Source organism: Anneissia japonica, unplaced genomic scaffold (genome assembly GCF_011630105.1).
Source record: "Anneissia japonica isolate Jap-2015-1 unplaced genomic scaffold, ASM1163010v1 scaffold288010_len917306_cov203, whole genome shotgun sequence".
NCBI lineage: Eukaryota > Metazoa > Echinodermata > Crinoidea > Comatulida > Comatulidae > Anneissia > Anneissia japonica.
This window is the reverse complement of record NW_022715767.1, coordinates 629708-701796: the sequence shown is the minus strand read 5'-3', so window position 1 is coordinate 701796 and position 72089 is coordinate 629708. Positions and strand designations below refer to the sequence as shown.

At 32.2% G+C, this 72089-nt stretch overlaps 3 protein-coding genes across 16 annotated transcripts in view; 1 reads left to right on the top strand and 2 right to left on the bottom strand.

Moving 5' to 3' along the window:
- Positions 1-8829, top strand: part of LOC117109333 (semaphorin-1A-like) — a 39095-nt gene extending 30266 nt beyond the window's left edge. For 9 of the 14 annotated variants that reach the window (XM_033251619.1, XM_033251612.1, XM_033251620.1 and 6 more), the window contains 2 exons: positions 2937-3122; positions 7604-8829. In XM_033251619.1, coding sequence (XP_033107510.1) covers positions 2937-3122; positions 7604-8103 — 686 coding nt within the window. In that variant the 3' untranslated portion in view covers positions 8104-8829. Of the gene's footprint in view, positions 1-2936; positions 3123-4688; positions 4736-5458; positions 5550-7603 lie in introns of all 14 variants that reach the window. The other 5 variants (XM_033251623.1, XM_033251621.1, XM_033251624.1 and 2 more) reach the window with 5 other exon arrangements.
- Positions 8830-14660: 5831 nt separating this feature from the next.
- LOC117109331 (COMM domain-containing protein 10-like) lies at positions 14661-23038 on the bottom strand. The gene is made up of 7 exons (XM_033251610.1): positions 22885-23038; positions 20760-20850; positions 20529-20639; positions 19905-19976; positions 18384-18467; positions 17555-17722; positions 14661-16457 (listed from the first exon to the last, which is right to left on the bottom strand). The coding sequence occupies exons 1-7, from the start codon at positions 22911-22913 to the stop codon at positions 16419-16421; spliced, it is 594 nt and encodes a 197-aa protein (XP_033107501.1). The 5' UTR covers positions 22914-23038; the 3' UTR covers positions 14661-16418.
- Positions 23039-32964: 9926 nt separating this feature from the next.
- LOC117109330 (tumor necrosis factor alpha-induced protein 8-like protein) lies at positions 32965-70606 on the bottom strand. The gene is made up of 2 exons (XM_033251609.1): positions 70117-70606; positions 32965-39075 (listed from the first exon to the last, which is right to left on the bottom strand). Exons 1-2 carry the CDS (start codon positions 70181-70183, stop codon positions 38495-38497), a joined length of 648 nt encoding a protein of 215 aa, XP_033107500.1. The 5' UTR covers positions 70184-70606; the 3' UTR covers positions 32965-38494.
- Between the last annotated feature and the right edge of the window lie 1483 nt (positions 70607-72089).

Below are 72089 nucleotides of genomic sequence, written 5' to 3'. Positions count from 1 at the left end.
AGAGAATTGTTTGATTGAAATTGATAACAATTTAATTATTGTTTTTAGTTTGGTTTCATTCCCTAATGTAAATAAAATATATACTTGTTCCAAGAAATCTACTGTGAATAATTATGCTGATAATATAATACAATGATAATAGAATACTCTAAATCTACATCTTGCATCTTTTGTGATTCAGATAACAAATAAAGGGAAACGGATACATACATTTAAGCTTGACTGATGTTCTCTGCTGATAATTTGGACACTTTGTGATCTCTCTGTCCATCTCGCATTAAGATAATCTGCTTCATTTAGGCTAAGAGCAACTAAGAAAACAAATCAATTAAGTTATCTGTGATCTCAATTTACTATGTGACGCAAATAGACAGATTAAAATGCAATGCTCCCGGAAGGTAAAAATTAAACCGTTAATCAATGTTATTTATTAATTTCAGTGATAGTTAATTGAATTCACCTTAGGTCTATGATTTAATTTATGCATAATCCACTAATTAGCATATAGATAAACAATTTGTTGAATAACATGAAAAAGGTCAAAAATATTAGTATTTAATTTACACAATTTTTTTTTTTTTTACATTTTTTGAGTAACAAACATCAAAGTAATAGTATGGTAATTAGAATATAAATAAATTTGTTATATAATTCAGGTCGTATATTATTGTTCTTTTTAAAGTAGGCCTAATCTTAGTGTAATAAGTATAATAAATTTAATCCTGATTATATATCAAAATCATGAATATAGGTCTATGAAAATATTTGAAACTTTGAAATACTTCCATCATAATTTACAATAGAGATTGAGAGATATTATGTCATATGTTTTATATAGCAACATAACATTTTGAAATTTTCAGTTCCTTAAAATATAAATGAATTTAACTAGTATAATCAGTATAATATATCAAGCTATTATATAATTAATCAGATATTATTTATATAATTAACTGTTATATATTATCAGATTTGAACTAATGCTTCAACCCTGTTATTGTCTGTAAGTCTGATTGTAAATGTTTTTAATGTATAAATTTATGTACATGGGTCATACATGCAAGTTGCCGCCAATCATGTGACAATTTTTGAGAATCTCAACTGTGCAAACATCAGGAGATTAATTATATTTGAATTTTTATTATTGTAATTAAAATACAAATTCAAAAACAAGTGTTTCTCATTTGAAAGTGGGATTTTAAATGCATTTTTCATGAATCTTGTTTGAACTTTTTTTCTTCCTTTTGTGGATATCCAATCATCGTCGAGTGCTGGTTGTGGCTTAAAATCAAAGTGGTAGAATATTGATGCTCCATTTATGACAGCGTTTTCCCCCTGCAGCTCACGTTCACGTTCACAGGAATGTAATCAATGCTTGCAAGTAACATTTAAAAGTGTTGAATGTACCAACTTTTTTTCTGCTCACTTTTTTGTTAATGTTTAAAGATGGTATATTAATCAAATAAATAATAATATGAAGCTGAGTGAAAACTATATTCTTTTTCTGTAAGAAAGTGTTTGGTCCGACTGTCTGAGTTTGTATACTTGTTTCAGAAATCTGATGATGAAACAAGTGTGATCAGACTAAATTCTTGCATACATTGCTGTATCAAAATTGTCTTTTGTCAGACACAATAGACAATATTTTGACTTTGATTAAGTTGATCACTGTCTGAGCTCCTACAATGAACATGCATGCTTTGCATGATCAGATTTGTCTGGCCGACAAGTAAACACTGTAAGCAAGACTCTGAGCAGACACTGTCTTTTGTCCAGCTTCATCTGTTTCTTATTCTGTTATTTTTATGGACAATTAATTGATGAATGTTCCATAAAATTATGTATAATTTTGCTTTATGATTAGAGGCTCGGATATATAAAACGTTGTTACATTCAACAGATTAAATTCAGAATTTCTTTTTCATGACTTTGCATTTAGCATGACTTTGGAAGTCAGCATAAATGTCTCTTAACGTTAAATGTTGAAAATGTCAATTGTACGCTTGTGTCTACTATGTCAAATATTGTATAATAATCGTTTAGACGTTAGCGTTGCATACAACGTGATCTAACAGTATTATAGGTCTCTTGTGGTTTTACTGTATCTTATTTTTTCTTATCTGCTTTTTTCGGATCTGTATTACCTTTGCTTTTACATTTTCTTTGTAATTCTTTGTGAAATAATCTGTAATTTGCCTCATAATAAGCTTCTTTACAGGCCTCTAGGTCTGTGCACAGTTAATGTATGCAATACTAATTATACTTAAATGGCATTTAATGGATTGTTTTTCATATTTTGTATGCTTGAAAAATTACAATTTCTCACAAATTTTGTCAGTGAAGGCATTCATAAATTGTTGTGAAACCTTTGTTGTTTATTATGTTGTTTTGATATCTTCCATATTTGTTCATGTTTTCTTTATATTTTTGTACCGTGGGTAATGTGTTATTTTTACATTACAGCAGCCAATGTACAGTGGTAATTATGTTCCTCCCTCTCCCTCCAAAAGATATTACTGTTTGCAGGAACAGAAAAGTAGTTATTGATGAATATTGATGGCTTGGAACGGTGTGTCAACCTACTGTAAACCCGACTATCTTCATTCATATCTTTTATCTCAACCCAGCATTGATGCAGTAAACCACGTTTTCCATCCCCTCACATATCATTCCCTCATGCCAGCGGGAAGCAGCGAGTGCTTATATTACAAGATCTGCAACATTTTTAAAGTTTTTTTAATTTTTTTTAAATGGTTTGTCGTTCATTGCTTTGCATGAATTCTAAAATAATTTTGATGTTTCCCTAACATTTTATTTTGCAGGTTTATTCATATTTATGTCAACCTTTAACATTTTGCATTTTCTAAATATTTTTTTAGATGTTTTTGTTTTGTGCTTTCGTTTTTTCAAATTTATTTTTCTCCTGTTTTGTGTAGATGAGGAAGTTAAGTCAGATGCAAGTAAACAATCAACCTTCGATGAATCAACAAAGACGTTCATTGTGCTAGCAATAGTCGGCTGGGCAATTTGTCTCATAGAAATGGCAGGTCTTGTTTGCTGGTGTCTGATGCGAAAAAACAAGGGTAAATATGAAGTAACCAGTCTGACGGAACCGGATCAAAGTAGGCAGTACTCCATTATAAGTCTCTTGTTGCCTGGAACCACTACTCACAAACCTCACAATGCTTGAGTGATAGTAGCATTAGCATGTTACTGCAAACCATCCTAGCCTAAGCACCATCTAACTAATCATGTCCAGAAATGGCTACCCCTTCTTTGTTATAACCAACAGTAAATGTAATATCCTCATTAAAAAGACAGATTGAAACCAGCACCCTCACTCCAGTACTCCAAAATTGTTAATAATGAATCTGCTGCTGATCTCTACATCTTCTCCTTTCAAGCGCCTTGAGACGGTTTCAATCGTGGAAGGCGCTATATAAATATAAAACCATAAACCCATAAACCATTCTCCTTGTCAAAACCATGTTCCCTAAAAAAGTTTAATTCGCACATCAAAGGAAATTGCATATCTAAATCTGATTGTCAGTAGCAATTTTGAATTTTGATAACTCAGCTTCAATTCCGGAAGAGTGATTGTAAAAGCTTTAGCTCTATGTTATCTTACTTATAAGTATCCGGGCTTTGTCACCATCGCCATCAATTTCACTTGTCCACTGCTTTTCATACCTTGCTACACAAATCCATAGGTAAATCTCATTAATTGTCTTGCTTCAGAATATCAATTCAACAATTTTATTTCCATTTAACACCTGCTAAACTGACATGACATGAAGAGATTTTAAATATTGCAACAGAAAAAGAGACATTTCAGGGACACTGCCATTTTTGAGAATCGTTTTCATAATAGGAATTATTATTTAAAAGATTATTTGGGGAGAGGTGTTTATATAATCAGAGGGGTGCAGTTATGTAAACAATTTATTGGTTGTAACTTTGAAATAGTTGTGTACTAATGGGCCAAATTATATGCTTGTGTTGTCTCGATTGTTAGTATCATACACTTATTTATATGAAATTGCTTTTTCTCAACACTAATTTAGCACTAATGCTTTTTGCTTCACTTCGTTATCTCACCACATTCATAATTCACTTGTTTAAATGTTATATAATGTTTATCGGATATATAGAATCACTTTGATAGTCACTATGTAGAAACACATTGAATTCAAGGAAGTTAACGCTTATACTAGTATTCCTATGAGTTAATGTCAATTGTTGATGAGCCCACTTTCAATGATTGACAACAAAATTTAACTGAAAATTCATAATCAAAATCTGAGAAATTAATTTTGACTCTTCATTCATCCTTCTACATCTGTCATAAATGTCAACAATATGAACTTCTATCCTGTGATGCGATGCAAATTTATACTGTATGGCAATTATGATGTGTTAAAAGTGCATACAGTATGTTATAACAACCAGCGAATTTTTATGGAACCAAATGAGCATATGACAGTCAATTACAGGATAACAACTCATTTCATCAGGTGAAGAAGGGTTAATGATTTGTATGAGCCAACCATTAATAGACCACATGTTGATTTAACTAGAACCCTAAATCTATATCTCACTAGTTGCATTCAATGTGTTTGTTGTTGTGTGTTTGTGTCTATGATTGAAACTAACATACACTGTGTGCTAATCTCTTTTTGCATGCACAGTCATCTGTGCTCAGACTTTAGCGCCGCATGAAAAGCGAGGGGTTCAGGTGAGTTTCAATGTCCCACACATTTATTAAGCCACACCCGCCCCTTAAAATTTTCAAACATTTTGCTGTAAAGCATAATGAAACAAATTGCTTGATCTTGTTTTGTTTAGTAAATTTTTGTCAAATTTGCTTATATTTGATTAACTGTTTTGTTAATTCATATAGTAATAATCATGTTCATTTGCTAATTAATATTTGGTGATTTAATTGATTATATTCAAGATTCCTAATTGTTAGACTACCAGAATTCAATTTAACATCTCACTTTTTTGGGGAGTGATATTTCAAAATAACATTACATATTACTTAAAATATTGTTTTTTTAGATAAAGAATATCCTAAAACATTTTTCAATGAAATTTTACAGCTTACTTGAAATAAATTTTTATGTTGAATTTCTTCATTGATTTTATTTATAACAATTTATATGTCTTATCCACAATAAATATTACTAACTACCAGTTCAATTCAATTCAATTTAATTCTTTATTACTACAGAAGACATCATGGACTGTTATCCGCCAAAAAATGACAAATATGACAAAAAAAAATAACCTGTATTCTTAAACAAATTATGCATTAGGGGTCGGGGATGCTACTCCACAAATTAACAAATAATAATAATGAATAAAGGATATTTGAAATCATCTGTTTGGTTTGCTTTCACTGCTTATTGATACCACTAACCTATTGTTGTTGTTGGCCTGTTGATTGTTCAATCAGTACCACCATGCAATCACAAAGCATTCTGAGTGCCATGGCTGAAGTTAAACATTGTACTATTGCCTGACAATGCAATGTGAACGCTAACATAGTGAGTCATGTTATAAAACTAGTATTTCTGCTTTTTATGGTGTTATGGTGTGCATGTTGCTTGTTCAAATTACTGAGTCGAAAACTCGGTCTACTAAATTTCTCTTGCTTGTATTTATCTTGCTTATATTTATTTGCTTTAAGTATTTGAAATGTTGCATCCTTGTTTTTTGTAATTTGTAGTTCAGTCACATATCATCCGTGGCTAAGATGTATATCTTGGTTGTATTATAAAATTTATTCGCTTTGCCACTCTCTTACAAATTCAACTTTGATTAAAGTATTGTATGCCTCAAAAATTATTTCTGAATGCAACATTTCAATTCACTTTTTTTTTAAATCTAATTATTTTATTATTGCCAAAAATTAGGCCATGAAATTATAAAAAAAAAAAACAAAAAAAAAATTGTTGATTGTTCTACTCCATACTCAAGAAAAAAGACCTGACAAAATAGGTCCACTGAAGATGGCAAAAAAAAAAAAAAGATGATATAACAGGTATCCCATTGACAATGCTTCAACTATTGTTTTCTGCTGCCCACTATTGACCTAATTGGACCAATAGAACGCATCTGAAAAGGCGCATACGTCCAATGCTGCAAAAGCTTTAGCGTGGGAAAAATCCCTCTTTCTACTCAATTTTGTTGGGAAAAAAAAGGATGATCAACAATTTCTTTTTTCCTTTTCAAAACAAAACTAACTAAATTGATCACTTTTCATTGTTGTAATTGTGCTTGTGATATTTATCTGTTTATACATTTGATGGAAATTAATCGGTTTTCTTATACACAAGACATGACTGCTGGTTTTACTAATTATACCTTTACCTATAATATTGTTAATTTTTTGATAAATATAAATTTCAAATATATTTTAAGGTGCAAACTGACAGAATTTTATCTAAAATTGTATCCAACTTATTTTGGTACAATTTTTATTTATTATTCTCTATAGTTTACAAGAATATTTTGCATCTACTATATTTCAACAAATTTTAATTTTTCTTCAAAATTTACTTTAATTTCCTCCAATTATTATGTTTTATAAAATATATAAATTTCTATGTAGCGTATGGTTTGAAATTAAATGTTTATTGATGTTTTTCTAAATTATAAATATTGCATGTGTTTGGAAACATTAGTGTTTAGTTAACTGTGTGCTGAATTCATATTGTGTGTGAACAACCTACTAATCGGTGTGCCACTGTTCATAGTGTGTATAATCGTCATTCTAGTGAGTGTAGCAAAGATTGTTTATGAACTCTTCACACTGCTCACCCTTCCCCCCCACTCCCATTCACAAGTTCTATTTATAGTCACATTAACTTTAGTATTCACTATTGGGTTGAATTAGAAAACTAACATGGCAACAAGAGTATCGGCAATCGACGAAGGAGAATACTTGATCTGTATCTGACTGCATTCATTTTAATTGTTTTTAAATGAAATTTAAGTTCACTTTCTAAGTAATAATTAATTGGATATGATATATCTGAAAACATAAGTTACTTTGTTCATGTTAGCAATGAATGGGACACAAGTACTACGGGTTATTTTGTTTGAGATGAGTGAACCTTTAGCATTACATTTGCTTTGGATGAATACTGACTATATCTTATATTTTGATTGGTTGATTGAACGATAGATAAATATATTTTTAAAAACTTATATTATTTATTATTATTCATTATTTGTTATTGGTTATTTCTATTGATTTGAATACCTTTGGTTGTGGATAATAATGCCTTTTTGACAATGGCAAAACAATGGTATCATTCTGAACTGTCTATTCTGTGATTGGTTGTCATGTTGTACATATTTCCATTACAATCTATATGCACTAAGTGATGGTACTGTATTCATTTGGTATTTCCTCATGGTTCAGTTTTCCTATATTGCAGTATTTACCAGTAAGTACAAGTCTTGTGTCGTAAGAATTCCAATTGTCACCAAATACATTTTAAAAGAATGTTTTAACATATTTTTAAAAATAAAATTCAATAAATATAAAACAAAAACATATACTCAACAAACATCTTACTATATTTTGTTTTAGGTGTAGTAATGGTGACAACAAGCTCAATGGAGAAAATTCACCGGAATATGGAAAATGGTCACAACGAGCCACCAAAATACACATCCACGGATAACACCCTCTCTAAACCAACACCTAATGGCAAACACATCCCAAATGGAAAACACACTCCAAATGGCAAACTCACCCCAAATGGACACGACACTCCAAATGACAAACTCACCCCAAATGGCAAGCTTCCTCATATTGACTCTAAAGAAATTCATGAAATACGTAAAAGGATGAGTCAGGGCTCGTGCGGACGTGGTCGCGGTTCCACGCTTGAGAAATTGCATAAGATCGGTAATGGGCGCATAGCATGTAGTGATTATGAGGGTTTCAGCGACAGTAGCGATGGTCCATCGCCTACCCAATCAACTAATGAAGTGCCGCCAACTTACTCGCAGAGTTTTGATGAGGGCATGTCACTTGTGCTGGAGATGGAGCCTCACCTCAAAAGAATCAGCTCAGTGAATGTTTGAGGGCAGCATGTGTACAATTCAATTCAATATAATGTTCGTAATGCATCATTATTTAAAGCTTTGCTTTTAATGGCCTTTGAATGTATTGGCTACAATACAAAAAAGTGAAGATTAAAATATAACAAATGCTTACAGAAAACTTTTTAAAAAGAATGATTTCTGGGAGATACCATCATGCATAGTTGAAAAGAAGAAATTCAAGAACATGGATTGTGAAAAAACTCCTTTAATGGAAGAAACTGATAAAAGTAACTGCAGAATACGAGTACTGTTTTGGAATAAAGTATAGGAGGCTATGATTGGTTCGTCAGACAACCAATCAGAACTACAATATCCTCCAATGATGAATAAAACTAGCAGAAGCATAAGAATGGTTGAGTCACTGATGTGGATCCCACCCGGCCCCAGTAGAAGGTACTGGACGGCCCAGGAGAAGCTACAGTATATTTGACTGAGTGGGCTTTATGGCTGAATATAGCTTTAGAATGTTTTGTGAACATGTTTATATTGATGAAAATGATGTTTATGAGGTACTGTGTATTAAAAGAACATGCACTGTGTTTATGAATGATTGTAATATGCAAGGGAGTTTAGTGAGCATGTTCTTATAAAATAATGCATTTTAATGAACTTTTGTGAGATTAAATGCAAAAAAAGGCATCTGTGGTTGAGTGTGCAAAAAAAATAGGAAATTGATTTATATTATTGAAAATTTCAAATATTGTATTACTGTGTTTAGTATGTAAATATATATATATGTATATGTATATACATATTTTTGACATATATAATGTTTATATATACACATATACATATATGTTTACGTTATATACATTAATATTATATATGTGTACACATACCCTAAATATGTGTACATTGCTATTAAAATAAATTATAAATTATTTTGAAAAAAATAGGTTTTTAAATTTCTGTGCACCTTTGAACCAGATTTTGTTAAATTTAACAGTAAATTTGAATGCAATTAAATTTAATGATTAATGAAATGTTTACCACTGCCAATGTTTTTTCTTAGCAGCAATAATATAAGAATAATTTTAAGTGTTTTTTTTTCAATTGAGATATTGCATTGAAAATTAGGAGCTTAAATACAAAAAAAAAAAGATACTGTATAATGTATGCGATCTGGCAGAACCGTATATATATGCTGTATTTATTTCTGCAATTATTGTGATTTGACATGTTGTAAAAAGCAGTATTGTGCTGGACTGACACGACTTGATCACATGTAGGCAGAATTATGTTGTGCACATGTGGTGTTCATTAGAACCAGACATGGAAAATGTTGATAATGTTCTAAAATTAAGATATCTATTTAGCACTGATGGCTCTACATATTTTGTATATAATGTACTTTTTATTACTATTGAGAATGGGCTCAGCTTTTCCAGTTCTAGGAGGGTGTGTGTATGTTATATATAGATTCAAACAATTAACGTTATTAGCATGCCTGCTGATACATGTCATGTCATATCGATTTAAATACATGTGATTTTTCATGCAGTACACACATAGATTGCAATACATACATTCAATGTTATATGAGGTATGCACACATCCTTTAGATACATGCAATGTTTTGTGCTCAATTACACACATGATCAATTTCAATTCATGTGTAGTTTCATGATATACGCACATATCATTTTAAATACATGCAATGTTTTTCGTGAGACAATGCACATATCTGTTTGAATACATGCGATATTTCACAATGTATGTGCATATCAACATCATATTTTAAGCAATTCACGCAAGATTTACTTTCTTTAGATTTTTTTTTTTTCAAAATTGTGCTTCCTGCGATTTGCCTAGCAAGGGGAACGTGTTAAAATGTCTACCAGACAATTCTACTATTTATCTTTTATTCTTGTGAAGCTTTTTAGCCTTGTGTATGGACTGCCTATATGACATCGCAGGGTATTTATGAATCTACTTAAATATATTTGGACCAAAAAACAGTAGGTCTGTTTTTTGCAGGCCTACTGTCTAGGACTAGCATTACATAGTGTAAAATATAAAAATAATTTTCTTTGAATCACAATCTGAGGCTGAACCTATTATTCTCTTTGTTGTTGTATGTAATATCTCGCTTTTTATTGCAACAATATTCTATCCCTATTCATATACATATAAAAACACTCAGATTTGTTTTATTTATATATATATTTTGGTAAACATTCCACAATTAATTATATTATTTCTTCTTAGAAATATATTATTAGATTTCAATAATCATTTAGTAAACTTATGGGAGGGACATAGATTATATATTATTTTTTTCTGATATTAAATCTTGATAACTTGCACCTCTGATACAACTACTGCTTTGTATGAAAGAAAATTAATAGATATAAAAAAAAAAAATTATGAGCTTTGAAGTAAGAGTTGGTTGTGCGTGGCCGCAGTGTTAACATTTTCTGGCTGCGTTTGTGCTTATGAAATGGCTGGTGTGCCGGCTTATGTGGGTGACCCTCAGCAACTTGACATAATGTAATTTAATGATAACTACTGGTATTGGTTATTGAGGCTGTTACTTTACCTTGGTCAGTGTAGCACATAATGATTGTACATTGTAATAATCCCTGTATACTTTTGCCTTTGAAAATGTGCTGCTGATATCAATGTTGAAGACTGTATAATACTGTAATTATTATTGTGTATGTTTTTATTGTTTATGCAGTAAATGTAATTAACATTCCTCTTTATATATAATTATATATATATATAAAAACTCTTGAGAGGTCTTATATAATATATAGTATATACATTGTATTTTTTTTATTATGTAATATATGTGATATATAAATATAAATACCTGTATATATTATGTATACTATATTATATACAGACCTTTAACTTGATTGGTAGAATTTCACACTCATGTATACTGACTGGATATACTTCGCATTTTGTTGGCAATATTTGTACTCTTTTTGCAGTGTGTTGTAAACTATGCAGCTGTTTTGAAACCAAAGATGTACTTCAACCACTCAAGTTGGTAAAGTATGTCGATGGATAAAAAAAGTATAAGCAAAAAAAAGAGGCCTGAAAACATGTTCACTGCGATGCATGTATGTAATTCATCATTTACTACAGGTATTAAAGAGCGTCACAAGTGGAATAAATCCTTAGCTGCGTGTAATAAAACAATTCTGACAAATTTATTTATAGATACGGTGTTGTATCCCGCCACCATTTTTCATAATTTAGAAAAGCATATCACAGGCACGAGTATACTTGTGCACCTCCCTCCCCCCCAACCATAGCAGTGAACGTGTGTAATAGGGAGAAAAATTGTGAAAATATTTGTCATAAAATGTGATAGTGTGTGTTGGTGGTCCAAGGTACTGTAACACTTAAAATTAGCATCACTTGATTTATTAATGGTGATTATAAATAATGTAGTATAAAGATATAGCTGTACATAGTATAATTTTGTATTATTTATAACGTATGGATTGTTGTACACACCAATACCAGTGGTTATCACTGCTACACCCTAGATATAAATATTGTCTGCAATAAAATTAAAAGCTGAATTGAAGTTGTTGTGAGTACATTTTCTCGATTTTGCTAGTTAGTATGCTACTGTATATTCAAAGAATTACTACAGTTAAACTTTCCAAGGTTGACTTCGCCTAACTCAAACTTATTTTACATGCCAAATATTATCTATTATTGTATTATTTACAATTTGCCAATGGCATTGTGGATTCGATTTTGGCAAGTTCAACTGTATATTACATACGAGACATATATGGAGATACAATACAGTAAAAAACAACAGCAACGGCAAGATATAAAATGATACATTAAAACCGTCTCCATCATACTTAATGTGTGTGTGTGTGGTGTGTCCTTGAGCAAGGTGATTATCTACATTACTTCAGTGTACCCAAGTTGTATCTTTAGGTATGGGTACCAGCAAATTGCTGGGAGTAACCAGTGTCCCATTCATCTGCTTAACACTAATTGAACACTACTTGAAGCTGGGGATAAGCTCCAGCCAATGTGAGCTCCATGGCTCGGCAAGGATTTACTTATTGCCCTAATATACAATTTTTTTGAAGGTCACTTATTCAGAAAACAATCTCCTTCTTATTAGTCTTCAAACATCCAACAGTTGCACTAATTACCTGTACAGGATGAGCAGAAATATATAAAAATATTATATGAAATTTTAAAAGAAAGCAAAACCCAATACAAAAATATTTAAAAAGATTAATGAAGATTAATTTAAAAATGATAAAATTATTTAACCACTTAATGTATGTCACAGTATTATGCCTAATGTCACACGTGCTGTAGATGTTGCGTGATAATTCATGAGTTCAAAGAGAAGAAACAGTTAAGTTATATGTACACATGACAAACTAAACACAAATCAAGATATTATGTAAAGATTTCAACATATTTAATTAAATTGTAGTCATAAAATAAAATGTTCAGATACAATGTTTCTAAAATAAAAAATATTAAATGAAGAGTAGTACGGTACAAGACAGCATCAAATTTTATATGCCGCCGTCAAATCAGCTCAGCCCAGGCTTGCCTTTACAAGTTGAAATCAAATATATCATTTCCTGAGCACCTTATATTACACATCATACTACCATTGCTAACCTATATCCTGGTCTCCAGTCAGTCGGGAATTGAAAAATGTAAAACCCAACTGGGTTCAACTATATAATCAGTAATATTTACAGTAATAACTATCATTAATAGTAAACATTTATATAGCGCCAATTCAAAAATTTATCAAAGGCGCAGGAGAAAACGAACTCAGTAACATTTCTCAAAAAGGTGAAACTTTAAGTTTAAAAGAATATAAATTAGGCGAATTACGAACAGAAAAAGGAAGAGAATTCCACAGAGAAGGAGCTTGAACAGAAAAAGCATGTTGACCATATGTTTTGGTTTTGTTTCGAGGAGATGGAACTGTCAAAAGATTTTTTGAAGATGAACGAAGATGGCAGATAGGTACATGACATTTTAAGTGATGCAACAAATATAATGGTTTGTGAAACGCAAGTAACTTATATACCAAAAGAAGCAATTTGAAAATACAATTATCATTGTTAATTTGAACTCGGGTAAGTACATTGCAAGTTACTCGCTTAAATTCCCAGTTTCATACAAAGTAACACCAAGCCTCTATTCCGTTAGCTATTTCTGGCTCCTCAAGCCACAATTGCAAGTTACTTATCATTGCTCACTTAAATTCCAAGTTTCTGTTATACAAAATAACACCAAGCCTCCATTCCATTAGCTATTTCTGGAATATAATATATATATATACTCTGCCATAAGTGGCCTCAGTAATAGAAATATATGCCTAATATAATATATCCAATTCAGAATTTCAAGTCAAAACAAGCAGTCTCTAGACTTTATTAAGTTTATATAGTTATTATTTTTTTTTTCTTTTTTGGCAATAATGTTGTATCTTGTAAACAATTTAATAATAATTTAATTACACAAAATAAAATGTGATACAACAAAGTAGAACAGTTTGATAACAAGATGGCAAGAGTTGTCTCCTGATTGCCTCTGGCTCCAGTTGAATAGCAAATAATCAATCAGGATAATTGCTTACATTGGCCTATATTGAAGGGAATTGCAATTCATCAGACTTATTACTTACTTGATACTTAATGTTGATATTTGTCCTTTAATTTTGAAGAAACTTTGCCATAAGTGGCCTCAGTAATAGAAATAGTAGTAGTATTACTGACTCACTATTGAAGAAGTATATAGATCAATAGATACACTGTATAATGAATATTAATATATACTGCTATTTTATGATTGACAACACTACAAATTTTAAAATCATTTAATAGGACTATCAAATAAAATCATTTAACATGATTTTAGCATTGGTTTATTTCATAGTTTTGGATATCTACTGTTCCTCTACAATGCTCAGTTTTGTTTCTATAAACTAAGTCAGTCAAGGGGCTACGAACACCCCCTGCTTTACACCTGATATCACTTTTTTTTAGTTACCTATGTATGACCTCCAAAAAACACCTTACTCAAGCGATTTCCAGTTGCCAGTGCACAGAAATTGACATCAAAGAAAATTATAAAATCATAGAAGCTGCACAGGCAGAGTGATAGGATAAAATCAAAAACAAAACAGTTGTAATCTCCCTCAGATATTCTTTTGATACAACATTTTTCGGCCATAGCCCATCACCAGGTATCAAGAAGAGTACCTCTTTGATTTTGGTTTACAGGCATATCATAATCACTTGATGCATTTCTTGAAGCTTAGATATAAAGGTAACTAAAAAAATGACAAGAATAAAGCAAAGGGTGCACCTTTTCAGTTTCTGAGTGTTTAGGGTGGTGTTGTTTTTAATAGGATTTGCTTACATCAAACTTTCGAAATTACATTATAAAACTTTTCTAAATCAAACACACACTGGTAACAACAATAATGATGTCCACCCTCCTGTTCCCACATATCACAGATGAAGGAATCTCATCCTCATTCTCCTAAAGACAATTAAAGCAATACATTTAAAACATTCTTTATAAATTTCCATTTATTTCAATATGAACTAACAGCAAAATTAAATTTGCCCCATAAAATCATATACTGTACATGTACAAATCAAATCAAATCAAATTTATTGGAGCAAACGCTTTTAGTACAGCGGCACTCGTCCACACGACAGTGCATCCATTATTTACAAAATTAAAGTTCTAAAAAGATACTTAATTTAAGTAAACTAAATATAATTCCGAGGTAGGAATTGAACATTTTAGTTTGATTCAAGTCTTAAAATGAAATCACAAATCACAAATAATACTAATAATAAATGAATAATCATAAGTCAATCATGATGCAATAACTTTAATCTTCAACCTTATTTTCCTACCCAGAGTGGGCACAGATTCTCCAATATTACATAGTATGCTGCATTATTGCCCACTTCACTGCTATTAATGTTTCTCCATTTCACAATTTTTGTATAACAATTTAGTATGAACAAGTTGCAGAGCCACTGTCAGGCAGATACATGATTTGAATTCACAGAAAATCTCAATAGTTAAATAATTTTTAAATAAAACAAAAACACAGTAACTCCAAAAAGGAACATTTTAATGATTCAACATTTGATCTATTTGATCATTTTCCAAAACCATGAAAATAATCATTGAAAGTAATAATTTTTAGAATTAAATTTGGACAAAATATTAATAAAGCAGTAATTAATCTACAAATATTTGGTTTGATCCTTTATTTTTCATTTTGATAAAGTGTAAATTGTTACTTTACTGTGAATCAATTCCTGCATAATAGCTTTCTTAAAACATAAACAAAGCAAATTTAGTGGCTGAGGCACAAAACATTAACTTTACAATTACTTATTCAGAGCTGTAGAAAGTTAATTTTTTTTTGCTGGACCAAGGTCTAGTTTTGCTAAAATAATTGCTAGCTCTTATATATCAGCTATTGACTATTGGTCTAGTTTAAATGTATTTTTTGCTAGCCCAGCCCTAAAATACTCAAGTCCCAGACCCAGGACCACCAACTTTTTACAGCTCTGCTTATTACAGTTACTATTATTATTATTGTTGATTTGTTCGCTGATAATGCATCTTTGAAACAGACATAAATTTGTATAACAATTTAGTATCAGACTGCAGAGGCAAGGCCAGGCAGCCACATGGTTTTGATTCAAGACAATCTAAATAGTTAATCAAGTTAATAATATATCTTTGATGCAAAACTTTATTTTCAACCTTATTTTCCTAACCAGAGTGGGCACAGATTTTCCAATATTGCCTGGCATGCTGCATTATTGCCCTCTACACTTCTATTATTACCTACTGTAGTGTCTCCATTTCACAATATTTGTATAACAATTTAGTATGACCAGACTGCAGAGGCAAGGTCAGGCAGATACATGATTTTAATTCACAGAAAATCTCAATAGCTAATCTTATAGTTAATAATATATCTTCACATAATGAATATTTATATTTATGTTTACATTATAAAACTTTTTAATGTAATTTGCAGCTTCTGATATGACCACGGTCGCTCATCTGTGACCATGCTCACCTGTCTGTGACTACACTATGTTCTCTTTGTTGTGAGCCTGCATCTTTAATAAGTGGCCTTTTTGCAACTCATATGCTGCATCGCATCCAATCAAGGACACAGGATGTTTACATTTCAAACAGTCATTGAAGGATGAATGTGGAATCGAACACAATAGTTTCAGCTTGCAAGAGGGTCACTTACAGTGGATGAGGCTCCATACTACCATTGTCCATCAGCTCAGAGAATCAAGTTGCCCCTGGATCATTTCTAGCTGAAATTTTAAGATAAAAAATTACATGTAGAGGTACCGGTACATGAACTTTCTGCTAGGCCTAGGTTTTACTGTAAATCATGTACCTTAAGCAACATTAGACCTTGGATTTGCATTAATGTAAACTAGGTCCCTAGGACTTAACACCACCACATGGGAGGGCTAGTAGTTTTTGGTTTAGGGATTGAATATAAATTAAATTGTTTTCAACCAGACATGATTGATCTATGTAGCAGATTTCAGATTCATTTGTTTTCAAAAGCCATTCCCTTTCGTTAAGCAATGCATGTATATCTGAAATGTTTTATTCAAAAATATAAATATCCATGCTCAAAAAAGTCATATGTAAAACCTATGGCAAACACTGAATTAAGCCTACATCTGTGCTATGTTTTCAATGCATGTAAAATTTTATATTTTAAAAATGTATTTATCTAAACCCTGAGCTGATGTGTATTGTAGCCATGGGCAGGTGAGGAAGTGATGCAGGGAGAGGGGGAAGCTGATAAGCCACAGAACTTACAAGAACATGAATGAAAGGAGCTGTGATTGCTGCACCACAACTTGTGAAACTTTTATATGCTAGATGACTGTCCATTTTAACAAACAAAGTATCAAGCAATAAGATTTGAAAGAGTTTGAGCCTCCATAGCCTGATTTTTAGTGAGTAATGTTGACAGAAACCTAATTTCCAAATTTCATCATGGCTGGACAACACAACATTTTTATTTTGGCCTTATCACTATCATTATTATTATCATTGCTTGCCTTGTTACTACTGAGCTCAAAAACACTAACTTTGAATTAAGAATATTTTATTCCTTTGCCGCCAATTCCATTAAGATGGAAATGGTTATTTTTTTAGGTGAAAACATTTTACATTAAAACCATTATTACCAAAGAGTTAAGAGATTAAATTCAATAGTTTAAGTTTGTATTAAAATTCAAAGATTGAGTTATCTTAAGTCTTGTCATGACAATTGTAATTGAAGCAGCTTTATTATTGCATTTTGATTCATTCATTTTTTCTGCCATAAAACAAATCTAATTTTTTAGATTCAATTTCTCATTTTTTGAAATTAAAAACTAGTGCTTACCTGGTTATAGAATTCATATAACTGTTGATGATTAAATTCAATGCGAACTCTGTCATTAGCACCGTTGTCTTTACTGATTCCAAGTTCAAATATAGCATTCGGTAGCTTCATCTTAGCTTGTCTTGCTTCTGACATTTCAAGATTTAACCGCCACTTTACCTCTGAAAGCTATGAGAGGTATCAAAAAGATATACTGTTTCTTTCAAGATACACTTTATATAATGACCAATATGGATGATTTACAGTATGTGCCATAACAAAGAAGCTCGAGGACCTTGCCAAGGCTCCTTTAAGCCCTGCTATCTTAGGGGCTGGCAGATTGATAGACATTATTATTAGTTATCATAATTAATAATTATCTCACTTCAGTTTTACTGTGATGATGGATGGTTATTACATACCCAGTTATGAAATAATTAATTTACTTGATACCCTAATTAATTAAAAAAATATATATATACAGGAACAGTGCGTTGAGAATAACAACATAAATGTTATATGTTTCACCACTATTGTGGATCCTTTAGGGATGTAATTTAATTTATTATGAGGTTAGCTTAGACAGAGTATGTATAGATTATTTTATATCCCTATCAAAAATAGATTAATATTATTATTATTATTATTCATCCGTTTTCTGCCTACTGGCAGGTTCATAGCAGTCAATTTCTAAAATTTTCTCTATCATACGATTTTGTTCATGATGTCATAGCTTATTGTTATTATTATTATTATTATTATTGCATTTTTTTAAAATACAGCGCTTAGAGACAATATACCATAATGCACAAAACAAATCCCCAATCATTACTATAACAATGTATTTTACCTGGTTTGGTGGTAATGTCCGCTGTCGTAGCTTATCAACTACATTCTTCCCACCAGATGTCCAAGCTTTGACGAACACAGAAATCTGGGTAGAAAAAGAATTGATAATGATGATTCATAAAATCCCTAATTATGGATCAACTGTATATGAATAAAATATGAGAAAGGTTAGATTTGATGATCAAAATTATGAATTACCAAATAGGAACAACTCTAAAAAAACATAATTCATAAAATAAAAAAGCATTCTTTCCTAAATATGACATATAAGTGTATCAATTCCGTTATTGTTGTTGTTAGTGGCATCATCACAGTTGTCAGTAACCTCAATATGCAAAAGATGATTAAATTTTATATTATAAAATATTTATATAATATAAATATATATAATATCATTATCATACTTAATTTCTTTTAACCATATTGCTAAATTGAACTCTTGAATGTGGAGCCTGTCAGGTCATTAAACTATTAATAGATATAACATATGAAGATTTTCTTAGGCCTTATATAAATAACCATAAGTAACTTTACACAAGCTCAAACTATTCTTAAGAACAGACTAATAGTACAAGTCTATAGGGAGTCATGTCAGCAATATTTCTTTAATCCTATCTAATACCAGGTAGCTTATTATGGATTTGTGTTTCTGGTTAAAAATGGGGGCAATGATGTATTGACAACAATTGTTTAATCTCTAGATTTAAGATGGTCACGCATCAGCAGTTTCATTTTCATCCAACAGCGACTAACTCAACAATAAGACGTGACCTCACAAACAGAACATGACAAAATTCCAAACTGGTCGGCCCAGGAATTATTAGCAAGAGGACCAACAAGAATTGAGGCCAAGTGCATCCCGTAGACAAGTACTGGACTTTGTCAAAAGCCTGAACAGACCATGCCATACTATTAGCTTTCACCACATCATCATATATCATCAATATTTTTCTGTTGGACATTAATGCGAGCATGGGGAAATCTGCACAAACCTTGGGGACACAAAAAGGCATTCTCTACGCAAATAAATGAAATGAACTTTAGCAATCTTTGTAGGCATCCAGGAGTACTGGTCTAATTTCACCATCTAGATTAGAATGTATTAGGAACATTAACTTATTGTCTGCAACAGAAAAATTTAACATATCATTTAAGGTATTAAGGGATTTGCCTCTGAACCTCACCCAGGATCAATGTGACAATCAACAGGCCTGACAATAAAATACTGTTATTATACAAAATGTATGTATTTATTTTATTCTATTTTATTTATTGGGGCTGAGGGGGATAGTTAAGAAAGGGGCCAAGCTCGATTAGACTTGTCTATTTCTTGGCTCCTATTGTATACCATTTGTTTGTTTTTTTGCGTATACAATAAAGAAGAAGAATTAAAATGTGCTTTAGAATGGACATGTTTATCAGTCACATTGAAGCATTTATATGCATCCTCTTATTCTTCACATTGCAGATCCATGTCAAAGCTAATATCAACGTTCATGGTGTAGAGTAAGTATAACTCTACCTTGTCATCCTCTAGTCCTATATTACGCAGTTGTTGTGAAAGAACAGCAGGTTTTGCGAGATGGTATGCAGCCTGAAAAAAACAAAGGTAATGTGCATTACTTTATATATATAATGTACAGATGAAAATGCCATTTTTTTTATTAATATCATAACAAGATTTTACAATTTGAGTAAACATAAACAAGTTCCCTCCTGAAAAATGTTGCAATTTTTTCATGACACACATGGATACTAAAAGCATTAATTCAAAATGGGTGGAGAAGAAATGTATCCTTTATATACAGCAAACAGGGTGAATAAGGCTACAACACATCTTGGTTGACAGATTTATTGACTGGCATAGGATCACTACATAAGACTATACAATATTGTTCAATATTCAATATTTTAAAGTTTATTTTTTAAAACATTAATAGAAAAATAACGCTTAAAAAGGAACAACATTTCAACTCCATCTTGAACTTCAGAATGACTTCAAGATGTGGTAGAAACATCGCTCCTTTTTAAGCATTATTTTTTTATTAATGATTTGTCATAAAGTTTGAAATATTTAATTATGATGGCTTGTTTCTCGGCCTTTGAAGTTGGCTTCTTACAATTGGTCGACCCGATGGTACATTACCTGTTGTAAAATGAAGGCTGTAGTCTGTAGTACCAGTTGTAAGTTTGCAGGCTGTAAATCCAATGCACCTTCTAACATTTCCTCTTCTTCCTCTGTGAACGGTTTCTCATCCTGAACATGAACTGTATATATTAGCAGACAATAGCTGACAATAATATGTACACTACATTCTCACAATGAGAAAAGCAATTAAATGAATTAAGGCCTAAACGACCAATTACAACAAATTACCTTCAAATGAAGTTTCTGAAGAATTCTTGACAGTAACCGTGGAAACTTTGAAGCATCTATATCATTTATCAAAGCTACAGCCCTTTTGATACTGTGGAGGAAATAAATAGACACAATGGGTAAAACTCAACATTCAGTATACAGGTTATCAATTACACCATGGCTATTCTTCCAACATGCTCTAGTGTATTAAGATAACGAGACTGAAGTTTAAGGTTAAGGGTCAAGCAAGCTCCACTAATTAACACCTTGGAGCATTAGTGTAAATTATTTAAATTTCAAGGGGCATACTGTACATCAAAAACCAGCTTAAATTTACAAGGAAAATAGAGGTGCAGAATCATAACTACACTGCATTATACATTTATTTAAAACCCTTGTAATTGTACATGTTTTAATGTCTTAATATATTTTTCTTATACAGTTTTAAAAAATGTGACGACCTTGAGAAAGAACACCATCTTTTCTTTTTGGTCAACAAGTTTTAAATGTATATTAAATGTATACTTTTCGTGAATAAATAAAGCTTTTGATTGATTGATATATAAAGCTATAGTACTGAATATAAATGCATTGTATGATGACTAGCCTAGGCTAGGCACCACACGATGCGTGACGTCACACACTTTAATTAGTGTCATTAACCCAGTTCAGCCAAGCGTGTTTTTGTCAACAAAGGCCTTAAGAAAATATTCATACAAAATGCTTTTTGATTGGTTGAGACGTTTTCTTCTGGTCAGTCAGGTCACTCAGGGGTCGAAGTAGTATACCATTTTGGTTTTTTCCGAAATCGGTCAACATTTATCGAAGTTATCAGCTTTTGCAAATTTCATTAAAATTTATCGTTTTCTTCCAGAGTATTGTGAATAATAATGTTCAATTTGTTAATATTGAAGATTAGTTTATATATCTAAGAGTTTATTCGCCAAATATGAATGTAATACGAGGCGTAGCAATATTTTTTTTTGGCATAGCAAAATCGATGATCAGCTATGGATCAGGTATTGTGTCCACTGTCGCGAGGTAAACTATAACGATCTTAACGAAAGTGCTGGATATAAACGGCAATATTTTTTATGTAAATAAAATAAATGTGTTTAAAAAGTAAACTAAATGATAATAATAATAATAATAATAATAGTAATAATTTTGTCATATATCTATATTTATGTATAGTTTTTATTATATTATATAGTTTGCAAAATGTTATACACCATTAAATAAAGCCCGTCACAAATTGCGCCAACATTTTGTCGGACAATGCAATTACACTGAGAATGCGATAAGGCTTGCAAGCACAAGACTTTTTTATGACCTATTTTTTTTATTTATTTATTTCTTTAAATTTATTTATTTATTTTATTATTTTTTTTTTTTCAAATTTCAATTTCGGGATTGAGGGTCAAAGGTCATTTGAAAAATTAAAAAATTTTCAGGTCGTTGTGTATTAAAGCTAAGGCCAACATCATACATGACCAATGTAATTTGCAGTAAAAAATTTACAATCAAAATTTACATTTACAAAAATTAACAGGAATATATGGCAAAAGTGGCAGAAGTATTATTGTTAACATGCAACTTGCTATAAACGCGCTCAGAAACTTCAAATGTTTATAAAACCGTAACCAGTGGCTCAATTTTCCTCAAATAAAGTTTTTTTTTATGATGCTAAGAATGAGTAGGCCTAGGCCTAGTTTTTTGTGTTTTTTTTGTGTTTTTTTTTTTATTCAACTTTGTATTTATCATGTGGTGCCTAGGCCTAGCTAGCTAGTAGGGGGACTAGGCCTAGGTAGGCCTATAATCAATAAATTGACACAAAATATTTAATATGGTTCATTTTTTAATGCATTTAATTTGCTACATGTTATTTTGCTTCTTTAACTTCTATTGTAGGCCTAGACCTAGCTAGCCTAGGCTTTATTAGAAAATGGGCCTAGCCTATGCCCTAGTCTCTAGACCGGGAGTAGTAGCCTGGTAATAGTAGGCCTAGGCTAGGCCTAGAACAGAAGGCTAGGCCTAGACACCTTTTTGGGGGCCCAGGCCTATGTGCCTCTATGGCCTGGCTAGGCCCCTAGTAGGCCTCGCCTACGTTGTACAATAACTAATGAAACATCTCCATTCATACCTTTGTGTTTCGGTAAACATTAATGCCATCTTCAATTGCACTAGCTACACTTTCCTTTTCAATAAACAAGTTCATATCACAAATAATTCATATGAAGTGTAGGGCCTTGACTAGGAGGCTCAGTGTACAGCCAGTGTAGATACTAAAAGCGTCAGCACACACGTCAGCATCTAATGAAACGCGTTTCCGTTATCATAAATGGGACCGTTCCACGAACCCTGCCGCTTGATTAGTTGCTATGGTCTCACCGTCTCACAAAACAATCCTGGCCCTGTCCTCATTGGTCAGTTGGTAAGTTAATTGACACTCCAGAATGGTCCATAAAGAACTAGAACATCATCGTAATCCTTTTATGTTGGTTCCCTGGTAAAATACTGGTGAAAACATGAGAAGTTGTGCTCTTATGATCATCATATTTGATTATCACCATAATGGAAAATGTGCGTGCTGTGCATGGGCCCTAACAATAGCATACAGGCCTACTGATTGGTCAGATACCGTATAAAGTTTGATTGACACACCCGAAAAATTAAATTTGATATGTTGATGAATATGATGAACTATGTTCATCCATTATAATGAGCATCATGCAAATAGCAGGGGTGGCGCCAGCAGGGCCCCCGTCGGGGAGAGCTGCCCCTCCCCACCCCGTCGGGGAGAAAAAGCACAGTTCGTCGGGGAGAAAAAATATTATATGTATTTTTTTACATATTCGTAGACTCTAAAATCGATTAAATAAGCCTTTGAAACCCCTAAGTTGTCAAAATTTACCACTTTCGAAGCCTTTTAATCGAAGCTCGACCACACCCCCACTTTGCTTTTCGGGGAAATCTGACCTTTCATTGGGGGCGTCGGCCCTCCGTCGGGGACCTTGGCCCACCGTCGGGCAAATCCTGGCGCCAACTCTGTAAAAATGTGTAGTCAAAGTGCAAATTTAAAGAGTATATATATCACAACAATATAAATATATTTAAATTAATTGTACACTGTATTACAAAACAAATAATTTACAAGCGCCAAAGCACAATTTTTTACAGGCGCCACCCCTGTAAAAATGTGTTGTCGAAGTGCAAATTTAAAGAGTATATATATCACAACAATATAAATATATTTAAATTAATTTTACACTGTATTACAAAACAAATAAAAACTATTTATCTTCGTGTATATGTTTAATTATGACAAATTAACAAATTATACCGGCCAAGTATTATTTCATGTAGACCTATCGTATTCCCGTATACTATACTGTATGATAGTGTACTTGAACTTGAACAAATGCCATTTATGTTTGCCTTTCGTTGCTATTCCATAATCCTCCCATTTCTCATCTAGGCCTTGTGTCCAAAATGTTCGTTCAATGATCGAAAATGTAGTGCGTTACAGAAAATAATTATAACTCATTGCACAATATTTGCTGCGGTCCGAGGTTTCTACAACTTGTACCTGTGACCATCCGCTTATATACTGCCCTCACTACATTTATTTTTATTTACCCCAAATCTTTCGTCTGGTAGATCCAGGTCAGTGGGCCGGGTCGGGTTGTTTAATTTACTTGCATATTTTTTAAACGTTTTAAGTGATTTAGTTTGAAGTGATACTTGAGTGAATTTTTTATACTGAACTGCATATCCTTTTTATTTTTGTTTTTGTAACTTCCTGGATGCACTAACGGATTCAAGATTCAAAATATTTTATTGCAAATTGAAGGAAAATTTGAAATGTACAGAATAATTTAAAGTAATAATATTAAAAATGTTTAAAATATTAAAAATACTCCATTTAAGTTAGTTGAAAGTGAGACAACTATATATAGGGCCTAGGCCTAGTTGTTTCAGGTTGAAATAAGAAAACAAGAGGAGACATTACAACTTCAAAATACAAAGGGGAATGTACGAAACTTGAAAAACAAAAACAATCACAAAAGAGCATAAATAAGGGAGACATACAAATGAGCAATTATACCGAGTATAATACTGAACACGGACTAAATCCTACAGGATTTGTTTTTTTCCGTTTTCAACAGTGATGTTGAGTGCAACTGTAGGCCTATCAATAAAGTTGAGAGCAACTGGCAATGGTGTCAGTCTTTTTCGATGGCTGGGCTGTAACCGCGTTAACTTTCTTTTGGCGTCTTTCTAGTCAGTGTTTGTACCATAATTTCTTAAAAACAAGTCCCCATTATTTCAAACAACACCAATCTTTGATTTTGCAGGCATAATCGGTCGTCAGCACAAGAATACGATTATTCATCGGCCTCATACAATTATTCCTGTTGAATTTAATAATAAAATATTGACACATCATCTGTAGTTTGCGTGTATTTTTTACAGTTTACAAAGGTGTAAACGCCAATGTGTCTAATGCAATCACGTCATTAACAGTTTCTTGACATAGGTAAGTTCCTTGAAAATGACCCGGAATGTTTTTAGGTTTTACTTTGCAAATGTACGAACCTTGATTAAATGGCAATTAATACATATTGGAAATAATTGTTGAAACGAAATATGCGTCGACAGCTGACGTCTGTGATGACATAGCCATTAGAGAATCCAAACAAAGACCAATAGACCTCTAGAATTCATGTTTAAAGACAACTACATGAGAGACCTATAAGCCACTAGAACCATAATATGAGAGACCATTGGCAACTTACATAGTGTACTTGTCGTTGCATACATAAGCCGATATTATGATGATTAATAATAGGCCTATATAGTAATGAAGTAATGAAATAGATTTATTCTACAAGCTTTCGCAAATTTAAACCGCCACTTGGCCATTTCATGGTGATCATAATGTGATTTGCCAAAGGTTATTTCATCGCGAGAAAAACATTTTATTTTTAATATTGTAGCAGCTAGGCCCGAGACTCTTGGGCGATCAGCGGAAAGTTGTGGATGTTTATAAATTGAATAAGCAATTGACTCCATGCTAATCAGTCTAAAACGATCTTAAGTGTTGATAATGCTCTTTTTCCCACGATTAACCAGCATTAGCCTATAAAGAGTATTTTTTTAAAGAAATAATATCGCTTGGAATTATTGCGAAGACAAGCCTAATAAGATGCAGAAAACATAAGATGCTGACAAAGAGCATGGCGGTACCCCAATTTTTCGACCGCAATGTATTTTAATTTTTTTACCCACATGGTGGAGGCTGAGGTAGTTTTGGACTCACGACTATCTCCCAACTTTCAATACAAATATGCGCCCTTGCAAAAGAGATGTTAGATAGATAATCTAATTCTCTATGGAACCACTTCAAGTATGCCTATTTCATTAAAAACAAAATCAATATTTATTTTTTCGAAATTATTTGTACAATAGCCAGGGGCGGATCCAGAGATGTCCAAAAAGGGGGCATAAAGTTGGGCCGATCGAGACAACACTGTCCTAGGGGTCGGGGGTGCATTCCCACGCGAAATGTTTGTGTTCTAGACGCCCGAAAATAACATTTGAGGCGTTCTGGGCTATCATTTTTTTCTTTTTCTTTTTTTTTACCTCCCAAAAGGGGAGGGGGCAGGGCCGGGCCGCCCTACCCCTAAATCTGCCCCGGTAGTTCTGCATTTAGCACATGCCTCCGCGGTGTTCGAAAAGCGCAGTTTATTTTCACAATAATGTCTCCAAGTAGACCAAGCGATTTTGGAACACATAATCAGCTTCATCTTTGGAATATAACAGCATATCATAAATAATTACGGAAACATATAGCTACTACATACTCACGGATGCACAAATTTAGTAATGTTTTGTTTTAACTGCCATTTATTTACTTGTACCGGGTAGTTTATATAATAATAGAATAGAAAAATAGAAATGTTTCCATTGCATTGTGCAAGTGTTTTAGATTTAGTGTGTACACAAAGCAATAATATTGCTATGAAAATGTGTGACATCTTTTTATAGTTATACCAACATGGCGGTGAACAAAGAAAATAGTAGACCATCACTTGTTATGATATGCCTTAAATATTGATATGAATTAGAACGCACTAAAACTAATTGTATAATGAACAGTATATTTCCTGAATCCTATTGTTTGAATCAGGTAGAGATTGACAAAAAAACCCCGCCTTGACATGAATTCCCAACGTTAAATAAACTGTTAAAATTTTGAATATTGCCTCGTAAAATAGGCAACTGTTCTATATATAAAAAAAAAAGCTACAGCAAGCTTGTAAGCATCATCCGAACTATTAACATTAAGACGGAAAAGTAAAAAAAAATGTTTTGAGAGTAAATCTAATGTGGGCTATATGTAGGTCTGTGGTATTTAATTTTCGTCATTCCAGTGTTTTTGCTTCTTTGTGTGTTAAATTATGTCAGTCGTTTTCATCTTGAATGACGTCATTTCGTCGATTAGAACTCTAAATTCGATTCATATTGCATTTTGTAGGATCTTCTTTCTTATAATACGTTGCTAGCCTCAGAGTTGCATTACGAAGAACAGAATGAACAATTCGTAAGTGATAAAATGGTCTTCAAATTTTACGGTGAAGCCAATTAGAATATACTGGTATACAAGGTCAGATTATATTTTTAAAAACAATAAGCTTACTCGCATCAGCATCATCAGGAAGACTTGAAAATATAAATTAAAACTTTCACAAAACAATCAAGAGAGGTCGCCTTCTTTTAGGTAAAACGATCTATCTTAACTTTCTATTTGAGCTGGGATTATTACGTGGTCAATTAACTTAGAAGGTAAAGGAGGACAACACAAGTTCTCATCCTCAAAATTTTCTTTTAATTTAGGGCTTATGTTATATATGGCCTGAAATAACTGAATATAAGCATTTTTATTATGGCTTTATTTATTACAAACATATTCTTTCACCATCATTACACATTGAGGCCATTCTTTTAGGTAAAACGATCTATCTTAAATTTCTTGAGTTTTGGACTATTATGTGTTTAAATACCGTAACTTAGAAGAAGAATAACCCTAAAAAACCCTTAAAAAATTTTGTGATTTTAATTCTAATTTCGTCGGAATTTATCAGAACTCCCTAAAATGTGCAATTTTTTTTAGAGGAAATTGGTATAATTTAACAAGAAATGCGCGTGAAGCTCGCGAAATTTGAGATTTTTAGGCACTTTCAGGGGGTGAAAAGGGCATCTTCAAGGGGTAGGGAAAGATTTTCCACAGATGAATATTTCCCCTTGTCCCCTGGTGGTTACGCCACTGCGGAGAATATCTGGCGGCCTAGATCAAAGGAGCTATGGACACTTTTTGAAGTGGAGAAGGGGTTGCAGGGTGTTATGAGTCTGGTCATTATGATAGCTTCCTTTTTATTCTTGTCTTTATTTTTCTCTTCTCTTTTTCTTTTCCTTTTTCCTTTCCTTTTCTTTTCCCCTTCTTTCTCTTTCTTTCCCTCCCTCTCCCCTCTTTCTTTTCTCTTATTACCCAGCCCGGTACGACGGCTTTGTCAGCTCGGTAAAAACCTTTGGGAGGGGGAAGTCTGCCCCCTTCCCCCGCCTGTTACGCCACTGTCATAATATTATAGTATAGTTAATAAAGCTTAGTAAATTATAGTTAGGCCAAGTTGTCCTGGATATTAAGTAGATCCCCGATAAAAAGTACATGAGAAATTTGTTGGCGTTTCATTTTCACTACATATATAATGGTGATGATGATGATGAATTTTACTATGTAAAATCTCAGCCCCAACCATGGTGAGGCTGAGGTGGTTGTGAAGTCACGTTTTCGAAGTATGTAAAGTACATAGGCCTACTCAAAGACAATGTTTTTTAGCTTTAATAAGATCTCTATGGTTGTTGAAATCCCTGATAAGAGACCATGAAAATTTTTTTTGACGCTTCATTTGGACTATGGTGATGTGATGATAATGAATTTTACTTAAAGTTTCGTTTCTGGCCATCTAGAAATACTATTTCCTCAAATTTTCGCACCCCAGTTCCAACCATGATGAGTCTGAGGTGGGTGTCGACTCACAAAATGTCCTCCCCCTCCACCTTTCAAAACAGATCTCCGCCCTTCCTTGGGTATGACAACTGCATCAAATCGGCACCTGACACAAGGTATGTCTTGTGACTGATGAGAGGGGTGCATACTGTAAATTTGTTTTTAAGATGTGATCTGGGTTTTCATGCCCAATTTTCGTGATTATGACTATTTTGGTTAAGAAAAAAAAGGAAAATATATACAAATTTAATTATGAGAGTGTAATTTCCGGCCATCTAGAGGTGCCCTAATCATAAATTTTCTTACCTCAGCCCCAACCATGGTGTGGCTGAGGTGGGTGGTAGTTCAGTCTGTGAAAGTCCCTCCCTGGGTCACCTCTCTTTCGAATTCCTGGATCCGCCACTGTTGATTTATTATAACTATTGTGCGCCTATTAATATTATTTATGATGCGTCCCTGGCTACGTCCCTGGATACAACTTGCCCGTGGTTAGATAGATACATTGTGACTCTTGTCATTACCCATCTAATATCATGTTGACAAACGAATAAAATCACAAAAAAAAAATCATAAGGGCTTCGCCTTTGGGGGGGTGGGGGGGGGGGGGGGGGGGGGGGGGGGGGGGGAAACAGGATTGCAGCCCAGCCTGAAACCCCTCTGACGGTGGTTGACAGTGTTAGAAGACAGTCGATCGAAACATAATTATAACATAGTGCATCGTCATTTTGACAGACTTTCGGAAAAGTACGGTAGTAGTCAGCAAACTGATTTTCTGCAAACTGGATGTTACGGTATTAGACATTCGGCAAACTGGGTTTTCGGTAGATTGGAGTTAGAAATTTGGCATTCGGCAAACTGTCATTCAGTAAATTGGAGGATACCAGATTGGGTCAATCACCAATTTTCTGATCATAATCGTGTCTTTCAACTGCTAAAAATTTACTGGATTCACCTGCTCATCCCGTTTAATCTATTCCTGAATGCTCTTGCTCATTATCATGTAACTCACAATCATGGTGACATTCAATCTACCTGATTCAGTTGCTCACATTCACTTGGCTCGCTTGCTCAATCTACCTGGTTCAGTTGCTCACATTTACTTGGTACACTCAACCCGGTTCATTTGCTCACATTCACTTGGTACACTCAATTGACCTAGTTTAGTTGCTCACGATTCACTTGCCTTGCTCAATCTACTTGGTTCAGTTGCTCATATTCACTTGGCTCGCTTGCTCAATCTACCTGATTCAGTTGCTCACATTCACTTGGCTCGTTCAATCTACCTCATTTCGTTGCTCACAATTCACTTGCAGTGGCGGATCCAGCGGGGGGAGGGGGAAATATGAGGGCCCGTGCCCATGTCAAGCCAAAAAATAAAAAGAGCGAGAAAAATTTGAGTTAAAAAGAGGAAAAAGGAAAAAAGGAGTGTACCCAGAAGTTCAGTGGCGATCCAGCATTGGGGTGAAAGGAGAGCTTGATTATTTGCCACTTATTTACACCAACCACTGTGGGGCTGAGGTAGGCGTGGCGGCGAGAACATCATATGTGCCCCCGCCCCCGTCAGAAATTCTCTGGATCCGCCCCTGAGTTGGTACACTCAACCTATCTGGTTCAGTTATTCACAATTTACTTGGCATACCCAGAATATACCTGGTCCAGGCTTGGCTTACTCAATCTACCTGTATCTACCACTTACCAGGTTCACACCCCTCCCCCCCCCCACCCGTCCACACACACAGACAGTATTTATGTGCAGCCTCTATCATTTGCTGACACATGTGCACAACTGATTCTTGAGTCAGTAACTGAGTCTCATCAAATGTTCATATTCCAAAGAGAGGATACATTGCCTTAGTCATCCAGTTTCTATTCTACACTTCCACTCCCTGGTACTCACTGCCTGCATGCCTTTCCCCTTTAACGCAATATAAATTTGTTCCTCTTCATTAATATTTACCTTGATTCAATTCAATTTTCAATTTGTGTCATTTGTAACCTATACCTTGTAGTGCTATTAGCCATCGTGGCTGGCGGAACCGGTGGGGGGGGGGGGCGGAGGTCCGGGCCCTCCCACTTTTTTGCACAAAATATGTCTGGAGATTTTTGTATGATCGGAAAGAAATGCAAGAAAGGAAAGAGGGAAGAAAGAAAGAGGAGAAGGATAGGAAAGAGAATGTTTATCCAGTCCCCGACCGAGTTACATTTTCTCGCAATTCACATTGGCGGATCTGGGGGAGGGGGTCATGGATCCTTACCCCTACCTTGGGCAACAAAAAAAAGGGGGAAAAAAGAATTTTAGACCTACCTTTTCAGGACCCGTGAGCTGATTTTTATTTATTTTTGTTACAATAAGAAAATTAGAATTTAAGAACATAAAAGTCATTAAAACACACTTCAAATGTCGGGAAAGCACATTTCCCGCCATTTAGGAATCAAAATTTTCCAGTGGGAGAACCCCCGGACCCCCCTTTCTTTTTGCGATTTATCGCTTTATGGTAAAATAATAACCGAAAGGTCCACTGATTAATCTCAGATAAGATAGTATAATACATACTCCAAGTATCGAAATACACGCCATCTTGTCGGGATTCAATATTTCGACATTAATTACCGGTATGTCATCATCAGGAATGATGAAAAATAATATGTATGCAACTACTCAATTTTTGGTTATGTATGTATACACACATAAGGCCTATTTACTGTAAAAACAATGGGGAAAATTTACCTGGCCGTTTTAAGAGGGGAAAACCTTGTATTTTGAAGAACTTAAAATTAAAGTCATTAAAAGACACTTCAGAAGTCGGGAAAGCTCATTTTCCACCATTTAGAAATCAACATTTTCCCTGGGAGGAACCCGAACCTCCCTTTCTCTTTGGGTTCATTGATTCATATCAAGAGGGGAAAACCTTGAATTTTGAAGAACTTAAAAGTAATTAAAAGACAACTTAGAAGACAGAAAGCTCATTTTTCGCCTTCTAGGAATCAAAATTTTCTCGGGGGAGAACCCCGGGACCCCCTTTCTTTTTGGGATTTAACGATTAATTGAAAAAAAATATGTAACCAACTACTCTTTTTTATTTTAACAGGCCTATTTACTGTAATAAGAATGAGAAAGTTTACCAGACCGTTTTCAAGAGGGAGAAAACCTTGAATTTTGAAGAACAACACCTACCTCAAAAGTCGAGAAAGGTCATTTCCCACCATCTAGAAATCAAAAATTTCCTGTGATGGGAGGGGGGACCCGGATCCCCTTTCGTGTTTGGGAAAATGTTGACCCACACCCCCTAGATTTGATTCCAGATCTGCATGATTCTATTTTCCATTCATCTTATAAGGTGGGGGGATCCCCCACTTTAAAAAACGCTCCTCCGGCCCTGGCCATTTGCTGGGAGATTCCCATAAAAAGTACTTGTATTCAAATTAATTAATAATCTTCATGCTTTTAAACCAACACATGTAAATTAACTGACGTGTAAACTGATATGTGTGATCTGATATTTTTAATAAATCTTGTAGTAATACTTAACACATAGTACATTCTGTAATATCAAATAATAGAATACAAATAAGACACATGGTTGAAAGAAAATTAATTTTGCAAATGGCTGCAATGATTATATAATATATATTTCATTATATATCTACATAATATGCACATAATTATATTATATCATATTAACTGCTGTAAATATATAAATGATAAAATATAATTATACACAAACTCATAGGCCTATATATATAATATAAAATCAGGGGAAGATGGGAGTAAGTAGTAGTATTACTTGTACCAATTTGGAACCCAGCAACTACTGTAATACGTTTATTCCTATATAAGTCCAAAATACAGAGATCTATTCAAAACTGCTAATAAAAAACTAAAACTATAATTGAAAAATGTCACTCATACAGGTACTCCCTTTATACTTAGAATTTGGTGAGGTACCAGGAACGGGTGTTATTTTGTAAATTATTATGTTTCCAAAATGCTTGATTAACATCATGTAATGTAATACATGTAATGTAATATTGATAGCCTTTTGATTAGGAATCAACAAATCTTCTGACAATAAGAATAATTAACAGTTGTATGCACCATATACAGTATCTGTCTCTTATACACATCTAGATGTGTATAAGAGACAGGGTAAAGAATGGGTTGAAATATAGTATACTTTTTGATAATTCATACTTTTCAAAATATAATTTTTCCGACACTTTTTTCCTTGCTAAATTTAGTCTAAATGAAAGAATTATTTGTGGTACAAATGAAATTGAAACTTGAGTTGTTTTCTATACACTGGTTATTATATTGTAAACATTGTGAAATAGCTAAGCTAAATACATATAAAATTGCACAGTGTTGTATTAATATTTTAACATAAAGGAAAGCAAAAAAATAAAATTTGCAACTAGACTTCTAAAAATAAATATTTTATATGTATACAAGAAACAAAATTGAAAAGTGAGTCAGCTTTACATTGTTATTGATGGTATGGTACAGTACATAAACGTTGGTTCATACTGTTATAAAAGTAATGTAAACAACGAATCGGATGTGCTCTTTATGAGCGCTTATGTGTAAAATTGTTGCATGAATTTTGGTATCAGCCTGAGCAGATCATCTTTAAAACAATCCGCTGGGCGACAACTCGATGTGCGCCTCGCAGTCTTCATGGAATTGCGTCAACAACCATTTGCAGCAGTGACTGAGCCTGCCTTAACACACATTGTGTGTGTGTTCATTGACCATACTGTCACAAGAATGACTAATACATTACTTTGTAGACAACAAAATAAAATATCTCAGGGTTACCAATCAGGCCATCTGCTGTCTACTTTCAATGACAATTAACAAAATTTCCAGAACATGCAATTTCAGAATACAGAGTGAACAAATAACATATTGAAGAGTAATTAAAGATATCAACTATGTCATTATATCATTAGTATAGAAAATAATTATTAATTCCTGAAAATGTTCAAACAAATTAACAAAATATGGTTTCTTGTTACTTTTTGATGTTCCTAATAAATCATTGAACCATACCTTAAAATATATTCATATAACTATTGTGGCAACATGAAATTCTTTGGATTTGACCACAACTTTAATGAATTTGTTGATAATTTCAGCAGCTTTTGTCAACAATTTGGCACATGTTTTATTATAAGATTTTAAAACATAACTAGATGGATACTATGCTATTATCTACAGAAAATGCTATGTGTAGTAGGACCCTTCAACAATCAGTCTAGCTGGAAGGGCCACCCACTAAAAATACGTTTTAAATACGTGATAAATTTAAAGTGGTATATTCACACATTTATAGTTGTCTTGTTTTATTTATTTCTCAATCATAAGCAAATATCAGTGGCTGATCCATAAATTTGAAATAGAGGGAGGCCCAGAGAGGGACTTTCACAGATGGAGGGGATATACTACCTCATGGTTGGTGCTGAGTAAAAACATTTATGATTATGGCACCTCTAGATGGCCAGAAATGGCCCCTTTCCCACCTAGGTGTATCTCACCTAATAGTCGCACGATTTCTACAATTTAATAACTCTTGAAACTTGTGATCTTTAGAAAGGACCTATACGATCTTATGGACTAGGTTACGAGTTATGTATGAATTATGCCGAGCAGAGCACTGAGTTAACTAAGAGATTATTATGAGCATAACAATTTGTACCGAATTAGATACGAGTTAGGTACAAGCCAACTCAGTGCGCTCATACTTACTCGTAATCGTTTCGGAATGCTCGCATCAAACTCGTAGATGACAAATCCGCCGACGAGTATACAGAGTACTGTAATAAATATACTATAATACTATAATAATAATACTAATAATAATAATACTATAATTATAATTATAATATTATTATAATAATAATAATACTATAGTACTGCAGTGTACGAGCTAGGTAGGAGTTTACTATGAGTTAGTGGCACTAATTTTGAACATGTTCAAAATTAGCACCACAAGTTCAGAGCTGCTACGAGCTTTCCGAATCGTCCTACAAGTTTTTTCTGAGTTTGCCGAGTTAGGCAAACTCTTGTAACTCCTATACTGGGAGACGGACTTTAGACTCAAAATTTTAGAAGAATTTCCTTTTTTTCTAATTTTTTTTATTGGAAAAAATTTAGGGGGGGGGCCCCCAGGGCCGGCTGGCCCCCTACCCCTTGAATCTGCCACTGAATATTCTTACCAATTACAGGATGGAACCCTGTGATGCTCTATTGACTAAATTAACTGACCACTAAAAAAAAAAGTCCTATACACTTAGGGCTTTAATTTAGTCTTATTGGAGAATAAAGTTATTTTTAGTGGAAAGAAAATAAAACATTTATATGATGTGACAGAGAGCCTGTGATTGGACGGTGAACACCTTATCAACAGCTACAACTCAACAAAACTTTATCCTCTAATATCCAAAATCTTTTCTGTGTTTTATAAAAATTAATAGCATACTTTTCATGAACTTTTTATCGTAATATGACAATAAGAATAATTAACAGTTGTATGCACCATATACAGTATATACAATTGATGGAGCTGACGAAGACTGCTGATGATAATAGGACTCACTTAAGTGATACCCATGACTGTGTTGTATTTATTTTTTTTTTCACTAGTACAATACAGTAGATAGTACAAACAAACAGTCGCAAGCATGCCCAGAGGCAAATGAGTCTGTTATAACAGATGACAAGATGAAGACCTGTTTACATTTCAACATACACAAAAGGATATATACGTGACTCACAAAAATGAAAATGTGATGTACACATGATTGTGTGTCATTAATTTGCCATAGAATAGAAGAGGGCCGATATTAATTATGATGTCAAATCATGGGAGAGACAATAAATGAATACAACTCGCTTTCATTTAAATGTAAAGTGCCTACGGAATTCATCCACAAAGCGCTACATAAATGTTTTATCATTATTATTCTTACTATAATTCTTCATGTTATAATCATTTCATACCAAGCTCATGTATAAACAAAGCTCCACAATAGCCTATAACACATCAGTTTCCATTCTGTGATTGGTTAGTTGCTAGCGACTCAACGCAAATGAATGGAAAAAGCATATTTGTAAACCATGTTATACCTACATTTTTGTTACTAAACCGTCACAAAATATTGTTGAAAATATAATAAACAAAAATGTCAGTACACTTACCAAATTTAATGTCCTAGTATTAATTTATATATTTTAACCATATAAAGCAATAAAAAATATATTACAAAACTACATATGGATAAACAGCATAGGCCTTTATGGCAAAGCATTGATTGTGAAAACTGTACATCGAAATATAACGCACTGTTTAACATTTTAAGAGATGCATATCAGTTATAATGAACATATTTTTCATTGTTTGTAATCTAACAATTAATTAAAATGTTTGGTGTCTACAGTTATTTATAGGATAGTTAATTAACCATAACTCATTGAACAAATTTCTCACATCGCAAAAGAAATGTTCTCCCTTTGTTAAAAAGAGAGATGAATTTTACTATAGGGGAAAATTTTGGATCACCGATTTCACCCTAAGGGAATTAATTATTTCGAGGGAACAAATTGTTGCCTAGAATAGCTAACTGTGCCATACGACAACAAAGAGAAGAAAAAAACAAGAGGAAATGATTAAATTAATGCAGGCAAATACCGAAAACAATTAAATTTTATAATTATTTCTTTGAAAATTATTCAAATGTGAAATGAGAACAGAACAATATCCCCTCATACTTGATCAATACCCTACAGATAAAAAAAAACACTGTAAAAATGTAACTGAAGTCTAGTAATGTAATCTGTACTTCATGGTAAAAACAAAAAACCAATGTGATTAGATATGACATCTAATCTTCCATCTCACAGATATCAACTTTCCTCTCATAAACTCATGTCAAGCATTAGAAAAAGAAAGAGGAACTAGAATAAAACAAACATGCAGTGGGATAGTGATCTATCGTTGGTGATCCATCTGGAAGTGAAAGTCATTTGATTTTTCTAGCACCATTCTATATTGCAAGGAAAATACAAACAATAAGTTTGACATTTCAGTAGATGGCTGTTTTAGGTGGGAAAGACAGCAAAAGTTGAATGAGCCACCAATAAATTTTATAATCCCATTTCCTGTTGACATAAGCATGTAACATATGACTATAAAACAATGTTTATTGGTTTTATAATAACAACAATTATAATATTAATTGCATATTTTTGATTATCAGCAAAAAGTGAATCACTACTTGAATACCATAGCATCCATATATACATTAGGTTGACCTCTGCACTTGGATATTATAAAGACTTGTTGCCTTACTTCCAGGTATGTTACTTAATATTAAGTAGAGCAAGAAATAATAAGAAATGGGTTTACCAAAATTATTACAGAAGCATTAGCAAAAATTGAACATGATGGTAAATTCCAGCATGGTCAGAGAAGCAAAGAAAATATGGATTACTCTGGGATTTGAAGCAGTGACATTTGGAACACCACAGTAACTTCTTAGGGGGCCTAGGAAGAGCCTTATGATGAGGAAAAAAACTGAAACAAAGAGATAATATAGTGTACTAAGCACAACCATTCAACAGTGTACCTCAGTTTCCAATGTGAAAAGGGAGTTTGGAATGTCACTGGTTCACCAGAATCCATATTTTTATTTTTTTCACTGAATTCACTGTTCATATGACTTTCCTATCACAAAAAGCCATACATTTGTTTCCATCAAATATCATTTCCATACAAAATGAATTTAATGCTGAAAATAAACCATATTATGTACAGTACGTACCTTTAAAAAATGTATAGTATTTTCAACAATTTCTATACACATTTATATATTTTCTTTACACTTTCATTTCCAAACTCAAATAAGCACCATTTAAAAGAAAAATGTAAAAGAACTGAGAACATATACATTCTCAGATAAATGAGTTTTGGATTGTTATAGCGACTTATTCCTGTTGATGTTTTGTTGTCGTATATTAAAGCAAAACCGTACGTTATTTTATAGAACTTCATGTCAAAGACAGCAGAAATGAAACTGGCATACTGGAATTCGTAAGTCATTATATACGAAGAAAATGCATAACTTTAGATGACATAACAATTAACCACGTTGCTACCGCCAGTCATATTTTACTTCATACTTTTCAATGTCTGCAAGCCATTGTGATTCATAAGATGTATTACTGAATACATTGATGGTTTTGAGAAGTGAAACTGCAGGGACTTACTCACTGTCTGTTGATTATTGCTTGCTGATACTCGTTGGATACAAAATATCTTTTTGAAACATAAGCCTACTGAAACTACACTATAATAGTATAATAAACACAAATTCCCTATATATTAAATGTATCTAGTATATGTTCATCCATACAAAACAATGATAGAAGTACTCTCTGTTAGGTTTATTACTTCAGGTTTTTACATATTGGTCTCTAAGTTCTAGTTAAGTGTGCGAATGGAATGGAGTACAAATCATTCTCCAAATGGAAGCATCAAATAAAGGCAAACATTGTCAACAATAACATATCTTTCCTTTGTATGGTTGTTGCTGCCGTCATTCCTGCGTATTTTACGACTTTTTCTACTGATGTCAGGATTGCGATTGTTCTTCGTAGGTTAACGTGGAAGCATCTTGGATAATTTTAAATCCCTTCCTCTTCCAACAATTTATTAAATCCTTTTACAATCTGGTTTAAGTGAATTCGGCATTTAGTGTCGGACTCAAACACTGTTTCTAAAAATTCTCCGTCGGCAAAGAAGTTGAAGACATGATCGATTCGATTCAATGATTTCTCAGTTAGATGACGCTTGACTAATCTCCTAAGTTTATCTCGGCATTCGTTGAGCGATTTCATGAGATAGTTTTTATCAAAACTGAAGTCCACCTCATAGAAGCTGACAAAAGTCATGATCGTCGAACGAAATTTTTTGCGAAACTCCTCGGCAATCAGCAGTTCATCCTGATTAAATTGATCGTGTTTGTACAACACGCCAATTTTAACAGTAACCTTAATGATGTTTTTGATAACTTTCTCGGCCTCTTTCTTGCTGCCACCCTTTATGGTCACAATATAATCCTTACAGAGTTGATAGCCGGCATCCAGCAATTCACCCATTGTGTCATCTATAAATGCCTTCGCAATCTTCTTTGTAGCCATTTTGCTTAGAACCTTCTTTTGAGCTCTGAGCCCGATTCCTCTGGAATTAAATCCAGAATCCGCCACTAGAAAATAAAAACAAAACACAATTATTAGTTTTATACAAAAATTATACCTTTATTATACAATCAATAATTTTCTGTTTCAAGGTAAATATCATGGAAAGTCATAAAAATATACTGTAACTACAATACTAATACCTGCAGGCTATAATGTATTAACATTCATCTCAATATAAACTTTGTTAATAATAAGAACAGGTCAAGTATTTGTTGTAAAAGTACAAGTAAATTGCAAAATTAAAGCAAAAATACTTAATGTCATCATAACTCTATAAAAAAACATAAATATGAATTATTTTAAGATTAAACAATAAAAGCCTGAACTTTGATCTATATCCTCTTTAATCGTCATCTGTAAATAAGATGCAATTCACACCACTTGAAACGTGATGGTTGCACAGATGTTTGTTGATCAGGACTGTTAATAATTGCTTTGATGCATATTGCTAAACTAGCACATGCATTCCAAACACCTTAATGGAGTTATATATACAAGATGGATTTCTCAAATACAATACAGTATGCCTTCAGAAAATAATTTATCATGTTGACAGATGGGAATGACTTCCATTTCAAATGCAGATGTTTTCTAATTTTAGAAATATAATACATTTTATATAACTATTACATTACATATATTTTCTGAATAAGTGTTGAGGGTATCAAAGATAACACAGCCTTCAACACATTACATCATATAGTACTAATAATAATACAAAGGACACATACACAACACATTCAATGTTATAAAACTCACAGAAATACAAAGAGAATCCACACAAACTCCACCCAGAATATGCACTCAAAAATACATCCACATACAAAACACTATAAACAATATCACTCACAACATAAAATATATATGGCACATAGAAACATACATGGCTACATTCATTAATGTATAAACAATAAATGATTGTTATCATGTTATTGAAACATAATTATCTCTTTGTTGTTTTTCATAATAATTTTGTAGTGTTTTTGTACAGTATAATATTACTCGTTCTCATGAATAATTTTAATATAAAAAAACCTAATGCATTATGTGTAAATCGAGGACAAATTTTGTTTCTGAATAAGAATAAAATAAAAATACACATATAGCGTAGTTATGTAATCTTGAAGAGATGCATCCTAGCTACCTCCTTCAACAATGGTTGACATTTCCATATGAATTTCTTGAAGACACATTGACTTCATGTTTCATAAATTTCTTTTGTTCTGTAATCCCACAAGGTTTGGTGGTGATTATTACTTTTTCTGATGACCTCGAAAACATCTTTTTATTCTTGTGTCCATAAATTTTAACCGAGAGAGATTAGATGGGATATATTTTTACCACTAAAGGCTATAATTTATTTTTTGATGCATACTTTAAATTGTTCATAATATATTTAGCGCTACAAAGGTAAATCAAGGTAAATGAATTTATCAATACAGGAGAAAAGCACTCCAGTTATTTTTGAAATTGAAATTATTCAATGATGGCGGTCCGAGTCCCATGATTACACATCATATATATAGTGAGCCCACATTATAAATTCTGAGATAAAAGAAGCATCTTAATACTTTGATTAGATATGATTTTGTATGTATAATGTACAATATAATATCATTCTGTAAAATAATGAAAGGTAATATAGTACCCTGAATAATGCAAGCTAAAATTATCCAAAAGTCCAAAGACTGGAAGAGTTTATGATCATAACTATAAATGAATAAATATTAATAAATAATATTATAATACAATTGAAATAATAATATAATAAATAAATAATCATAATATAATCATGGCAGTATAAAATGATACAATATATACTATACATGCTTGTTATAGCACCCTAGAAACACATTTCAGGGTTATATTTATTTTATTATATTTTTCTTTTGAAAATATAAAATAAGAAGAAAACAATGAAATCCAATTCTAACCAAACCAAGCATCAACACATTATAACTTAGAGATGATGTGGGCATACTGTACATAAATAAATGAGAATACAAAAAAAAAAGAGACAAATAATTTCTACACACAATTACTGCAAAAAAAATCAATCCATCAAATAACATAGACACCATTTCCAATGCAATATAGTAAATCTATTAACATATGAACAATAGCCTCTTTTTTCATATTTTAAGATGCTTGTTACATTTATTATATGATTGATTGATTCCATATGTGATAAGTGTTACTAACCAAGGTACCAAGTTATTGTAAAAGCTTACTTCTTAAAATATGAATAACAGCTTATTTAAATTACATCCTGAAATACAAAACAATTCCTCATTTTGGTGGAATTTGTACCTGAATTGTCAATGTGAAAGTTCATACAGCGAACACAAGGTTGTATCAATTAAGATATAAATAAAATGTTCCTTGTCCTTGTTCCTATTTCATTTTGATACTAATATTGTGGGATAATACACTTGCAGGATATACAGGTTATGTAATTAGTGAATGAGTGGGCTGGAAAGATGAAAATTGCAAGCGAAGAGATAAACTGTGCTTAAAAGCAAGGAGGAAGCTCATAGCATCTTTCAGGGTAGTGTGAATTCAAGGACTCACAAGATTCAATATACAAAATCATATTTCAAGGAAGAGATGGATTCACCTATGATGACCTGAAGGAAAAACATAAAGTTGACCATTGGTTGGGCTATACCAATAACAGATACCAATACATATTCAAAGATGTGCTTTCACCTTAATTTTATCCACCAGATTGAAATTAAACCTCCTAGAAACATCCTTTCCATTGTTCTGCCATTTTTATTTTAAATAGTCCTGATTACTAAGTACCAGTAGTTTATAATTGTTCATTTTTAATTGAATCACAGCTTTTGAAGGCTCACAATGCAAATAATAACTTGAATTAAAGCAAATTGGTGGATTAATTGTTACAGAGTTTCTAATAAAGCCTATAATATAAAAAGACTATAAAAACAATTTTACCAAAATTAATCTAGCGTGGAAAGTCTGCCAATGGGATTTTCCTGGGGAGGGTGGGGAGGATACATACATACATACATATCGTATCCACCACACCCCCGTTTGTATTCAGCTGTGCTGTAAAATATAACCATTCTGTGTGCAAGTAATTGAAATTTGGAAACATACGCAACAACTAGAAAAAGGTTTAGAGATGATGTAACCATTGTGCTACAAATTGAGATTTTGATGAGGCCATCTTTCAGTCACAATCAAGAAGTGCGCAGTCATTTATTTTCATTTACTTGATGTAAGCCTAATATTATGAACATTCAGTACATTCAAATCTGCTCCATGCTTATAATTTCTATATCTTCATGGTTTAATTGATTTTTTGATTTTCTGTCTACAAATGAAATCTAATAGAATCATACTAATGTACCTTTACATGTTGACAACAAGGAGCCAGTCAAAAACAGTAATAAATAATTTCAGTATGTTATAATAATAATACAGTATACATGCAACTAGCAACCTTAACACATGGTAACGTATCATTTGCACTCTAAGGTCGCCTTAACCATTGGAGAAAACCGGATTTTTTTCACAAAAGTACATTTTTGGTACAAAATCTATGATTTTCTTGTAATGGCCCAAGAGGATTATGTTGTAAAAAATATTGATCTACCAATTCGTGAAGAAAAAATGAAAAAAAATCCCTACAGGTTTGTCGATTTAGATAGGGAATTTCAAGAAATTTTAGGTTTTTGGCTGTTCCGAGCTTGTTTCTTACTCCCTCACTCACAGACTATTTCTTTGTTCTATTGGCCCAAGTGGATTTGTGGAGGGAATATAATAAGTTTGAAGCTGATATAATACTTAGTATGATTGTTTGGGTAGTTTTATCGGAAATTAAGAAAATATAAAATCCATCCAATCCACGATTGCCTCTCATGGGGGTCAAAAAATCTCTCAAGCGTGATAGTCCGATTCACTGGTATGACGTCATACTTCCATTTGTTCGCAGTGTTTGACTTCTTTCTTCATGTAATTTGGCCTAATTTAGTTATAAGTTGGTTTTTTTGTGTGCTTTTATTACCTTTATTAAAAAACAAATGTCCCAAGACAAGATACTTGTAGCAATTAGGCTATATTTCTGCAAAAAAAGTGCAATTTATAGTCTGGACCATTTGAAAATTTCTATAGGGATGTAGTGTAGGGCTAAGCCAATCCCGCCAACACGAAAGCGTGGACTAGAGGAAGAGATATCTGAACATTTGTTCACTTTACATTGTACTATGTGTACTGTTAAATGTGTTCAAATACAAGTTTTAACAAAAGAATATTGACTGTGCAAATTTAATTTTGTTAGTATTTAACCCCATAATGAAAATGAAACAAACGCAATGTTTTTAATTGGTCGATCCAAACTACTTGTACAGCGAGGTTGGTTTGACCTCAGTTTGCTGTTTTTGTGATAGCTGGACTAGCAAATGATAAAAAGTGGCAAAAACATTTCAATATGCATGTTGAGGCTAAAAAAGTTGCCAGAAGGAGTTGTGCTGGATGAAATTTAAGGAAACATATGTTGCAATGTGGACAGCTAAACGGCTATGAGTATTGACACAGGGAGATGATTGGGAGAATAGATCAAGGAATAAGTGAGAGAGAGAGAGAGAGAGAGAGAGCTATCTGCAAAAATAGGTGATTTTTAACAATAGTGTAATTGCTTTGCTCAGACAATTTTCAGTGAGGTGCAAAGGGAGTGCGAAGACTTCTGCGCTCCCTGTATATGTCATTGAAACAAGGAGACTCATACTACAACTTCATCTTCAAACCTCTACAAGTGTACAGTAAAAATGGTGTCTCATTGCTAAATTTCCACTAGGTTTATAGATGGATGGATTTACTTGGTGTAAACTCCAAGAAAACCCCATAAAACACTTATTTCCAGTGGGTCCTTCTGGTGGTGATTGGGCAGAAAACCGGGAGACAATCATCTACTCTTTTCCCAAGCTGTAAGCAACTCTTACAGTACAGTAACTTGTTCAATCAAAGAAGACTACTTGTCTCAACATATAAGACTAATGACTAATTTATTCCTTTTTGAAATGAAAGAGTTATAATAATGAAGCATAATTAATCTATACTTTCTTTTTATAATGGGTTTTGAATATTATGTTGTTTTCATTCTGAACATTATGCAAATAATACTTGCATAGATCACATAAACTGAAGGTTTTAATTTGCATTAGCAGACAGTACAGTATGTGCAGGTTGCCTGTTCCGGTTGTATGTGGTGCTTCATGGTTAAACCGCTTGTATGTGGTGCTTACATGGTTAAACCGGTTGTATGTGGTGCTTACATGGTTAAAGTTGCATGCTCAGGTTGAGGTTTGTGTGTTCAGGTTAAAGGTTTCATGTTCAGGTTGAAAGTAGGAAGTTCTGGTTACACATTCAAGTGTAAAATGAATGTGTATGTTGCTCTCGCGTTGTGAATGCGAGTGCGAGACGGAAATTCTTTTCATGCACATCGTAAAGTACATTCTAAAGGTCTGTACTGAAGGTAATCATAAAACCTTCAATATTTAAATAAATTCTTGGAATCGAGGTCTCTCATAAAAAAAAGTTTTTGACCTTGATGTTAAGTGAATATTCTGCAAACTGCTTTCACACATGCATATCTTATTAATAATATGCATCATGGTATACTGCGAGCCCATATCCCTGATATTCTAAATTGCCCATTACAAAATAACAATAAAACAATAAATGAGAAAGATCGGGATGACATACAATTTAATTGCAGAAAACGGAAAAAGCAAGATGTGTCATTACAAAATAATTAAATTATTTACATATTATTAACCCATACAGTAAAAATATTAGATTACTAATACAAAGAATAGGATTCATTTTTCATACAAGTAAAATATCATATGCTTATAATATACAATTCATTGGTGTGAATTACAGAGTAGCATAAATATTGATTTTATTCAAATCAAATATTCATGTAACACATTAAATAATACATTTACTGTAAAGAGCTATGTCTACATGACTTCACATATATCTCAGATTGACAGTAACAGAATACCAAAAGAAAGAATTGTGGCGACAATACCAACACCGGCATGGGGCATAGAAGATTTTAAAAAGAAATGTAGTTTGGTTGTTAAAATATTTGCCTTCAAATCTGAGGGCCTAAGGGTACAAATCCTAATAAATACAATGTTCTCACAACTAAAAATAACTCACGACAAACTGCATAATTAATGGCATATCTATTGATGGAGGTGTGGGAAGGAGTGTATGTGTCCCTCCAAAAAAATCTTGCACATCCCCAGGCCCCCAAAATTACAAAATTTTTGCTATAAAAGTCTATATCCCTGGTTTTTAATAGGCGGCCGGCGGTTCAATTCACAGTATGCTCGTTCGCGAGTAAAAATTAAATTATTAAAAAATATATTTAATCTAAAATTAATAAATATTTGATGAATATTTTTTCAATAAAGTGAAGGCAAAAACACAACACTTGGTCCAATGTAAAGTAGGGGTAACCCCCACCCAGATATAGAATTTAAACCGTTACCAACAAATCAACAAATGCCAAAAGATTGGTAGACTTTATTTCAGGTAAAATATGACATAGAAAATTAAAAATAAAAACTTTTTCAGAGACTTTTTTTCATTTTGAGTAGATCTAGATTGTATAGACAACATTTTTTTAGGCTTTAAAGCCCTGGTTTTTGGTAGATATAGGATAGGTGAAATCACACAGATATATGATGCCACATAATTTTAAGTTGAGCAAACTTTGTATGGCTGATAAAAAGAAATGTGTTTTTGTCACGATCATGCCTGTAACTTCATGTTTGGTTTGAAAATACTCCTACAGGATTACTATTTCCAGGGATTCTTGTATGTATGATGTCCGAGAAGGTAACAATATTTTGTTAGGCGTAAGAAGCAAGGTCAATCTGATAGACAAAAATACCTAGTTTTACTCTGATAAGGAAAAAAAGCCCAATTCAGAAAATGATACTTTGCCTAGACAGTTACACCTGCACAAAGAAAGGACATGACAAGTTCTATTACCAGTCACCAACAACATTAAACATCCAGCGACGCTGAAAAATATTTTTGACATGAAAATATGCTTTATTTTTTTATTTCAAATCTGTATATGCTTGCTTATAATTAGGCCTACGCTAAGTAATATTATCATGCTATTTAAAACCGTCAGTTTCCAACAAACTCTAATTTTGCATGAATTGAAATTAAGTGGTGGTGTCAGTTACAGAGGCAGATTCCCGTCAGGGAGAGCTCTCTCAAAAAAATGGGCAGTTACGCCCCTTTTTCCCCCAGTTTTTAAATATTAAAAAATCTGTATCTCATTCACCGTTCCCCAGTTTTTCGTCAAACAACTTTTTTCTGTCTTAGAAAAATCAGTTCTACAAGATATCAAAATTTTTTTTTCCTCCGGAGCCTGACACATTCGTTAGGGAAAAATAAAAATCATATGTAACTTTTACAGAACATGAAGCCGTACGATCGATTACAGGCCTTAAGCATTAAAAATTACAAAATTATTAGTTGTGTACAGTACAAACAGAATAGAATTTGAAATTGCCAAAAAAACTTGAAACTCCTGTGTGGCCAACAGGGGCCTTCGGCCACAGCATCTCAGAATTTTACCTTAGGTTCATAAATTATAGCAAGTTTACTTGGTCCATGACATCAAATCTAAAAATAATTTGGCCCTTCAAATAAATTAATTAAGAACCACGAGGCTATAATTGTACTTTTTTTTTATGAGAGCCTTTATATTAGCTTTGATTGTAGAGCCACATTTGAGAATTAATGTTCAATAAATTTTTTATCATATCTCCTTTTTTCTTATCTCTTTGTACCTTTCTTCTTATATCTCCTATCCCATCACAGCTAAATTGAAAATTTAAAGTGGATATCTTACAGCAGTGAATAGTTTTCTACTGATAATAAAGGAATTAACTTTGTGAGGTACTGAATCATGGTTGCTTTAACTGTCTTCGTGGTGGCTGTCATAGAATTAGCCTGAGGGGAGGGGTGGTTCTATCCTGTTTAGAAGGGGGTTGCAGATGCCTTTCCCCATGGTACCTTTCAATGGCTGTGGCCAATTGAGAAGTGGCTTGGCCTGTCTGATGGGGCTTTAAGCTCCATGTGCCACCTCTGGTGCAGGCACTGCTTTTTTTGGGTGGTTCCATACTTTCTTATACTGTAATTCCTCTGGTATATATCCCTACTCCTACTTTATGCCCAATTTTACATACCAGCCTTTCTTTGGACAAAAGCCCAGTGTATATCTTGAATGAGTAGCTTAGGCTGACTTTCTACAATACTCAGGGACAGATCCAGCCCAGTAAGATGGGGGGGGGGGGGGGCATGAATATGCAAACTAAGTGAGAGTCTCAGGGAAGAGCCCCTGGTAGTGGTTCAAGGGGTGAATCCCCCTTAAACCTATAGCACCTTCGTTATTTTTAATTTGTATTTGATTGATTTTTACTATTTAAAATGGTAATTTTCTGATAAGCTTTATAAAACAAATTGTTTTACAAAAAATATAGAGGTATATACCCCTTACGCCCCCTCTAAATTCACCACTTAAAAAATATAAAATATTGGCTTTTATTTAGGATAAATACTACTTTTCTAAAAAGCAATCTACAGATAAGAAGTCAGCATGTGGAGAACACGTTATGTAATCAACTGTTTAGAAAACATATAAAGTTGAATCCCTTTAAAAGGTTTATTAGGATAAAAATCAAAGGTTTAATATGTCACAAGTAGTTTAATACTTATCAAATGTCTCCTTGGAGGACAACGTGGGTTCACAGAAATAATATGTTACAATCCCTGTGACATCAATCTATCGTCTTACAGAAATCAAACAGTTGTGTAATAAGTTAAGTATTTTTCAACAAACAGCTATAGTACTTTGCATTATTGTAGACTAAGAAAATTAAACTCCTACTTCATTGTTTTTTGTGACTGCCTCTTTCCTTTCTATTGAAGTTACTATAATGAACAAAATCAAGTGTGGCTAGCAATGACTAACATCAGAGAATATAACTGTGTTTGGATGAGGGAGGGGCTGGTGGGGAGGGGAGACACCGGGATAAAAAAATGTCATATGCTATATAAAGAAATTGAATGTAAATATCCTAAATGGTGAATACTCAATATTTTGGTTATGTAACCTGTTGTTTTATAGGCTTCACAAAGAGCTATTAAAATTAAGGAGACAAATCATGTGATTGATAAAACGTTTTATATGTTATATTAATTGTGGGATACCAAAGTTGAAAAATGTATGTCTTCAGATATTAAATACTGTACATGACAGAGCTTAGGTCGCCGAACTTCATAAAAAAGTTTTTGTTTTATTAAATAAGAGTCACTATTGTAATGTAGGCTGTCGATTATAATGTGGTTACTTTGGGGTTGGGCTCAGGAAGGCTACGATATGACCTCTTTCCTTCTTTCCACTTCCTCTATTGGTAAACCTGGTTGCATATGGCAAGGATATATGCATATGGTATGAAAGTAAAAACATTATCTAAGCTGAAGACAATTCAAATTTTATTGTAAAGAAACATTTCTTCTTAGATATTAAGAATGATTTTCATATTATAAATTGAAAATTTAAAGCCCCATTGACTGTATTTTACATTACTTTAAATATCACAAACCAGGTCAAATATTGGCATACATTTTTAGTTTTATGCTCGACAAGTCAAAAAAAAAAGAAAGAAATATAATACCGTTGTCTTGATGCTTTGTGACTCGGGAAATTCAAAAGGTTGTAGATCGATCTACAGCTATGCTAATCTGTTCCACGATCTCTTAAGCCTCCAGCTTCCAAAGGCATTTTTTTTTTTGGTCTGATAGTACAAAGACTGATATGAAAAAATGTAAATTCTAGATTTTATCTGAACCATCCTGAATTCTCCATCATGTGATTGGCTGTGATCTAGAACGTGTAACCTAATTTATATACACCTGGACATGTGCCACTGTCAATTTAAGTGTACACTGGTAAACTAAATTGCTTGTAATTGGTTTCAACTTGTGTTTATGGTGCACTTTAACTATTTTCAGTCACTAATTAGTACAATTAATAAACGTCATCGGCACCTGTAATCCGTTTCATATAGTTCACCATCAAAATTACTGTTTCCAACTTTGTTTCGATCATCTAATGCACTTACATCCATTAGATAATACTTTTGGTTTATTAAGAGGTACAGGTAGATAGTAAGTGCATAATGGACTACATCATTATGGGTTCTAGTGTTATTACATAACTACAGGACCCATGTACAGTATATTCAATGGCAGGATTATAATATATTATAATAATTTAGTACTTGTATATTAGTACATGAAAAATTAACAATAAACCCTAAGAAAAATAAGAATAATGTTATTACCTAACTAGATCTGTAACATGCAACATCATCTATCTAGGATGTGCTGCAATGTGAAATGTACTCAACATACTATACCCTACCTCTAATTCGAGACCACTATTCGAAAGAACCAAATAACAATCGTCAATCATTCAACACAAAGCTAATCCCTCTAAGGAGACTTAACTCCCGAGCCCACCCCAAACTTTCAGGTCCCAAAGTGGAGGGCGAACTGTAGTCATAGGCTAAAAAGACCAAGTAGGAATGATTCAAACTCATAACCCTAAAGTTATGAACTACAACCAGTTAAAAATAGGGAGACAATTCTATAGTAGGTGTCAATGGATCTTCCTGGGTTTTCAATAAAATTTAACAACACACAAGTTTACCAACCTACGTTTACTCTTTTGTTTTTTTTTTTACGGGACCTTAGAAACAATATAAACAATTCTGTCTATTTTCTTAAACAATACAACAATACTAACAATAATATAAAAATAATTATTATTCATAATTATAATATTATAAATAAAAATAACATTCATGAAAAAAATTTGACTCCTTTTCTTAAACACAATCTGTCAATATGGTAAAACTTTGAATTAAATTTGTTAATAATATTTACTGGTCTAAAATACAATATCAATTTCATCTGTTAAAATAAAAAGCATTAAATAATATAAAAAGTTCATTATTAATTCTTTCAAAAAGGCCTTTAGTAGAGTAATAAACATAAATATTAACATCTAGATTTTATAATTGCTAAACCAATTACAGCATTTCTTTTGTTCAGCCAGATAAGATGTGGTAATATTGTACTTGCGATCTCAACATGGTCAATGACAACCCACTATCCTTTGTCATCACTGTCTCTAATAATCGCTTCTACTGAGTATGCACTTCACTTAATAATACAGGCAGTTATTGTACTTAAGCACAACATTTTAATATTAAGGATTATGTTATGCATTTGTTCTGTAACATTTTGAATACTGATGGAAAAGGAAAATCCATTTCATCTGGTTTGAAATATATAATGTAATATTGATTATTTCTTTTTGATAAACTAATTTATTTCACTTTCTACTATTATTGATCACAGTAGATGATGAAGAACTGATGTGATTAGATCGAAATGTCACATGTAAGTGAAAGAAATTGGTTTATCACACAGAAATAATCAATGGATCATAAAGATCAGAAGATTTAAAACTCAAAATTACAATTAAAAACAAAATAGAATGGTATTGTTATTGACAAAATCTATTATATACAAAATAATTTAAAATTTTACCATCATATGTAGCCTATACATAAATTTACAAATATAATGTCAGCTCATCTAGTGGCTTTGAAGTCAATAAAAATTGTATTTGCATCACATAAATTGATTTACTTTTATTTATATAACATTGATATCTATATCTTTTTTTTTTTTACAATTGTTTGATTTTACTGCTTGTTGATCAGATATTTGCTTTCCAATTCTAAGAATCTTTGATCATGATCCTGGCAAAATAATATGTACAAATAATAAATATCAAAACACAAATTAACACCATACAAATACTGTGTAAATAACACAATTAGAATATATCCCCAGTACTCGTGTGATGCACACATTGCCTGAAAATCAATAAACATAAACCATATAACCATGTAGTACAGTACTGGTACATAAGTTGAAAACACTGAAAACAAATTAATTTTTATGACATTTCTTAATTCATGGAAACTGACCTACTGTACCAGATCTGATAGTCTTAATGGAATTATTTCACTTGTATGTTATGTTATCTTCACATACAGCATACCACTTGTCTATATTTCACATTATATTATTCTTAATATTCACAACAATATGAGCCACACCATTGCTGTGCTACTTTCATAAGAACTGAGTATCTTAAGAGGACAGTCCCCTAAATTATATAACAACTTTTCTTTCCTCCATGATTATAGTAAGTGATAACTGCATACTGATAAAACTATTGTTTACAATATTATGTAATACTTAACAAATATTGAAGTTGCTGGTTAGTTTGTATAGCAATTCCACAAATTACCTTTCTCTATATACCAAGATATTTATTTTCAGCAGTCTTATCTATTTCTAATATAATATATTTTATATTCCAATCATGACTAGTGCTAATATTAATCAATATCAAATATTAGTAACAATAAAAGTATTAATAATTAACATCAATACTAATAACAATTACAATAATAAAAACATACTATAATGCTTATAACAAAAAAGTCTCATGCGGGTAGAGGTAGGTAAAAGTGGAATAACCCATAACTTGCAGCATCATTGTGCTGAATTGAGTATGGTATGGGCGTGGTCCGAGACTACCCAGCCACCGTAAAGACTGTCTCTTATACATCACAATAAAACTTTTTTATTAGAAAGAGCGAGCTTATTATTATTTTCCAAAATATGAACAAAAAATAGTTTCAGATTGGATTATTATTATTAACTAAGTACAGTACTGTACTATATTTCATTATATTAGTAGTATTGTAATAGCATATTGTTTGTAATTAATAGTTTTCCTGTTTTTATTCTTATTTTTGTTTAATTACAAAAACTTGACTGGTTGTGTAATTAATGTTTGTGTACAGTTTCTTTATTATTTTTAAGGTGGCGTGAGTGCAGTATCTGTTTGGGCTTGTGCCTATCCTCACTCCAGGCTAAAATTGTTCTTGATTGCCAAATAAATATTATTATTATTATTATTATTATTATTATTATTATTATTATGTCACACATCTAACTTCTGACTACAGAAATTAGTTGTTGTTTTCAGTACAGAGAATATACTCGCTATCCTGAGTTATTAGTTCATCTCTCCAGCAATACATCACATGCAACTTACTTTGTGATGAAGAGATAATAAAATCCAATATTTTTTTAGCAAATCCAAATTTTATGTATGAAATTGCGTAGGCTGGAATCTTTTAAGATGCGCATTAAAAGATACACTCTACTTTAAACAGATTAACACAACATGAGCAAGACCAACTGCATCAAAATGCATACAAAATCCTACTTGATAAAACAACATGACCTTTATTATAAAATATCACACAATAAATTTAAGAAAAAAACAAAGTAAATGTTATCTCAAAAGTGATACTATTCACTTTCAAATCACTGAAAAAATAGATTGTAAGAAATTCAGTTAATTCCATTGTTCAGTTCAGTATTTATTTCACCAAATGTATGATAAATAACACAAATTGTCGGAAAAGCATCATATTCCTATATTTTGCTTGTAAGTACAACAATGCCTGGATTTACAAAATTACACTGAAAAAAGTATAATTTATAATGTTGAACAGAATTTGATACACAGCTTTTGGCATTTCGTACAAATACTTTTTACTCTGGTCACTTGATATAAAATCAATTTTGTGAAAGTCTGTCGCTTCTTAAATATCAAAGAGTGGCTTGGTCAAGCAGCATCAAATTAAATATATTCCAAAGGTTATTCGCATGAAAAAAAATGTCATACAGAAGAACTACACTTTGTGTTTAAGGTTTCATACACGTCATCGTCAACAATTCCTCAATAAACTTTTCCTTTCACTCAAAGTATCCTCAGTAGTCTCGTACAAATTCAACCACAGAAAATTTGTCTCAAAGTTTCCCCAAATGTACAGCACATATTTATTAAAACATATAAGTATATCAGCAGTGTATTTAGTCAACTGTTTATCAGTCAATGACAGCCAGATATTCCTGTCATGGAATGGCAAATACCAAATCCAAGTATGTATAACACCAAAAAAGCCTCCAGTACACCATTGGTAAAATCAAAAACTGTATTTTATGTACAGTACGATATCGGTAGGTAGAGTTTACTACTAGAACGTAATTCTTGTTTCTACAGGTGGAAAGTTCGCTACGGGGAAGAGAAAAGTACGATACTGACGTACTTCTAGTCATAATACATCAACTAGTAGCAGTGTCATTAACCACATCTTTATTTAGGTAATTATAACACTAATCTTTTCATAAGCCTATATCAATAATTAATAAGGATTTTGTGTCTTGTATAAAGATCAATATAATCAGTAAAGCCAAAAGATCTGTGGACATAAAGTTGGTAGCTCTTCTGATCACCATTAGTTCACTCACTCACAATAATCTCTAATTGCAATACATATATAATAGCCAAACAAATTTATTTTTGAAATATTTTTCAAAATGTACTATTTTTTTTTGTCAGTTATTGCAGATATGAAATTACTACCAACATGACAGCATTTTAATGCAATTGTTTCTCATTAACAATTTGAAAGATTTTCGGATTTTTTTGTTAAATTAATATTTTGTTATTTTTTAAAAGTATTTATTTTAATAATTATAATATTCTATAATTTATTGATTTTCTGATTTAAATAGTAAATTCCTTTCATTAAAGTAAAAATAGTTTATCTGATCAATCTTCAATATTTATTTCAGTCAAACTATAGCTGCAACATAATATTGACAAAACCTTATGCTCAATGCAGATGAGGCCTGCATAGATGCAAAACAAAACTACAAAACTTAACTACAGTATAATAGACTGACCTAACTTGGTATACAAACCAAGTGCTTACAAACCAAATGCTTACTTTAAAAATCTTACCAGTATTTTGTTCATAATAATACATCGATACATAAATTACTTTTCTTAATACAATTTAGGGGGGTGTGAACACACCACCTGAACCCCCACCCTGCATTCGCTCCGGGTGTGGCCGCTCACAGATCGTACTATGATATATGACAACTTGTGCAACTGTCACTCTAATTAAACAATAAAATGTGGTCGAATACACCGAATCACATTAAATACGTCAGTGGATCCAAGTCCTACATGAACCAATCTTGTTTACGTTAATACTTAACCGAGTAAAACAGCTTCTTAATAGATGAACCTAATGGTAAGTATAACGCTCATATTGTTGCTCATTAATTATTAAAATGTTCAGCATCGTCTTGCTGCGGTCTCATGCAGTCATGATGTGTGCATGACAATTTTTTGACATACATCTAACAACTGACAAACAAATCAATCAAATATTAATTAGACAAGCTGAGATAAGTATTGGCTGGATACATATCTGGCAGTGAACAGGTTTCAAAATAATTTGAAGATCTTTAAGAGGCTCTCTTGTGAGCTGTCATTTACATTAATAGCAGAAAGTAGATTCTACAACCTGCAATACACTATTAGATTTTTTATGGTTATAGACTGATGTAGAACAGTCCAACACAAATTTATTTAATCAGATGTCAGAAACAAGGATTTTATACTATTAGACAACGTCTGATCAAATGTATTTGAGCTTGACAGATACAAATCTGATAGCATATCATTACATCACATCACATCCAATCAGGGATGAACTTTTCAGGATGTTTACATTTTTAACAAGCTAAATTTTGGGGAGACATTATGGTTTACTGAAGCCTAGACGTCAGGTCACATGCTCCTTTAATAGCCAAGAAGGAATACATGCTCAAATTGAATTATGCCAGTTCGAGAGCCAACAGTATGATAGTGATACACATTCAATGAACTTCTCATCCAGCTATCATCAATAAGAAATGAAAAACAATGAAAACACTGTAATCATTTTTTAGTTCTCATTTTAACAACAATTGACTTGCCAATTTATAAGGCACAAACTAATCATAATAAAAGTTATAGGTCGACTTGTACGTCAGCAAAAACAGCAGATGGAAAAAGCAAAGGTAAAAATAAGGCTAGTATTAGGTATGAAAGAAAAGGGAAAATTGGATGCAGCTTTCTATTCAGTAGACAAAAGATACACATGTAATTATTTGAGAAAATATGCATGCTCCAAGCCATCATAATGGGATCTGACATACTATTATTACTGTACTTTTGCTACGTTAATTCATTTGCACGTAATTGTGAGTGGACTTCACGAAACAAAATGGAAATAAGCTATCAAGTACCGTCTATTGCTCATCTAAAGTACACAGAATTTAAAGATATACATATATATCCACAATATTTTTATTTTGCATAAAGTGGCTAGTAATCAATTTTTCTAAAAGATAAGCAAAAGCCTTATTAGTTGAATATGTGTCTCATTAGATGTTGATAGTTATTTAATCCTTATTAAATAATTATTAAATAAAAGAACTCTAATTTACCAGTAATATTTGAGATTTCCAAATTGTTATCACAGACTGATAACAGCAATCACCTTAACTTTTGTTTATATTGTTGAAATAAAAACGTACCATGATATATATACAAAACAAAAGTTTTTAACACATACAATATACTCTATTATAATTCCTAGTAGACTTTAAAAAAAATAATTATTTAAAGTTTATTACAAAATATTTTAATCCAAAATAAGAATGAACACACATAATGACCATATAATTTTATAATTTAAAAAATTATTTGGTTATTTGTAAAATTTATGAAATTCATCCAAAAATGAAATGAAAGTGTGCACAAGTTCAAATGATATGCCTTATACTAGCTCATATTACATCAATGGATATTGTAGAGTTCAAATGAACTAATCATAATTTGCTGTTCTAAATGTTTAACCATAAGCCGATGTCTACTCCCATAAATGAAGAAGGAATTAATGATCATTTTTTAACAGTGCACACAATTTCTGGTTAAGGTACTTGCTTTCAAATCAGAAAGTCCTTGGTTCAATCAAGGAAAAACACATATGATAATTCTAGCTTGTAGAAAAAAAACAACTGTTCTCCCCAATCCTCATAAAAGGTGTGATTATGGTGTATTACCAACACTGCTGGAAATACCGCCCTCATTAGATATAAACATAGATTTTACTGTGTGCAAAATCCGATGCAGAATCTGTGCATTAAATGATCGGTTGTTGACTGCGAGTCTATGCTAATGTGCCTCGAGGTGTTTTGTAAGCCGACTATGTCATACCTGGCTTGTGAGATTGACCGCATCACAGTCTCACATATTGTTTTTCCCCTATGCCCTACATTTTTTTTCAATACAACTGGTCTGTAGTACTTTGTATTGCTTATCATGTGCTTATTTCAAATAACATAAATTTACAATATGTTTAAACCAAAAATGTTATCTTTATATTAACAAGCGTTCGTTTAACTTTTTATTTTCAATAGTCTGTTATGACAGTAACAGGCTGTATGGATATGATTCCCATAACAATGTTCATAAATATTTTTAATCTTTTTAAGCTACAGGTCTCCCTCCAATAGAGACCACTTTTGAGACTAGTAGCAGCTTTATTTTCTTTGGAATAATAAATACAAGAGAATTGTTAATTTGGGACCACAGAAAATTGGTCTTTAATTAGAGGTGGTCATTAATTGGAAGGGTAATTATTTAGACTTGTTTTTATTTTATTTTATTTTTTTTTTACCTTATGAGGATTTTACTGCAGTACATCTCTAATGAAAAATACAATTTGTTGGATAATATCACAAAAAAACTTTATAATAACTGTATGTCAGGATAACTTATTGTTCATAATGCATATTTTCAATTTTTAAAAATAAATTATACATTTAAATACAAAACTTGCCTCAAGGATAACGCATAGTTTATTATCTAATATATCATCAAGACTGAGCTATATAATTCAAGAAAAGCCTTGCCACTGGCTTGTCTTTTGTACTTCAAAGGCTTCAATGTTAAAGCAAGACAATACAATTATAAGTACACTGTATTGTAGCACAATGCAGTAAACCATAATAAAATATATAATGTTCAAAAACGACCTGACTTGGGCAGAATGTGGCTATTTGCCAAACACCTGGATATCTGACTGGTAGTATAATAAGCCAGTAGAAACAAAGCAGAATCACTTGATAATAATGTATTGACACATCAAAAATGAGTACTATATATTATAGAATATATATACCTAACAGCGTAATTTTGTATGCACAGTACATTTGTACACACAAATATTTATCTATTTTATTGCTATTTGATTTGATCTGGATACCATGATCAGACATTGGTTTTAATTAAAGATCAGATTAAAATTTGAAAATTCCATAAAATACAACAGCAATATAAATTAAAAATTAAAATTGGATTCAAGGAAGATCATAAAATCAATAGATAGTAACAATGTATACTCTACAGTGCAGTGTACATGTATGTATCCAGGATTGTAGGTGTACATACCTCTGCCAACTATTGTACATGAGCATCGAAGTAAACAATAAAAATCACAAGAGCTCTTTTTAAATATAAAAACTGGTGAAGTTTCAATATTACAAGATAGATTTTTAAAGATCAGACAAAATTTTGAACAAAATAAACCATGCACTAAAGAAAAATTAGTGCATAGTTAGGGGTAAGAAAATAACATTGGTTGCAGTGATGATGTCACGATTTACCTATTATGCATAGAATCATTGCAGTAATTTTTTTTTCAAAATGTATAAGACAGTAAATTCATACACTCGCTTATATTAATATTATTATCTTGATATTATTTATATTATGTATATTTGACATGGGACAAGGATTACCAACAATCGATATGTATCACTGTCAAGACACCTGAAATGGAAGAGCAAGCATCTTACCCATCTAACTACAGGAACAATCTATATTTTTTCACTATAATTTGTGTATATTTTTTTAAAACATATAAAGCAGTGCCCAGTAGGGGAGCCATAGGCTTATCCTTGGTGGAAGCTACCGGAGCCCAGCAAACTGACGCCGAGGTACCTGCGTGTACACGGTAGTGATGGTGACGCTATCTCAAAATTGGGGGTGCGCACTCCCCCACCCCAATTTGCGTTCTTTTGTCTTTGTGTCTTGTGGCTTCAAAAGCGCCTTGAGATGGTTTTCTGTGTAAGGAGCTATATAAATAAACGACCATTGACCAAGCACATCTGCAGACAATGAAACGCAATATAAATACACCTGTATTATAATTACTAGATAATACAAATGCAGTAATGCATCTAATAAAATGTATGAAACTTATGAATGACATAATGTAATTATTTACTATAAGTATACATTAAGTTACTGCTTTAATTTCTTCCAATTATTCTTTAAAGTTAATAGCAAATAATGGACACTTACTATACATTAACTTAAACTGATTCAATTAATTAATGTAAATACATTCAATTGCTATATTTGTTGTAAAAACCGATTTTCATGTCCAGAGATGTAGAAGCACGCAACAATGTTCTCAACTGTTTTCACTCATTCTGAGTTCTCCATTCTCATGGTTATAATTTATATATGTATATTGTGTGTTTTTTGTCTGAAAACACATTAAATATACACGTATACTTTCAAAATCAGTAGACGTTCATGCATTAATATAGGAATTCTTGTACATAGTGTTCGCCAATACATTAATGTGCACCTTCATCCCTTCTAGGATATCAAACACTTGCACTTGTCAATATTTTGGATATAAAGAATACATATTAATAATAATAGTGGGTACCGGTATATTAAATTTAGATGTTACTGTAGACATGTTCTTGCATTATTATGGTAATATGTGTACACTGTGCGAAGCAATAAATTCCGACTACAACATTGTACGCAGTGAGCATTGGCTAGATGGCTGTGAATCTGGTAAGATTTAACTTATCCTAGCTTATAGGTACACAGGACCATATTTCATAAGTCATTAACATCAATACAAGGAATTATCTTGTCTTGCTTTAAATTGCATACACATATACACACAATATTACTAATAAATCATTCATTTTTAAACAAAACCACAGAAGCTACATTTAAAGAGCAGAAATAAATCTAAAAATTACAGTTTTTCACTATATAGAATATTTACTCTACTGGCCTCATTATTTTTTGAGTAGTAAAATCCGTACGAAGATGTATCGGTGTACCGGCTACAGAATTCGTAATGGTAAACCCATCAAGACCATTTAGATGTTTAATAAACACTTTTATGGGTTTGTTTGTTTCTTACGAGTGAATTACAATGACGTACTTAGATGGTAGTATATTATCTAACCATTATTTTGCAGAAATATGCCGCAAATTTGTAATATTGCCATATGCCAAAGAAATGTTGTATATCATTTGACAACTTTTATTGTAAAATTCTCAGATAATGATGATTTCAGCTTTATTTACAAGATGCCATCACCTCTGAGGCTAGCAAACATATTTCTAATAGAGTAACACATTGCTTATTTATGTGGTTTTATTTTATTAATACTGCTTTTTTTCTGTTTTAACTGTTAACTCTGATCTTGTTCTGTTCTTATATTCTGGAAAGACGAACACAATATGTATTTAATACAAGTATACACTCACAGACTACTGACAGTATGGTGCTTCAATTAGATTGTTTACTCATTTAGAGAAAGGTGGGAAATATATTTAAGGAGAATTTATTTCAAATAAGTTCTTTAAGAGGAATTTATACGATGATGGCATTTTCAAAGCAGAGAGTTTAATAAAATAAATAAAAATCATCTATTATATTTCAATAATATTTTTCACTAACACTTTATAAACAATGTCATATTATTAACATTCTGTAATACAATTTTTTTTTTCAATACTGGTATTAATCATCATTTTGTAATAAGTACCATTCTGCAAGTAGCACTTTCAATTGTTAATCTACCATCAATACAGCAGTCAGTAGTAAACTCTAAATTTGCGATGATTCATAAAGGGCACGAGAGGTAGTATATTCATCGGACAAATTTATGATCATGAGGACAAATATAGCTCTAAAAGCTCATGGAAAACAACTTTAACTGCAAGATCATTTAATTTAGAGTGATATTTGAATCAGTTGACGTCATTAGATATTTTGTATGCAGAATTTGTGCTATGCTACTGTTACAATGCACTGTACCTTATACATAGCGCTATTTCATGAAGATCAGAGCGCTTTTTTTTTTTTTTTTTTTGCATTTTTACTAATAATCTTTATTACCAAACATAACAATATCTTCATTGGCTTTGTTCAATAATCTAAATATTAAATTTATGGTAAACAATTTAGGTGAAAAAAAAGAAAACAACTATCGTCCGCCAAACACGTACATTTAAAGCTTAATGGCAGATGAGTAAAAGCTAAATTTAGAATATATTTGTGTTCGCGTTGAGGGAACATTAAAAGAACACAAGGGAATGTCAAATTAAAAATAAATATTTAAGTCAGCAATTATTACTCCGTTAATAGTCAATACTATATCAATGAACTTTAGTCGGATAACAACGGTTTTACTTTCACTAAAATAATGTTATGGCCCTTCATAATGGTAGTTATGGTGTATAAACATAAAAGTTTCAATTGTTTTTTGTTGTTGTTGTTGAGTTTATATCGAATAAATCAAATTGAGTTGGTATCGAAGTTATCAAAATGATACTGGTTTTTGTGGTGTTGCTGAGTTCGACATCAAATAAATCAAATCAAATTTACTTGGGGAGGAGGTTGAGGACTAGAGGGAAAACAAATTGTTAATTTCCATTCTATTTTTGTATCCTATTATTATCCGATGCTGAAAACCATATAAATTTAAGATAATGATATAATAGAACATACCTTATGATGCTTAATGTTTACCATAGTGCATGGAACAGGATATATAGGCCTATATTATTTTCCTTATGGTATTTTATTCACATCATTGGCAATGAAATGACTTGCAAATATGAAGATTACGCTATATAATGACAAACAATTCCTTAATAGAAACAATATACCTTCCTCTCTTCTCAGACATCATTTCCATTTTATGTTATGCTTTGTGTTTACCGAGCATGATTTTTTTTTTTTTTTAGATGTATTTTTCATCTGATTTGTTATTGTAGCTTGCAAACCATTTTTTTTACCACAATTTGTTAATAGCATTTTTAAGTGCATTTGTATTTTGATAAAGTGAATAATAGTATTAGAACAATAGTTAACTAGAGCATCACTCCATAGTGTACATACCTCTGCCCTGTACCTGAATACCGAAAAATATGCAAACCATGTATGATGTGCAATACCATTTTTTAATTTTATGCTTGAAAGGAAAAAACTTGAATATCTGTTACCTTGGCCTTTCCTTCCCAAAAGTTAATCATTTTTTTCTTAGATTACACTAAATTTTGTGATGATCCATTCCTCAGTTTTGCATAGTCTTTCTAACAGACAGACAGAAAGACATGGGTGGAAGTAATTATGGGCCAAAATTATGATGGAGTACAAAAAAAAACAAACATCTTCAGTGGCAGATCAAGGAAATGTACCAGAACTAGTAAGAAACATTTTACTTGGGCAAGTATGTGATTCAACCTGGCAGTTAAGAATGTCTTGATTCATCCATTAAGGACATTTTTTAAAATAGTAATCAACAATGTAAACTGAATACTAAAATGCTGTCAAGCAACAAAGGCTTCACTAAATATACAAGAATAAGTTGTTTAAAAGTGAACTTCAAGCTAGACTAAAAATACATATTTGCATCAATGAAAGAATACATTACAGTGAACTAAATGAAATTACATAATTTGGAGTTACAAAAAACATTGTAAAAGTTCAATTTAATATATCATTTTAATAGCCTATATTTGATTTATTGACAATAATGAATTAATACAATTTCATTAGCTTTGTTTCTATATTCAAATAAAATATGCATTATATAATGAAATATATTTTACATTGAAGGCTTTGACATTTGGCCCCAGGTGGCTCCGGAAATTTGTCAACACACGATAATCAAAGGAGCTATCTGGGACTTCTAAGATTGCGGGCTCAAAAACTCTTATTAGGTGTTGGGGGGGGGAGTTAATTTATGGTTTACGATGATTAAACGGTGCTTTTGAGATCACAATCTTAGAAACAGCATCCACAATAAGGGTTGTATCAGCAAAATATCTTTAGTATGTCGACCACAAGCTAATCTGACAAAGGGTGGTAGATGCAGGCACTGGACCAGATCGAGTATAATTTCTAACAATTAAAGGGTATCAAAAAATTGTTAATGTGATACAACAGTACATGTTTATTATTGTAAATCTACAGAGGCCCTAATGATCTATGCTAGCAGGTGTCTATAAAAAAAAAACTGAAAATAATGAAAATGAAAAAGGAAAATGGAAAAGAGTTGTTTTGAGGTTTCTTCGATGGAAAAATAATTTAAAATGAATTTGGCATGAGGAGATCTTGCAATGCATATATAGTAAGGGTCCTAACAGGTTTTGTGATGTTCAGAATAGTATAGACGAGAGGCCCAGTTGTTGCACAAGTAATGTCAGATAGAAAAATAAAATATAAATGGTAAAAGAAGATTGGAGAAGGGAAGAGTAATAGGAACCATGATGATTGTAGTACCTACAGAATCTTCATTTCTATTTCTTTATTAAATTCATTTTATTTGTTGTCTGAATAAATAAACCATTATCAACATTGTCTCATCATTATTCTATGGCATTAGTAAGGTGTATCTATAAATATTAATAAATGAACATTTTAGAAATTAATGGAAGAAAGGAGGATTGAGGTGACAGATGATCGTAGGGAGTGATTGAGAATAACTTTAACCTGCTGCAATAAACAGATAATTTTGAAATACTGTAATTAATGTTAAAAAATTGTCAGTATATACAGTAACTATTATGGTAGGCCTAAATACTTTTTAAAGTAATATACATGAAGCAAAATGATTTATAGAAATAAAAACACATTATTGAAAAAAAAGAATAGCAAACTAAGATGTTAAAATAAATATTTTTAAAACATCATGACATTTTGTACTTTTATATAATCTGTGTCATGCCATTTTCAAATGACATTATCTTTGTTATGTCATATATACTTTATATCATCTGTGTTGTGCCTTTTATATTTTATATCAATCGTGTCCCAGAAAGCTAACCGTATGCTTCTATTTTTGGACAGTAATAAAAAAGAGAGAAATTACAAAAAAGTACCTGTCAAGCCAGCTGTTATTGTATAAATTGTGAGCAATATTTCCAAATGACAGGTTCAGAGTATCAGCATTAAAATTCAAGAGGCATCTAAATGTTCACATTATTCTAACGTTTAGGCAATGTAAAAAATTAATTATATATATATATACATACACATATATATATATGCACAGTATATATATATTTCTGGGACACGATTTTGTTTTTCTCAAAGATGATAAAAATACTCGAAGTCAGACAAATAATCATCTTTTAGTTCCACAGTGGAACATTTGTCAAGGAAAACGGACCTTTCACTATCGAGCATCCATGAACTGGAACGAAATACCTAGTAACGTAACTAGGGATTTCCGGAATTTAAATCAAAATAACTTAAAAATGCTCTAAAACAATTAATCTCTATTTTGTAATTAAGTCCTTTTTGTTAAAATTTCCTTATATTTTCCTTTTCATTTTATCACTTTTGTATTTTTTATGTTATAACTGGACCACAACGAAAACCAGTGCATTTGCATTGAGCGTACCATCCAGAATAAAGAAAGTTGAATAAATAAATAAATAAATATAATGGCCTTCTCTTTATGGTTGAGTTTGTTCTACATTATATTTGTATATTATATTTTGTTATGTTATGTATGTCACTTCTTTTATATTTTATTAAAGCATCTTAAGACAACCCTCTAATTTTTCACATTTAGTAATGACAATGGTGGTATAGTTGTACAAGGCACAACACAGTATTGTTTCTATGTGCTGAAAAACCATAGCCTACATGCAAACCAAAAGTAAATGAAGTTCAGAATTAAAATAATGAAAAAAGATGGGATTTGGTTTGTAATTAAAAGCACTGAAACTGCGCCACAAGAAATCACTTTTGACCAGCCGGACATGGAACTGATTCCGTGCCCAAGAACAATTCTTAGACATGATAATGATCAGATTTTTAAATATCGCTTGTTTCTACTGCCATAGGGAATCATTCTTTCAAAGAACTGTTCCTAGAAATTGTTCATCTTAGCCAGCTATAGAAACACATCCTTAGTTTTACTTTCTGGTCTTCAGTGGCATACTTTATTTATTTGCAATGTATAAACCTAATTATACAAAATAAATATTACCATAACTCAGAAAGTATGCACGTTTTCATATACAGTAAGACATAATTTTACATACCCCTTGATACCAAGGGTATATGCAAATTGAAAAATTTGTAAACTAGATCAGGTATCAGTTTCCACTACCTTGGCCTACTGTAGATATCTTCTGTCATTGATTGAGCGCCGATAGAGTGACGGAGGCCAGACCAAGCATGAATCAACTGTGCAGCAACCGGACAACCATGCTAGGGCCTGGCTAAATTACCTTAGATAAAAACCAAAGTACAGTATTGTAATTTCTGGCATTCTCCCATTTAACCAAATATTGTTTTAATTCTTATTAAAACATCTGTATATGAACCTTTCTATATATTATATTCTTTCTAATTTTGAGATTGCTGAATTGTGTTGTTTACATGCATTTCACAATCATCTAGCCGTATTAGGATCTATATTTTGAATGCGGGAAATACCGTATTCTTCAGGGCCAGTAAGAAAAAACATTTTCTGGGGGCCAGACCCCCTTCTAACCAACCGGTTTTACACCTTGCAAAACTGGAGCAAAACCCCATTAATCAATTCTAGATTTGCCATTGGTTCTGTGGACATAAGGATATTTGGATAGTACAACATTGTGGGCTCACCATACTCTTGAAGTCATCTGCCACTCTAGTCATAATTTGTTTACTTTGTTGAAAATCACTGATGGTCAAAGAGGATAATACATTTAAGCATGTTTACTTGGAAGTAACACAGCTAAAGATTAACACAATTATTAACCACCAGCAAAGTACTAACTCCTGTATAACCAAACAAAAAGTTGGATACAGTGAAGTACATTATAGACATGTGAATATGATGTATGGTTATACATTTTTTTCCCCTACATAATAAAATTGAAGATGGTAGGTAATAAAAGAATATTCTCCACAAAACAAAGTACTCAATTTTGAGTCTTCCACTGCCTGTTGTCTATTTTACTTACTGTAAATTATTATCATTTATTATATTTAAATAATTATTTTAAATTTTTTGCTTGGGATTTTTTTTATGGTTCGGGCGAACCCCCCTTTTCTAGCGAACCCCCTCAAATTTTTGAATGAGTCCTACTCGGACGGAATGTCTGTTTTTAACTTACCCAGCATTAAATCAAAATTTAGGACTAAATTAATTATTTGGTCACCCGTTTGTAAATTGTAGCCTGTGATACAAGCCTACATTCACAGAATATCTCAGCTTCAGAAATTAAGGATGGCAAACATCGATAAAAATCCGGCTGCCGTCTCAACTTTCACTGGCCATTGGCTGAATGTTTGCAAGAAATGTACCAACCGGTGACAAAACCGGTCACCGTCTACCTAGAGTAAATGGCACCACCAAACGAAGCTAAAGTTTTGCGACTTAATCCACCAAATGCAGCTAAAGTTTTGCGACCTGATTGTGGATTGTGTGTTAAGTAAATACCATAGCCATACTGTCCATAGCTCACACTAAACTATTTGCTGATGGAACATTTTTGAGAAATTGACTCTCCTTTTTTCCATCCCAAACAAAATATTATTAATAAATCAACATGGTCCATCTCAGTCATCATAGCCAGTCACAAAATTAGGAAGTTTGTTTTCAACAGCAGACAGAAACGGAGTGCTTCAAAACGAGTGATTGTTAATTTTTAGTGATAAAGTATCATAAAACGTGGTAGAATAAATGACTTTTTTGTATTTCATATATAATTCATATTTCATTTGGTAGACAATAAATATTCAGTAAGATATACTAAAAACGATTATTAATTCTGAAATGTGCATCAAATCTCGGCTATTATTAATCAGTATGTATTAGGTTAAAGTCTTAAAATAATAATTTCGAATTAGGCCTAGTATATAGCAAATAATTGCAAAAGTTTAGGTTTCCATGATGTCAGATGACATATTGAATGATGCTATATTTTGGGCTCTGACTTAATTTAACGATGGCCCTGTGTCAGTAGTCATATACTAAAAATAGTACTATTATTTTCAGTGTACAAGATGAGAGTCAAGAAGAAGTTCAGCTCCTACTTTATTTTGCAACAGGCAGCTACTATTTGATTATATACGGGAAGATTCATTATTTAAGTTAAAACAAGACAACACTTCTTAAATGTTTTATATATTATAAAGAAGCACAGTACATAATTCTTTGTAAATTACTTTATATATAATAGCTTCTTTTGTTTTATAATAATAAATGTGTTAAGTATATTGATATTCATAATGCGATGAGGTTCTTTCGGTGTAATTTAAACATGCCGATTATCAGAAAATATTTTCTAATTTTATTATATTACCACCTTTTTATTAAATATATCTTTTTCAAAACATAACTGCTTTTATAACATTATATAGACCCATTAAACACAAAAAACTGCTCTGGCTTATGCAGACCTCTGGATCCCACGCCCAGAGAACCTTCCTTGAAATGACATGGCTACGGGCTTGCATGGCATAATTTAACACACAGCTAACTTAAAGGTGATATAATCGAACGAGTCATTAATTAATCGAATAAAACTGTAATAAATAACGAGGAAATACAATTTGCCTAAGTATTCAAATGACCACACCAAGCAGAAAATTATAAGTTATCATAGGCCTCTAGATAGAATTACTTCTGGATACTGGTTAAAACCTTGTTGCTATGGGTATGGAAGGCACTTCCTGGTGGCCATGACCTTGTTCGAGGTCAAATTTTATTGATCTTTGTTCTTCTTTCAGTGAGTTCAAATGTTGTAAAAGTTATTAATAAAATAAATTCATCAATTAAAACTCATATAAACAAATCCAATTAAAAAATGTTATCAAGATTTTCAACATCACAATTAGCGTGGCAGGTAAGAAGTGTGGTTTAGGAAAATGTGGATGGGGTTAAATAAAATATATTAAAATAATAGGAAGAGTTGTTTTGTATTAGTCCATTTAATCCTCAATATTATATATGCATGGACTACAAACCAAATGTACAGTAATGATAATGATAATAGCATCAACAAATACAGTAATTATAATGACGCCAAATGATGAATGAAGAGATATGATGACTATCATGGTAATAATGATATGATGATGGGTTCATGATGATAATATATGATAATAATGATATAAGATGATGATGATGATAATGGTGATGGCAATGATATGATGGAAATAATAGTGAAAATTATTATGACAATGGGATGATAATTGATGATGACATAATTAATGTCGAAATATTGAATCCCAACACGATGGCGTGTATTTCAATACTTGGAGTATGTATTATACTTTCTTATTTGGGATGATAATTATTGTTGAAATTATGAGGGCTTACTAGTCAAACTAACACAACCAACTAATAACAAAAATAGTTTAACAAAGACGTATTATAATGTGACAATAAACAATGTATAGAAGGACAGTGTATGAGGTTAACAGTTCTTTGAAAGACAAATTAATACTGTACAGTACAATGGAAACCAGAAAGAACGGTAAACAGAGAAGGGATTGATTATTCTTGTATTTCATGACTTGAGGTGATTCTCATGCTATTCAATAATACAAAGACCTACTTATATCAACAGAGAGAGCCTTCAACAAGACTATAAACATCACTTACACCATCACTTAACATTCAATTATTAGCAATTATTATTTACCACACTAGGAATATCTGTATTTTTTTTATAGAGGAAAAAACTGTTAACGTTTCCAGAAACCTTCCGAAATAGGGGGGGGGGGGGGTCCTAAAAACAAGGGCCACCTGTTAAGGCAAGATTTTATGGTTTAAAATGGTAAAACATGTGCATTCTTAGACCGCAATATAGGAACTACAAACAACTACTGTCTACCACTGAGGAAAGAGTATGAGATAACTTATCTAATTTGCCTTACCACCATACAAAATTCTAACCAGGCCTACATACCAAAAAATGTAAACACTCATCTTCGCAAGAATCAAAGATACTTATTTATTAATTTTTGTGAATATAACAGCGCTCTGAGAGATTATTATTGGGCGTTATATTAAAAAAACCTATGCAGTATACTGTATTATTAAATTATTATTAACCATAAAATCCAGTTACGTTTGAATATACCTGAAGGATTGGGGCAACATTTTTATTATATTTAATTTAAAAAAGAGCCAATTAAGGATAGAAAGATCAGGATATTTACATTTTTAACAGACATAGAAGGATCAGAAATATAATTATGACATCTATCTATGAGAAAGCTCTCCACTTGATTATATCCTAGTTAAGTTTAATTATACCAGCCCATTTTCAATAATGTACTTGACCCCATCCTGTAGATGGAGGACAGCTATCATTCTGACTATAGGTCTATGGTTGAAAGGAATTATCAATGCATGATTGATTTTCAGGCCAACTATTCCTCCTCAAAAAAATAATAACAAACACATTTGTACCTCTTGGAAAAGTACCCATACTCAACAAAAGATAAAAAAATAAAAAAAAAAGACTGGAAAATCTTATAACCTCTAAGGAATATACTGTTGCTTTGATAGCTTCGGCAAATTGAATGAATCATAAATTTATGATAACAAAATTCTTTGTAATACCACATGGAGAAAGCAACATTGCTGTGATATCAGTGGGCTTAACTGTCTGCATAAATAAGTTTTGTTATAAATTCCCATTGTTTAATTAATCAATTTCATTTTTTCATAAACCATGTATTCTTTCCATTGTTATGACTATATACAGTTTTATCATTCACTTAAATAGAATACTAAGACTTAGTAAGTAAAATGCATCCATGGGGGATGCAGGGTTTTAACGCGATTACCACTCATGGTGGTAAATTATTTCCACTAAAGTAGGTGGATTTCAATTTCTCAATTTTCGTACGCTCCCCCGCACCCATACCAACACAGCAAACTACCTTGGTATCGGTATGGAAATTATACAGACATATGTAGTAATAGTATGAACCGACAGGATAACAGCAATTTCCCTATATGTAAACAAAGTCTAATTGATTACGAAATTAAATCAACATGAAGATTCAAACACTGATTGGAGAATCCTTTAAGATTTACAATGACACAATCGCACATAAATTTGAATTAAATTTCTTCACTCAATACAAACCCTAGTATATTGAAAAGTCTGTAAATGATGTGTGAAACAAAAATGTAAATAAAAAGATTATTATTTAAGCTTATATACAGTAAATTAAAAAATATGAACAGCTTTAAAAATTGAGCATATTCAGTGCAAGCACAATGCTTCTTTGCAGATAAACATTAGCATACACAAATTGTATGAAAGGCTATATCTATATATAGATACCAATTAAAATATTGTATTTAACATTAATGTAGTTTGGTATTTTGCACTACAGAAATATAAAATATTAACAATAGCTATTTAGCATACAACGCAATTATATTGTACCAATATCTTATTGAAAGTAGACAATTTAGTAGCTTTAATGACATATATTAAACTTAAAAATATAAGAAATATTAACTTATTTTATACTGCCATTTCTTAAATTCTACAATTATCTTAGGCATGGTATGCCTCACTACGTATAAACAAAAAGACAAAACAAAACTTTGCCTACTGGTGGTAGCATCAGCATTGTTATCTGAATCGGATGAATTGTCTTCATTACAGTTTACATCTCCCATAGTGTCCTATAACTGGAAATTATAATCACTGAATTAGACCACTCTTCTTCGAAAAACTCTTTAATTGTGAATCTACAGTACTCCAGAGAGCCAGTAGAAGTTTTCTCAACGAGATTCACCAAGTGTATGGCCTAGATCCACCGGAAAACAAGATCCCGGAACTCTGCTGGTAGACACTCTCTGGATCAGGAAGTCATTCACAAGTATACTGCTGGTCTTCAGTTACACACCCTGCTGATCGTTGAATATTCATGACTTTGAAGAGTGAAGTTTTAAAGTCTGTATGGTAAGCTAGATATGCAGTCATCCAGAAAAAATGATCACATGCTCAGTTGCTCAGGAATGCTGTTGTGATGTTGAATTCGTGTGACACAGCCACCTAGAGTATCACTGATACAATGTCATTGTTTAGTATGACCTTCTCACAGTCACAATTCCATATATCATACACAGAGTAAAAGCAATTATCCTCCCATACAGCACGAGTACCTCAGCTGGATTCCACTGATCATCTGATGACAGTGTTTTACAAGATTCGCCACTCAGCTGATGTATGTACATAGCTGATGTACATGATTGCTTACATTGCTTATGGTGCTTCACATTACAAAATTATTCATAATCTAAGAAACCATTAACAAAGTTACATATTCCATGTATAATATTAAATAAATTGCCACTCAATTAAGGCAGATTGAACAAGGTTAATAGGCCTACTGATATTAAGTGAATGGCATTGAAATTTCCATCAAATTGAAGCCCTTAATAACACTGAATTATCTTGCTGACCAAATCTCTACAGCAGCCCAACACTAATGACTATATAATCCTTTGCCCAGGAAATGCAATCAGCTAAATTATGATTACAGATACAATATTCCAGACCAAAGACAGCTGGACTAATTATGGCAAAAGTTTAATTGTTTTTAAAATATCCAGTCACTCAAAATTAGCAAAAATGATTAAAAAAAAAAAAAGGAATGATACCTATTTGTGGGAGTTTTATTATTTGGCAGTATCCCCTTTTCGAGCAAACCCCTTCCCACCCCTTAAAAAACCAAGCCATCCACTCCAAGCGACCAAAATTATGAAATTCACCATTTACGCCTAGATAACCTCAGCTACAGGGGATTCACCCCCTTAATCCCACAAAAGCTCTGCCCCCAGGACTTGATTAGGGCATCTAAGTACTCTTGACCCTAGCTCTCTTAGAAAACTATCCCTTAAATAGTCCGTGGTACAGGCCTGAAATATATACTTTACTCAACACGATTAACCAATTAATTCAGTTGGTAAGTTAGCCCTTCTGTTTAGGTAAATAAAAAAAAATCACTGGTACCTATGCTTTGCTAATCTGATTAAAATACAGTACAACCCCTCTTTTGGGACATCCCTATTGAGGGAACACCCCTATTAAGGGGAATTTTCTGCCCTTAATCCAGTGAATATCAGTATAGACCTACTGTATGTATTACTTCGTAAACCAATCTTTCAATTTTGACCCTTGACAATGAGGATTTCTTCTTCTTTGTTTTTTTGTGTATTTCATATAGAATTCTAATCCATGTCAAAACATATTATTACTCTATTCATGCTACGTTCATACAAAAAAAAAGCAAAAAAAAGCAAAAAAAAAAAAAAAAAAAAAAAAAAAAAAAAAAAAAAAAAAAAAAAAAAAAAAAAAAAGCAAAGCAATTAATTAATAAAATGGTTAATCAGAATGTATGTGGAGACATTTTGTTGCATACAGCCAAAGATAAAGTAACAAATGCATCTTCATCAAAATATTAATCTTAATTAACTTCAATATTGAATAGCCTAGTCTTCAATACAATTTATCATATGCATTTGATAAATTAGAATCTTTATCAATTGTTTCTGAAAATAGAACACTGTCAAATTTCTT

Coding starts and splice junctions, on each gene's coding strand:
- LOC117109331 (XM_033251610.1), bottom strand. CDS start 22,913: ATGGCATTAATGTTTACCGAAACACAAAG. Junction 20,640..20,759: donor TTCAGAAACTTCATTTGAAG/GTAATTTGTTGT, acceptor GTTCATGTTCAG/GATGAGAAACCGTTCACAGA. Junction 18,468..19,904: donor TAGGACTAGAGGATGACAAG/GTAGAGTTATAC, acceptor TTTTCTACCCAG/ATTTCTGTGTTCGTCAAAGC.
- LOC117109330 (XM_033251609.1), bottom strand. CDS start 70,183: ATGGGAGATGTAAACTGTAATGAAGACAATTCATCCGATTCAGATAAC. Junction 39,076..70,116: donor CAATGCTGATGCTACCACCA/GTAGGCAAAGTT, acceptor TTTATTTTCTAG/TGGCGGATTCTGGATTTAAT.